The 71,117-nt window shown below is 47.8% G+C and overlaps 2 protein-coding genes across 4 annotated transcripts; both read right to left on the bottom strand.

Annotated features, from left to right (window-relative positions):
• Nucleotides 1-7,023: 7,023 nt before the first annotated feature.
• On the bottom strand, nt 7,024-18,067 carry Scarf2 (scavenger receptor class F member 2). Its single transcript, XM_035444739.1, is given in 14 exon segments — nt 7,024-7,963; nt 7,966-8,056; nt 8,058-8,586; nt 9,152-9,304; nt 10,680-10,795; nt 11,008-11,125; nt 11,203-11,306; nt 11,755-11,883; nt 12,024-12,242; nt 12,324-12,843; nt 13,012-13,113; nt 13,204-13,262; nt 17,915-18,027; nt 18,029-18,067. Coding segments are annotated over 14 exon segments (2,520 nt in total). The 3' UTR covers nt 7,024-7,735.
• A 4,296-nt stretch (nt 18,068-22,363) lies between these two features.
• Klhl22 (kelch like family member 22) lies at nt 22,364-56,209 on the bottom strand. Of its 3 annotated transcripts, none has more exons than XM_027413162.2 (7): nt 56,090-56,209; nt 50,483-50,745; nt 41,954-42,119; nt 40,167-40,885; nt 30,585-30,777; nt 26,199-26,432; nt 22,364-23,271 (listed from the first exon to the last, which is right to left on the bottom strand). In XM_027413162.2, exons 2-7 carry the CDS (start codon nt 50,707-50,709, stop codon nt 22,906-22,908), a joined length of 1,905 nt encoding a protein of 634 aa, XP_027268963.1. In that variant the 5' UTR covers nt 50,710-50,745; nt 56,090-56,209; the 3' UTR covers nt 22,364-22,905. The 3 variants fall into 3 exon arrangements, with proteins under 3 accessions (XP_027268963.1, XP_027268964.1, XP_027268965.1); XM_027413163.2 differs by lacking the exon at nt 56,090-56,209 and adding an exon at nt 55,352-55,373; XM_027413164.2 differs by lacking the exons at nt 50,483-50,745; nt 56,090-56,209 and adding an exon at nt 43,275-43,411.
• Nucleotides 56,210-71,117: the final 14,908 nt, after the last annotated feature.

Raw genomic sequence — 71,117 nt, forward strand, 5'->3', positions numbered from 1 at the left:
TGTCTCTACCTCTCATACACTGAGATGACAGGCATGTGTGAGCCACCATGCCTGGTTTATGCTGTGCCGGGTCTGTGAGTACAGGCAGCTGTGGTGGTCATAAGAGGGTGTTGGGTCCCCAGGAACTGGGGCTGTGAACCACCCAGTGTGGATGCTGGGAACTGACCTTGAACCCTTCTGAAGAGCAACAAACATGCTTAACTACCATCTCCCCAGCCTCAGGTTTATTTTTATCATAGTTCTTCTTTGAAATTTGTTGGATATGCCTCTTGTTCTCTTTCCAGGGGAGTCTTCCTGTATTCTTAAATGTGTCACTAACCAGTCTCCTGTCTACATCAAAGAAAAAATATTTGTATACTGAAGAAACTTAAGAAAGACCAAAATCATTAGAACAAAAATAATATTCAGCATCCGTTCCTGGATCACTGCCTGAAGATTTAGAGCCATGAACATCACCATACATTTCCTCTCAGCTTTTTTTTTCCTCTGCAGCTATACCTAGGCATTATCTTCTCAAACAAAACAAGGGCTGTGAAGATGGCCTGAGTTTGCCTTTCCAGAACCTGTGTAAAAGCCAAATGTAGCAAGCACACATAACCTCAGCATAGAGCAGAACAGGGACAGGCAGACCATGAAACTTTCTGGCCATCAGTCTAGCTGAATTGCTAAGGCCCCCACTTTTTTCAATTAATATTTAGTTTTTATTTTATGTGTATGTGTGTTTGACCTGCATGTATGTCAGTGGGCCACCTTCATGCCTGGTATCCATGGAGGCCAGAAGAATACCTTGGATCCCCCTAGAACTGGAGTTACAGCTGGTTGTCAGCTGACATGTGGGTGCTGGGACTCAAACCCAGGGCCTCTGGAAGTACCCTTAAGTGCTGAGCTATCTCTCTAGGCCCAGAGTCCCTGTCTTAAAAAAAAAATAGAGGGGCTGGAAAGATGGCTCAGCAGTTAAGAGCACTGGCTGCTCTTTCAGAGGACCCAGGTTCAATTCCCAGCACATGTATGATGGCTCACAACCATCTGTAATTCTAGTTCCAGGGGATCTGATGACTTCTTCGAGCCTTCTCAAACACCAGGCACATACATGATACACAGACATATATGTAGACAAAACACCCACACCCACAAACTAAATAAGTAAAATTAATTTAAATAAATAAAGTATAGCCAGACATGGTGGCTTATGCCTTTAATTCCAGTACTGGAGAGGCGGAGGTGGGTAGTCTCTGAGTTCGAGACCAGCCTGGTCTACATATGTGCATACACCATAATGCACACACCCCAAACACAGGCACACGGAAAACCAATTAGAAGTTGGAGTTAGAGGCACATACCTCCATTCATATTCCTAGCACCTGTGTAGAAAATTGGGGTTGGCAGCATGCTTGCAATCCCAGGGCTAGGGAAGCAGAGACAAAAGGACCCCTAGGGCTTGTAGGTCTAGCTGAATTGGTAAGCTCTGGTATCTTTTCTCAAGAGCCATTTGCCTTGTTTTTTAAAAGCAGACTCTTTTACCAGGACCTAGGTCTCAATGATGAGGCTACACTGGCTAGTAAATCCCAGGGGTCTGCCTGTCCCCACCTTGTCAGTGCTGAGGTTCAAACATGCCTGTTACAAGCATACCTCTTCTGTGAGCACTGGGCATGAAGCATGGGCCTTCACATTTGTGCAGCAAGTTCAAACACCTGGCCTACTCCCCCAGCCCCCAAAACTGTATCAACAATAGGAGGAACCAAACAGAGGGCTGGAGGCCAACCCACTGCTTGAATTTCCTAATTTTTAACTTCCTGCTTTAATGTGAGCCCTGGTCCCAGTTAACTGGAGTAGGAATTTGGAAATTCATTTGACGAATCCAAGAAACTATCCAAAACCCAGATTTGGGTGCTGGGAAGAGTTCCAGAAAGGTCCTTGGAGGGCCTCTGGTTTCTAGGTCACTGTCAGGAGCCCCAGGTTCTCAATAGAAATTGCTCCCAACTTCCCAGAAGTGAAAACCTTGAAGAGCCAGGAGTAGTGTGCATGCTGGCAGATCTCTGTGAATTTGGGGCCAGCTTGGTCTACATAGTGAGCACCAGGACAGCCAGGGCTAGGAGTGAGACTCTCCCTGTCTCAAAGAATAAGAAAAGAAAACCTCGAGGATGGGGCGGGGGTAGAGCTGGGGGGGGCGGCCTGCGGCTGGGCTCCAGCAGAGACCAGCCCCTTTGACTAAAAGCCCCCACTTCACACCCATGAACAGTGCCGCAACACCAGATTCTCCACAGCTGTTCTCTGACCTCCACAGGCACACTATGGCATCTCCTGCATGCACCAAGATGTGCGCTCACATCACATACACACAATAATTGTTTTTAACTTCAAAAATTATGCCTAGTGGAAGGTCTGGGAGTCTGGGAGGCGCCCTCAAAGGGCAGAGTGAAACCCTCATACTGGCTCACTCCCCCTTGCTCCATTTCCTTGTGCCTTCCCGTCCTTGCTACTGGTATCCCACCAGCCCAGCCGATCCTCATGTTATAGTGTTCTTCAAGCTGATCCTGTAGCTGGATATGCCTGGGCCCCCACCTCAGTGCCGGTCCTAGCAGTACAACAGCAGGGCTATTTTTCCTCTAGGACTATTCTTGTTTTGGCTCCAGATGTTGTAGAAGTTGACCACTAGATGGCACCAGAAGAACACTTCTACTTTACTAACAATGGCCTTCAAAGATTTCTTTGGTCTTAAAACGAGGGTGTCCTGACACACAGGCACAGAGTGTAACTGAAATGCCAGTGTCTTGCCTCTAGAACAAATATCTTCACACTTGCTTCTCAAAGTGTACATAAAATCATTAATGAAAGCCACTGGAAGCTGGATGGGGTGGTGCATCTCTGCAAGTTCAAGGTCAGCCTGGTCTACATAGTGTCTTTAAAACAAAAAAATCCAGAGAAACCCCATCTCAAAAAAAAAAAAAAAAAAAAAAAAAAAAGGTTGGGGGTTGGTCTGGAGAGATGAGTCAGCAGTCAGCAGTCAGCAGTGGAGAGTTCCAGCTGCTCTTGCAAAGGACCCGAGTTTGAGTCCCAGCACCCACATGGTAGCTCATAGCCATCCATAACTTCAGTTCCAAGGGATTCATTGCTCTCTTCTAGCTTCCATGGGCAGCAGGCAAACACTCATACACATAAAATAAAAATTGTAAAGCCACTGGAGATGTTAGGAACATAACTTAGTTGGTAGAGTGTTTGCCTAGCATAAACAAAGCCCTGAATTTGATCCCAGCACTGTGTGAATCAGGCATGGTGCTGTGTGATCATGGTGCTGTGTGACCCCAGCACTGTGTGAATCAGGCATGGAGCTGTGTGACCCCAGCACTGTGTGAATCAGGCATGGTGATTCATACAGAACTTGGCTGATAGGGTATCAGAGGCTCAAATCATCCTCAGCTATGAAGCTAGTTTGAGGCCAGCCTGGGCTACAAGAAACACTATCTGAAAAAGAAAAAAGCAAAACCCTGGAGTATTTCCCATGTTGCCATGTGCAACAAGCACCTTCGGGGGGGGGGTATTCATCGACACTCTGCACCGAGACTCTGCTGCCTAAGAAGGTCCATTATTTAGCATAAGTCTTCTTGAACATAAGGAGGCTGTTTCCTTACCGGGAACAAGTCTTTCTTCTGTCCTCCCCCTTGCTTTTGTGGTTGCTTGTTTGGGGTGATGCTGTGGATTGACTAGGATATTGTGCATGCTACACCTCCTGTTTTTCTGGATCACAGAACTTAGAACTCAAATGACTTCCAGTATTGTCTCGATTCATCTGGGTGTGCTTCATGGGGGTGAACTCCACCAGGCTTTGTTGGGAACTGTGTAATCATGCTGTAGATGGTCTTAGTGTCTATCTACCTATGGACTGACTGTGCTTTTCCATGTCTTTTCTGTATGTCTGCATATCGGGCAATGGTGTGTGTGTGTGTGTGTGTGTGTGTGTGTGTGTGTGTGTCTGTGTGTGTCTGTGTGTGTCTGTGTCTGTGTGGTGTGTGTGTGTGTGTCTGTGTGTCTGTGTGTGGTGTGTGTGTGTGTGTGTGTGTGTGTGTGTCTGTGTGTGTGTGTGTCTGTGTGTGTGTGTATGTGTGTGTGTCTATGTGTGTGTGTGTGTGTGTCTCTCTCTCTTTGTAGGGTCTCTCTCTCTCTCCCTCTCTCTCTCTCCCCCCTCTCTCTCTCTCTCTCTCTCTCTCTCTCTCTCTGTGTGTGTGTGTGTGTGTGTGTGTGTGTGTGTGTGTGTGTGTGTTAGTCAATGTCTTAGTATCCAGCAGCTTTGGTAGAGCATATACATGTTACAGGTTGTGTCACTGTGTCTCTGTGTGTCTGGTGTGTGTGCACTAATGGAGGCTATAGATGGTGGTAGAGGAGTGTCCCTCAATGTTTTTGTCAGATGACAGTAGTATATATGTTGCAAGTTCAGATGAGCTCTCCTGAGTATGTGTTAACACTTTGTCTAGTACCATGGTATGTGTTACAGAGGACATGTTTAATGGGTGTGTTGAGAGTTTGCCTCATGTTTCTGTGTGTGGTGGTTATGTGTGTGAGGTCACTACTTGCCTCTTTTTCATGCATTATGAGTTGTGTGTATGTGTGCTGCGAGGAATTCAGTCTCTGTGTGGCAGGCAGCCCACGTGGTTCATATGATATGTTCCAATTCTTTCACCATGCCTGAAATGCGTATGTTGCAGGGTGTCTTGCATTCCTTGCTCTGCTGGATTTTCTGCGTCCCCTGCCATTTGTTTGTGTGTTTTGAGGGCCGATAGTCCTCTGCATTACTGTGGGCTGGCTGGACATGTGTGTGGCAGAGTATGTGTGCCTTGGTATGTCTGTGCAGTGATGCAGTGTGTGTTGGACATGGAGGTTTGTTTCTGTCTAGTTGCCTCCGTGTGTCTCAGGGAGTTCTGGAGCCTTGATGAGTATGTTTCTGCTTCTTTGGATACAGTTATATGTGGGGTGCATGCTGCTGTGTGTTTGTTCTGTGCTTTGGAGCTGCACTGTTTTGTCACACATGTGTGTGTTTTGCATTGAGTGTGTTGGTATTTCTGTGCATCTAGTGGCAAATGTATGTGTGCCATGAGACAAACAACTGCTGGTGTGTGTGTGGTGTCCGGCACAGCCTGGCCTATCTAAGTGATGTGTGCTACATCCTGCTGGAAACCAGACGGAGCCCAGGCCCCTCGCAGTCCCCACATTCCTTTGTGCTCTGTGCTACAAAAAAATATTTGCGTTTTCCACGACTCATAATTTTTCCTCCTCAATCACTACCAGATGTGAGCTCTGTGGTCCCCATCCCCATGGCAACAGAGGTTCCAGCAGTTGTGGTTCCCTTTTGTGGCGCCTGCCCTGGGAGCTGGCACTACTGCAAGCCCAGAGGGGCTGGTGAAAGACATTTAAGGGGAGCTCTTGTGGGGGTGCGGGGGGTGCAGGCAGCAGGACTGGCTGAAGAAAAAAAGGGCTCTCTGCTCTGGATATGTTCACAGAGAGGCTCCTGAAGGTCAGGCTTCCTGGACAGTGAGAAAGGCGCCGGCCAGTACTGAGACATTCTTGCACTGTCCAGATCATAAGAGTCCAGACTAGGGAAATGGAAGGCTAGAATAAGGAATTGAGGAGTAAGGGAAAGGCCATTGTGGCAGGTTGCCTTGGTAGGGGCACAAACTGGACAAGAGCAGGGCCTACCAAGTGCCCCACACTACACTAACTTGGCCTCTGCCGCTTGCTGGCTGATGCTGAGGCTAACTGAAGCCCCAGCAGCTAGTATGGCTTAGTGACATTCAAGCCACAAGACCACAGCAGGAAGGGTGCCTTGCTGGCCAAAACAAGACATCTGGCAGAGACAGCAGGACTGCCACCACGAGTTACCCAACCAGGCCAGCCTGAGGCACTGTGTACATCAGATGCTCTGAGCGCCATTTCCATTCAGGTGTGGAACCAAAACTGACTTCAAAGTGGTAGTCAGATGGCCAGAGAACAAGGGCCCTGGCAAGGAGAGTCCCCTGAGCTGCCAACATTGGAGGTTCACAAAGCAGGAAGATGTTGGCAGGTTTTGAGCAGGGCATCAAGAGATGGGAGAAAGTTCTGGAGAGCTGGCTCTGCAGTCAAGAACGTAGTTTGTTCTTACAGAGGAGCCATATTTGATTCCCAACACCCACATTGTGGTTCACAACTGCCTATCACTCCAGTCCCATGAGATCTTAATCCTCTTCTGACTTCTGTGGCATCAGGCATATACATGGTACACATACGTACATACATGCAGGCAAAACACTCACACACCTAAATGAATAGAACTTTTAAAATTAAAAAAACACAGACATGGAGAAGCCACACCTATAATCTTGGCACTTAGGAAGCTGAGGCAGAAGTTCAAGGTCATACTGAGTTACAATCTGTGACTCTGTCCCAACAACAAAAAAAGATGGGAGATGGAAGAGTCTGCTAGAGGCAGGGCCATGGGAGGAACCCAAAAATAGCTTTTCTGAACTAAGGGTCAGTAGGAACCCTGGAGGAGCACAGGTCTGAGGCTCAGAAAGTCCAGTTAGGAGCCTGCTAGGGGAGGTGAAGGTGCTAGGCAGGGGTGGGGACAGACAATGGCTCAAGAGAAGGCCCAGCCAGCTGTCCTTCTGCTCTGTACCCTCTTGGAGCATGTGGAAACAGGGCAGAAAGGTTCCCATTGGGGACAAGGCACCTATTGAGGCAGACCACAGACTCTGTGCAATGACAGACTGTTTGTGAGGCCTGGCTGGACCCACTGCCTGTTGTCCCTTGCCCCCACCTCTGTCTCACCAGAAACAGTCCTGTCCTCTGGATGTCCCCTAGCTCAGATTCACCCTTCTTCCCAAGTGACAGCTCAGGACTTCTGGATTTGGCACAGTTTTCAGTTTGAGGACACCCACACTGGGGACTCCAAGGTTCCATGTAGCTGGAAGAGTCCAGAAGATGTCACATACAGGTTCCATAAGAGTGGCATCTTTGCCCACCACCTCAGGCAGGAAGTAATCAGAGCACAGGAAGTGGAGAGAAGCATTTTATTAAGAAAGCTTTGGCTTGGCCCTGCTAGGAGGAACCCATCATGGAGCCCCAGATGGGATGGGAGCAGCCCTGCCCGGGGCCTATAAATACGTTTAAGGCCACCAGAGTCGACCCTGGGGTTCCCACAATTGTAGGATGGTGGGAGGCCATCAAAACCAGCTTGACAGCTGAGGGACCAGGGCTGATGTCGGTGGGGGTGGGGAAGGGGACAGGCCAAGATGTGCTGAGCCCCCTGAGGGGCAGAGACCAGCTCTCCTCCCCAGGTTCGGGTCAACCAGATACTCAGGAGCCCAGTCAATGGAAGCAGCCTCTGGCTATCTTTAAGAAAAAGACCCTACAGCCATAGGCACCAGGCCCTGGCAAGAGAGGCAGCCGCGCTCCTGGCGTCAGCCAATGACAGGATAGCCCAGCCAAGCACACTCTTGGCCAGTAAGAGGTCTGTAGGCTCTCCCAGCCATGGCCAGTGAGACGCAGATTGCTAGAAAAGCTCCACAACACTGCTAGGGGGAGCGTGTAGCCAGCTAAAAGTCGGCCAGGCCTGAGAGCAGATCCAACCAAGCTGCGGCTGCTGGAGCCTGGGCCAATCAGACACAGCCTCGTGCCGGGAGCTATGTGCTTGGGCCAATGAAATGCTTCGCTGCGGCCGCGCGGGAAACGACGCCGAGAAACGCGGTGGCTCCGCGGGGCTGCGAGCCTAGGAAGCTGCGGGTGGCGCGCCCGCCCTGCTCAGCTCCCCCGCCGCCTCTCTGCTCTTCTTCCGCGGCGGCTTCTGGATGGGAGTCTTCTTCCGAGGGGTCTCGGGCGCGGGTGTACCGGCCGCTGCCTTCTCGGGTGCCGTGGCCTCCGACGCCGCGGAAGCGCGGGCCGTCGAGGTGGGGAGCACGGAGCGCTTGGCCTTCTGCGGCGGGGGCGGCTTCTCCGCGGCCCCGGCGGCCCCTCGGCGCGGCCCAGGCTGCGAGTCTTGTCCCGCAGCTCGGCTGCCAGCATAGAGGCGGCCTCGGGCGCGCTGCGCGGGACCACCCGCGTCCGTGGGCTCCGAGAGACCCGGGCCGCGGCCGCGCGCTCGGGCCCGGGGCGGCGAGGGTGCGGCCGGGGCCGGGACCTCCTCGGTCAGGCCCGGGGGCTGCACCGACGTGTTGCTGGGGGTCCGTTTCCTCCCGCTAGGGCTCGGCGCAGCCATGCGGCCTGCGGGCGGCGGTGACGGGGCAGCAGTCGCGGCGCCCTGCTTGCCGTGGATCCAGGACACTTTAGGCTTGGTGGCAGGGTCGGGTGGCGGCGGTTTCCTGCGTTCGGGCGACGGAGACAGTGTCAAGCCCCCAGCCTCACCTCGGGCCCGGGCCGGCCGGGCCTGGCGCCTGGCCACACGCGCGTACAGCGCTCCCCCGGGCCCCTCCACGCTCGACGCCGAGCGCTCGCTGTCTGAGGATGCAGGGAGGGCCGCTGCCTCCTCCACGGGCGCCGGGGTGCTCATGGGCGCTGGGGACGCAGCGGGCACCTCAGCCAGAGCGGCAGGAGTTTCTGGGTCTCGGCTCTCAGTAGTCGCCTCTAACAAGGGAAGGACAAGCGAGTCACAACATCCAAGAATAGCCGGTGGATCCCTCCCTCCTCCTCCGAGATCCAGCTGTCTATGTATGGTCCCAACATTCAGGCATGCCTGGTGCTTCCATTGCGTTACCACAAACTTAGTGGGAATCCCCAGGGTGTGGGCTGACTGCTGGGGAATGAGGAATACTTTTTCAGGATTCAGACTTCGTGCCCCTCCCCCACCACACCCCCAGTCTCAGAGGCCACAGTCATCAACTTTAAAAAGTAAGATTTCTGATGCTGAAGGGATAGGCACTTGACAGTTCTTCCCCACTACCTACGTTGTCTCCTGCCACTCCACATCCAGGTCCAGCCCCAGAAGTTAAAATGACTAGCTAGGATTCCACCTATCCCTCGAGACTCACCCAGGCAGGACAGAAGCGGTCAGCTCTGTAGCTGCAGGCCTGTGGCCAACAACTCCTAGTTCTTGGCCCCTGGGTGCCCTGATGCTCATTCCTCCACCTCCAGCACAGATAGCAAGGCCTTCCACTGTGCCAGAGGAATAGCCATGCAAGGCCACACTCACCCTCGTGGGGCACGCAGTACACAGGGCCTTCATCTGTGGTGTCAAAGGATGAGAAGGAAGCCCTGGAGGACCATGATGGAGAGGGCTGCTCCAGCCCTGAAGGCGGTTCCAGGAAACTGCAGTTGAGTGTGTTCTCTAGGTCATGATGGGCCACTGAAAAAAGTGAGTGAGGCAGAGTTGCCAAGGGTCCTCCTGCCTTTTCCCCATCTGTATCTTTAATTAGCCAAATGTGAACGGAGTGGTCATGATCAGCCCTTACAGAAAGCTGCAGGTGGGACAGGAAGTTCAACTGAGTCATATTAGGTCTGGGCTGAAGAATGGGTAGCAAGCAAACCCAGTAAAGAGAAACATGAAGGAAACCGGGTATGGTAGTGCATGCTGTAACCCCAGCACCTGAAAATCTGAGGAAGGATGGCCACTGTGAGCCTGATGCCTGACTCAAAAACAAAGGAAAAGAAACAGAGAAATGGCTAAGAGCACTGGCTGCTCTTCCAAAGGATCGGGATTCCATTCCCAGGACCCTCGTGGGTTACCATCTGTAACTCCAGTTCCAAAGAATATGATGCCCCCTTCTGGCCTCCACAGGCACCAGGTACACAAGTGGTGCACACCCACATGAAGGCAAAACACCTTACACATAAAAAGTAAAAGAATTTTAAAAGATAGTTAAAAAATAAAGAATTAGGGAAAGATGCCAGCCAAGTGCAGCCAACTGGAAGAGTAGACGAGTGTAAGGAATGCACAGAGACTCTAGCACATGTGGCCACCAGGCTCTCCCACCAACTCCAGACTCTGCCTGGTGGGACTTGGGGAACCCTGGAGCACTTCAGAGTCCAAATGTGCCGGGGCGAGACAACTGCTGGGCTCAGACTTCCCATCAGCCTTGTGTGATACCCAGGCTCTGTCTGCCCTGATACCTTGCTAGGTCGAACCAAAGCACTGTCCAGCTGTTCCCTTTACCTCCTAAGAGACTGAAAGGTTCCAGTCTTCAGACAGAAGGAAGGGGCCACCGAATTGCCTGCCATCACACTGAACATCTACTAGAGACTCTGTAGGGGACCAGCCTGCCTTTTCCCAGAAAGGACTCCAGGAACTGCTGGAAACCAAACTGTTGGGTGTGCTTTATCATGGGGTTCACCACACAAATACACGCACCCCACATACGTGTGTGTGTGTGTGTGTGTGTGTGTGTGTGTGTGTGTGTATGTATACAAGTTCTCCTGCAGCTCTGCATATCAATGTAGGGTAGAGACCTATAGGTCAGGTGACCTGCCACACAATCCCTCATGGATTTCCATGTCTCCTGCATACCCCCCCAATATCTGCCCACACATCATGCACTCCTTCCTTCCCCCTGCAGCCTCGCTCACAGCAACATCCTCCCCTCCTTTCCCCCAGTCGCACCTCTCCACTCCCACACATCGCAACTCCAGGCGCCCCATTCTCTATTGGGTCGTAACCCTTTACATCACTTTCTAGAAACCTCCTGTAGTGGGTTACCCCTGAGTCCCAGAGCCCACATTCTCACCTACGACTTTGGGTAGCTTCTGTCTGCGAAGCGGGATTCGGGGCAACTTCATGCTGATGCGGCTGAAGCTCCCGCAAAGGCGCTGAGGTGCCTTCTTCCTTCCAAGCGTGAGTTCCCTGCGGGGGCGGGGCCTGAGCGAAGGGGCAGGGCGGGACTGGGAGGGGCGGTTCAATCTCCTCGGGCTCAGAAAGGGGGAGGGCCAGAAGAAAAAGAGGGCTGGGCCCTGCCTCAGGGGTGGGGTCTGGATTCAAGAAGCACACCCAGACCTTGAGAGCGTGCGACCTAAACCAAGCGGTGGGGGGGGGGGGGGGCGGGCTTGGGGCCTCACCGGCGCGCCGGGTCCTTGCCCCGGCAGGCGCAGCAGCAGCCGAGCAGCGATAGCAGCAGGCCGAGGAGCAGCGTGAGCAGCGCGCCCGCGCCCATCACACCTTTGCGCTGATTGGTCTCTGTGGGGGAGCAGCGGCTCAGCGCAGGATCACGCACCCCACTTCATTCCCTGGCCCGGCGTTCTTCACCCACTCACCCAGGTGGCAGGCACCGGTGACCGGGTCGCATGATTCCTCGTGACAGCTGCAGGCCTGGGCGCAGTCCACACCGTGGAGCCCGGCAGGGCATGTTACATTACAGCTGCAAAGTTTTGGGGTCAAGTAGGGCTCCCCAGAATGCCTCCTTCCCCTGCACCGGCCGTCATTGCTGGCTGGTCCCGGGTGCCCTGTCCAAGCCCCTGACTCCATTCTCTAGAGACTGAAGCATCCCCATCTGAGGGCGGGCACTCACTTGATAACCACAGTTTGGAAATGTGTGTGCTATCTGCAGGAGGGAGTCTTGAAGGGACGGACTGACTACTGTGCGAGTGGAAAATGGAGACCCCAGTCCAGACCACCGACTCGCTCTACACCATATCTGTGTCACATCAGGATGCCACTTTGCCAGATTTCAGTCTGAGGGCAAGCTTCAAATCAGATACTGCCCCAAAGTGCTTGCGGACACTCCCCGGAGTACCCGTCCCTGAGGTCTGGCTGGAGGCCCTAGTGTCGGGTACATATTCCCTATCCCTCTCCACGTCCCCACTCACTGAGGTCCGTGAACACCAGGGCTGCAAAGGCAGCGCCCAGACTGGAAGTCACAGTGGCCGCTGCCGCAGTCAGAGCACACGAAGGCACAGTCCTCACCGTAAGTGCCATTACTGCACTTGGTCTCGCACCTTGGTATCAAGAGAGGAGGCGTGAGCTGAAATGTTAAGCCAGAGGCCACAAGGCCTACAGAGCCCACCGTGCAGGGACTACGTGGGAGACAGGACTGGGGAGCTGCGTGTCTGGGCCGAAGCAGGCACGGGCTGCTCACCGGTCGCCGATCCAGCCCGCATTGCAGCGCGTACATTTGCCAGTGACATGGTTGCAGGCATGCCCATCGCGGCAGGGCGGGCAGCGGTGACCACAACCCTCGCCATAGAAACCGGTGGCGCAAGGTTGGTCACATTTGGTTCCGTTCCAGCCGGGTTCGCAGGTCACACAACGGCCGTCAGCTACAGTGCACGGCTGCTGGCCCTTGCACTGGCCACACCTAGGAAAGGGCCAGGAAGCTGGGCTGGATGGAGTTCCGCTTCACCCCTCCGCCTTCCCGCCACCGGGTGCCCATGCTTACCGACGGCGACAGCCCAGGCCATAGAAGCCAGCGGGGCATGGCTCGCGACAATACTTGCCCCGGTAGCCGGGATCGCAGGCGCACGTGCCGTCCACGGGGTGGCACCGACCGTGGAAGCACTGGCAATAGCGATCGCACCGTGCGCCGAATGTGTGCTCACGACACTGGCAGCGGCCGCTCTGCTGCTCGCAGGGCGACGAGTTGCAGGCACACTGGTTGTTGCAGCTGCGGCCCCACCAGCCTGCGTGGCACAGGCAGGCTCCGGTCTGTGGATCGCACCGTGATGTGGTGCTGCAGTAGCAGGCGCTCGCGCACTGCGCACCCCACCAGCCCGGTTCGCAGCGGCACGCGCCGCTTCGCGGGTGGCACGTGCCATGCTGGCACTGACACGCATGCTCGCAGCGCGCACCCCAGCGGCGCGCGTGGCACGTACACTGTCCAGTCACGTCCTCGCACTGTCCGTGCGGGTGGCAACTGCACCTCTCCTTGCAGTCAGGCCCCCAGAACTGGCGCGGGCACTCTGCAAGAACCAGGGGGAAGGTTGAGCTGTTAGCCTGCATACACCCCACCGTCAGCTCCGCCATAGCCAGCCCCCAAAGCCAACCTACCCCAATCTGCCTCCCTACCTAATTTCTCTAGTTTCTCTCCAAGCTGACCAATTCCCACCCCCACCTCGTCCCGTGCTCACTAGTGTCGCAGTTGGCACCAAAGTAGCCATGTCGGCAGCGGCACTCGCCTGGCCGCACGCACACCTCGTTTTCTGAACACGTGGAATTGCCTTCACACACCGCTGCAAACAAGAAGGGCTGAGCTGCAGTACGTGCTCTTTCCACCTCCGCTCTGTACCCGCCTGCCCAGGACCCCAGAAAGCCCCACTCACCAATCCCACACTCATCCCCCAACTGCTTCCAGCCAGCGCAGCACGTGAGCACCTGGGAACTTCAAGCAGAGAAGCGACATCTGAGCCTGACGCCCTTCCCCCCACACTCCCTCCCCAGCTTTCATGGTGTCCTGCCTGGGCGAGGTGGTTGGATACCTAAGCCTGATGCTTGCCAGACAGTAGCAGGCAGGGGACTAACACATCTCCACCACCACAAGTGCATACGAAAGGAGCAAAGAGCAAGCCCCAAAAGCTCACCTTCAAGAACTGTCATCTACAGGGGGGCTCCGCCATCCCATCAGCCTCAAGGGTAAGAAATTGGAAGCAGCAAGGCCAAGAAGGGGCTGCAGTGAATACGGAGGAGTAGGGAGCTGCCTGCCTCTCACTACCTTTTGAAGAACTAGCAAGTTCCTGCGGGCTAGGGGCCTAGCCAGATGGATGTTACGGATCCAAATGACTGTGATGGCACCACTGCCAGATGGGTCTGAGGGCACCAAGATACCCACATGAAGCTAAAACCCTGAGTGGACAAGCATCTGTGGTGGGGGTGGAGCCCCCACAGTGTAGACCCCTGCAGAGTTCCTCCAGAAGGGTCTCCGGGAGGCAGGCACCTTATTGTAGGCCAGGGGAACCACACAAGGAAGTGAACTGAGACCCAGTGCTCTCCAGAGGCAGGGAGGCTGGAGTATCTACTTGTATTTAATGTCTTACTCGTGTTATTTGGCCTTAAAAAGTACATGCTATGTCAGTTTTTCAGGGGACTCTACTGAGATGAAACCTTGATCTACATACACCTCAGAGTCAAATGTCTGAGTGCAGCATTTCAGGGTGGTACAGCCTGGAGCGGCCTCAGGTGTGAAGGCCTCCTCAGGGAACCAGGGAGGATTCCTCAAAGATGACCTTAGGTAGAAGGGGCAGTCACTGGAACCACAGTTTCCCAGAACTTCACAAGTTCAGAATTTTGTCCCAGTCCTACAGAAATGTAGCATTCATTTACATTTTAGAGAAAATGAATGTGCTTCCTCTGGGGCTTGTGAATTCTGAACCCAGCAGGGGGGGTGGGAGAAGGTTGGAAGGAAAGCTCCAGGCTACCTGCTGCCCGGACCAGTTTGGGGTAATAGTCATATTGTAGATAGGATCCAGCTGCCTCAAAAAGCCCCCTGCCCAGCCAAAGAGTTCTGTTCTCCCTCAGATCAATGTTGGGACTTGAGGGACGGAGCCCATAAAACCTTAAACTAAGAGAACAGGCTTTGCATATTTTCCACAGATAAATTGGAAACCACAGAAAAACGAAACAGGCCTGTTTTTGCCATCCCCATTGGCTTGCCCCAAGGATGCCAAGGACCCGTTCTCAGAGAGACCCACTTCTGTCTGGTTCTAGACCAGACTGTCCAGACAGTGCCCCTTCACAGTTGCCAAGTGGCCTGCTGGAAGCCCCAGATACACTGATTCCTGTCTTCCCTGGCTGGCCTAGTACACGGTTCTGTGGTTGGGAGTCTGGGTCTAGGACACTCAATGGTGTTTATAATTATGTCAGCCTAAGTTGGAGAGCAGACTGCAGTAACCAGCAAACTGTGCACATCTTAGCTCTTTCCTCCTGCCAGACCTATGGGTCCTGTCCTTTAAAACAAACAAACAAATAAACATTTTATCTCCCCCTCCCTCTCTGTGTGTGTGTGGGGGGGGAATAAACCACTTTGTGCACGTGGAGGTTGAGGGCAACTTGTGGAAGTCAGTTTTCTTCCACCATGAGGGTTCTAGCAATTGAGCTTGGATCATCAGGCTCATCAGGCTCGGTGGCACATTGCCCCTTTACCCACAGCTCAGCAGCCTCAGGACCTACTCTTTTTTTTTTTTTTTTTTTTTTTTTTTTTTTCGAGACAGGGTTTCTCTGTGGCTTTGGAGGCTGTCCTGGCACTAGCTCTTGTAGACCAGGCTGGTCTCGAACTCACAGAGATCCACCTGCCTCTGCCTCCTGAGTGCTGGAATTAAGGCCCAGCTCAGGACCCACTCTTTAACTAAAGAACCTGCAGCTCCAAGAAGTGCCTTGCCTGCACAGGACAATTCACAGTAATGGGAGCAGGCCACAAGAGGCCTTGAGCACAGCTGGCAACGCTCAGCAGAGCCAAGCCCATCTGGGTTCACCAAGAGCAAGTCTTGCCTTCTCACTAGGATCACCACTGCAGACAAGGATGGCCTGGCGAACTCATCCAATAGCTTACAAAGCTAAGTACTTGCTCCTGGAGCCAGTGTGTGGTGCTACAGGTTGATGCTCTGGGAGCCACTATCACTGCTGTGTAGCAACCAGCTCACTTCCCCATTCTTAGAGTCTACTCATTAGATCTGTGTCTGTCCCTGGTCACTCACAGATCCAACCAAGAATGCTTCTGTGCCTATCCCCTTTTCTGGGTTCTCACATGTCTGGCTCTCCTCTTGCCCACAGACATGGCTCTTCTCTGTCCTATCCATGCCAGCTTCTCCAGGGAGCTCTACAGGCCCCACCAGTAAGGGGTCATACCATGGGATCTGCTCCAGTGTGGCCTGCCCCCTCAACACTAGCCTTGCTAATGCAACTGCCTACTGGATGGCATGACAACCTAGAGAGCTAAGCAGTGTCAAAAACCAGCATCCTCTGTCCTCTGTCTCTTCCTTCTCAGGTTGCCCCTTCCATGCTGGGAAGTTGAGACCATGCCCACACCAGATCTCCTGAGAAATAAGCCTGCTTTCTCTTCCAGATTCTACCGAAGTTGGGCTCCAGCCTCCAGCTAGCCCATCTGCCCTGGTGCCTCACAGCTCATCCTTATCTGGCTGGGTGTCCCCTCTATAAAAAGCAGTCTCATTCTCAAATCACTAGACACACCTCATGTGGGCTTGGCTCCCATACCCCCTTTCCCCCAGCATGTGCAGGGCTTCCAAGGAACCTTCTAGAAGGGGGAGGGGTGTTGGGTGAGCTGTGCCCCAAATGCCCTCAGAGCTGCCCCCCTTCTCTCCTGTAGGCCTGTGCTCATCATGGCAGGTCTCCCCTGATCATGCTAACAGAAACAGCACCCACCCCCCAACTCGATAACCACTTGCTGGCCAGGGCAGGGGTCTCTGCAGCGGAGTCCTTGCACTAAAAGGCCCAGCACGAAGCACAGCGTGATGTACTGGTTGAGCTCACACCTCTCCCCTCCTGGGCTTCATTCATTGTAATCACAATGATGGCCCAGACCTCGGGTGGGCACAGTCCAGAGACCATTCTTCCCACAAACGCTCCACACACTGTCACGGCAACCTACTCCCACCTCCAGCACCCAGGAACTGAGGCCCATCTAACCCCATTTTACAGAGATGGAGACAGACGCAGAAAATACAAGTATTTGTTCAGATCCAGACAGCCTGGCAGTCTGCTGCCAGGGCATGAAGGCAAATGGATCGCGGCTGTGGGTTAAGAAGACAGCCCACCTCCTGCCGATGTCGGCCGGCGGGAATATTGGAGGCCAAGGGTTCCCCCACTCCAGCTTGACCCACCACCCCAGCCCCATCCCTCGGCCAGCCTGTCAGAGGAGGAGAAGGCCTGGTGCGGGCTGATCGCCCTCCCCAGGCACCGCCCCGCCTGCCTTGCCGCTGCATTCCTGGGGCCGGGGAGGCCCGGGACGAGGCGGCGGCGGCTGCGATGCGAAGCAGATGGCTAGCCAGGCGGGCCCCCGCCTCCGAGGCGGGGCTCACCGCCGGGAGTGGTCTGCGGCGGCGTCTCGACCCGATTTCGGAAACCGCGCGGTCAGCTAGCAGTCCCTTGTCTACTTTGGACCTCCGAAACCCTGGCTGACGTTTCGCACCTCGGGCGGGGGTGGGGGGTGTCTTAGACCCAGGGCGGCCCCCGGGGCCCCAGCCTGGAGTGCCAAAACAGTCTCCCCAGCGCCCGCAGAGGCGCCCCACCGCGGGTTCCTCGCCTCTGTGCAAAGATGACTTGAGTGCGTCGTGGATCGGGCCGGCGGACAGGTCCCCCGGCTTCTGCGCCTACTCCGCGTCGCTCTTCACCCTCCGCGTTGGCTCCGGGCTCCATTGCCTTCTGCCTGGGCCTGTCCCACACCGGCTTCCCCAGCAAGATCCGCTCAGACACCCACCTCCGCGCACCCAGTGTCTCTCCCCCCACCCCAGGAGCCGACAGGGGTTCCCACGTCCTCCCATCGCGTCCATCATTGTCCTCACCACTCCTGTTTCTGATCCAACGTGAGCGCTGGCTTTTCCGTGCTCACTTCTACCACCATCCTCCTCCCACCCCGTCCTTCCAAGTCTCAAGACTTCCCCAGTGCCCAGCTCGCCCCCGAGGGTTGCCCCTTCGCAATTCTCACCCCCACTCCAGGCTCAAGTCACTGACTCCTGGAGCCTGTGCATATTCTCTTCCCTCCCTCGGAATGCCCTTCCTTGGCTTTGAGAGTAACTCTTTCCTGGTCTTTCCTGACAGTTCTGGGCAGCACACAGTACAACGTCTGGGGGCCCATAGCACTCCGTTATCCCCTCAGGTGATTTCTGGTTCGGTGGGCTCTGCGATGCACCCCGGGGGCCCAGGCTCGGCCTGGAACCGAGCCCAGGTCGCGAGGGAGGCCCGAAGAGACCCCTCTTACATCAGGACAAGTTTAGCGAGGTTCTGGATACCCCGGACCGAAACGGGGCGCCGCTACCCCCAGCCCTCTTCGCGCCCCACGCCTCGGACAGGCCCAGCTCCTACCCGGGCGCGCGGCACACGTTGCGGCCTCGAGGGTTCAACTCCTGGGGCGCCGCGAGAGCGGGCAGCAGCCAGAGCAGCAACAGCGGCGGCGGCGGCCCTCGGGCTCCCTGGCACCCGCGCCGGCCCGGCCCCCCGGGACCCTGCGCCCTCCATGAGGCGCGGGGCAGGCGCGGGTGCGGGCGCGCGGCCGCAGCAAGGGCGGCCGGAAGCGGAGTGCGAGGCCGGGCGGGGGGCGGCAGGAGGGGCGCCGGGCCGGGCAGGAAATTCCACATCGGCTCCCTGATCCTGGGCCAGCGCGGCCGGCCAGGCGGCAGCGCCCGCCCCACGCACCAGACCCCACCCTCCGGCCGCGCCTCCGCCCCTTTGCTCGGCCCCCGCCCCCACCTGGCCACGCACGAACTCCGGGACGAACTTGGTGAGGGCCCGCGCAGCGCTGCGGGAGGAAGGAGCTGCGGGAACCCGCGAAGGAGTCTTGGTCTGCGCCTTTCCTCCCCCCTCGTTAGACAGCCCTGAAGCCGCCAAGCCCAGGAGTGAGGGGGCCCAGCAAAGGCCCTGGGACACACACTGGCCTCGGGTTCTGGCCAAGAAACCCCAGTTGTCCTGTGTTGTGTGAGCAACATCTCCTGCAGCATGCAACAGACGACTTAGCACGATGTAGGCAAAGATCCGTGGAAATGCACTGGAGACCTAGGGAAATACCAGAGAGGTGGGAGCAAAAGGAACCAGCCTAGGTCTCTGATACGATGTGGAGGCAAAGACAGGGAAGAAGACATTGGAGGTGGAAACTGAAACCCGGAAGCCCAGTTAAGGGGTAAAGAGGAACTGGGGTGCCCAGGACATGGATTCAACTCAAGAAGGCTACTAGCTCCCAAGAGGGAAAACTCCAGAAAGTGGAGTCAGGACTGACGAATGGAAGACACTGTAGGGTAAAGGGGCCAGCCAAAGAAACATCCTGGCCCTGAACCCAAGGCCTATGAAAGAAACACACTGCCCCCGACCTACTCAATACAAAACCCAACCAATCCCTGAGCACGAAATCTAGCCAATCTCTGAGCTCGTCCAAGCTTAGGCATCGGAATCTGACCAATTCTCACCCTGGGAAAACTCTGCCTCTAAGAAGCCCTGTGCCTGTCCCATTTGCTCTTGTCTTCTTCCACCCTGGCAGAGGCAGCCACCCTCCTGGATTCTTCCCTCCCAATACATCTCTTGAAAGAGGTTTGGGTGCGACTTTCTTTTGCTGGAATACAGCGAAGTAATGACTTCGCTGGGGAAACCCCTACCTGAGCAGAGTTGTTACACTGGGGAACCCTTTACTTGGAGGACCGTGAGCCCCTCGCTTATGGTGACTTTGTGTTATTCCTTGGCTTCCAGCTACCTGGATCTCTTTCCAGAGACCCTTCTTACCTCAGGACAAGCAGGCATAGAGAGGCTACTAAGTAGTTTGATCTGTCTCTACCAAACCTGCTTTTCAGGCTCTATCAGGTAAGGGGAACAAGAAGTCTTCTGAGAGTTTTGTTAGTTTCCTTCACCAGGAACCTCCAGTGACCTTAGTATGATATCAGCATGCCTGTAAAAGGAGCTGCAGAATCAAGTGCCCATCCTAGCGCCAACTTGGCCATGACTAAAGCTACCCTCCTCCCAAGTCTCTACATAAGCTTGGCGATGAGACCCCTAGACAGGAGGGAGGCTTAGGGCAGGCACCTTCTGTTGACACTTTATTACTCTCAGTAAAGTTCTAGCTTCATCACTGCCTTGAATCACCGGCTTCAACCAGGGATAGCCAAACACAATACCACAGTCCAGGTCAGAGAGGAGTGGATTGGAGCTGTACAGGTCCAGAAAAGGCAAAGCAAGAGAGCTCAGGAGGTAGGCTGTATCCCATTGACAGCCAGGTCCCATCAAGGAGTTTGTCTGCTTGAAGGGAAAATTAGACAATATACTCTTGGGTAGCAAGCAGAAGGTGCCTTGAGTATCAGGGGCAGGTGGTGTAGAAAGCAAGCCTGGAGGACTGAGTTGGAACCAGAGCAATGGACAGGCCAAGGCCATAGGCGTTAGCAGGCTGGGGATGGGGTGGGGGACCTCAGTCCTTTTCTCAGCCCTCAGCCTGGCTAGGCTGGTGGTGCAAGGAGGAGGTCAGGTGGGTAAAAGGAAGTCTTCCCATGTGGTCACAAATGCAAACACTTCTCAGCCCAAGTCAATAAGCTGACCACTTCTGGGAAGCTGAGCCTGAGCCCTGTCCTCAGCAGTGCCCTCCCCAAGGAGTCTCCCAAGGCTGCCACCAGCAGAGGTTCCTGTGGTTGCAGTGTTCACCCCAGGCTTTATACTGACCTCACTGGACCTGAGGGGAAACCTCGGCTGGGCCAAGTTCCAATGGCATCAACTTACATTCTTCCCATAGACTAACTCCCAAGCTTGAAGTCTGTGAAGGCACAACCTGCATGAACCCCTCCTTAGACAGGCCTTCAGTGTCACCCATATACCCCATTTACCCACCTTCCTAAGCCAGGGTGGGCTCCTGCCTGTGTACCTGGCGCACATTGCAGCCTTGTAGGTCCAACTCCTAAGATGACTGTGGGTGGTGACTTTCGATGTTGTCTTACTTTCCCTGTTGCTGTGACAAACATGTTGACAAAAGCAACTTAAAGAAAACTTTAGCTGGATGTTGGTGCTGGCATGCCTTGAATCTCAGCACTCAGGAGACAGGACCTTTATGAGTTTGAGGCCACCCTCTTCTACCTACATAGAAAGTTCTAATACACCCAGGGTGTATTCACAGAGATCCTGTCTCCAAAAAACAATAAGGAGCCGGGTGGTGGTGGTGGCACATGCCTTTAATCCCAGCACTCAGGAGGCAGAGGCAGGCAGATCTCTGTGAGCTCAAGATGAGCCTGGTCTACAAGAGCTAGTTCCAGGACAGCCTCCAAAGCCACAGAGAAACCCTACTTTGACGCCCCCTCCATGAACAATAAATGAGAATATTAAAAAGGTCTATTTTGGTCCACAGTTTGAGGTTGGGAGTAGTGACACTGGGCACTGGGGAACATCAGAGACTTCACACCCTCCTGTGGTTGCAGGCAGGGGACATAGGACTGAGATGAAACCAAGGGTAGCTCTTGTCGTGAGAGTGCAATGCAGACAGGGCCAGAATATATGACCAGAAAGACCTGTTTGAGCTCAGAGGGTATCCTCTACCCCTTTGTGCAACCAGATCCTTCTGTACATCTTGGTCACATTGGCTTGGGTGACAATCGTGTTAGGAGATGGATGCACAAAGTACTGAGAACTGCTAAACGGTGTTCCTATTTAAAACTGGGGAGATGACACAGGAGGAAATGGCTCTCTTCAGGCAGGTGTCATCATTTGGTGAGGATTTGTCACCCTGAGGTATCTGTGTGATATCATGCTTCTCTAAGGGCCCAAGATCCTAACACAGATGTGGCTTGCTGGGAGGTATCAATTCCAGGTCTCCAACCCACTGCCTTCAGGGATCCAGAGCAACCGATTACCCTTTCTAGCCCATCCCTCCACCACACCACCCTTTTGTACTCTCCCTTCCTTGAAAGAACACCAGTGAGAAGCCTGGGTGTTCCCTCTGCCCAGCTGTCCATTCCTGGCAGGAGGCCTGTGGCCTATGATAGGAATCTGCAATTGAAGACCTTGTAGTAAACAGCAGGAAAGGCGTTCTGGAAACAAGACTGATGCTTGCACCCTGAGTGCACCCATGTTGAGCACAGGTCATGCTGGACAGCTCCCAAAGGGGTAGGGAGGTTCTGGTAAAGTTGAGTAGAGCTCTCACCTGTTTGCCAATGCAGCCTCCAAGATGGTTACCCAAGGGTCATCTGACAAGCTTTTGGGAAGTCAGGTGGGAAAGTCCTATATAGGCACCCACAATTGGCCCTGTGCCACCTCTCCTCTTGTACCTTAGATTTATTTCCGGACAGACCAGGTCATTCTTGTCCTGTCCCACACTGCCTTTCCATTTTCGTGAATGGATCATATTCTTGGCAAGTGCCCCAGCACTGAGCGGCACCCCAGCCCTCAGAGCTTTCTACTTTAAGAATCCGGTGAACTGAACCATCCTGGGCTCTCCAAGGAGAATGAGACTCGGTTACCCCTTCAGCACCACAGCCAGTCTGCACCAGCCAGAGGCAGGCTGCCCAGGAACTTGAGTGAGACACAGGGTAGACATACTAGATGTCCTGACTAAGAGAAAGGCAGCTACTTGCCACCTCTGTTGGGGTAGGTCCTGGTCTCTGTAACCAACATTCTTTCAGATTGGGGAGCTCATCAGATGTCCAAAGCAGGGTAGTGACCTTGTGGTCCCTCAGTTTCCATGCCAAGCCCATCCCCAGGGCAGCTGATCTGAAAACTCTGCCTCCCTAGATACCACTCAGATATGCACTGACTGGAGAGGAAAGAAACCCAGACTGTGGCCACAGAAGACACAACACCTTTTATATAATGTTTTATTTCATTTTCAACAAAATTGGATTAGAAACACACAGCTATGGGGGTATCTCATCATCTCTGGGACCAGTTCCAGGTATATAGTTTCCCCTGTCCCTTGAGAGCTCGCCAGCTGCTCAAGGCCCTGGCTGCAGGCAGCTGGAGCTGCTCACCAGACCATGTGGGTCACAGGAAGAAGGAACTCATGAACTTTGGCCACGGCTAGGACTGCTAGCCCCCAGGACCTCTTGCAGGAGGGACCTTACTTAACCCATCAGAGACCAGACTAAGAGGAAGAGGAGGCCAAATAGAGATACCAGCCCTTCAAAGTTCACAGAGGATGGGCCTGGTCACTCCCTCAGATGATAGCAGCCTTTCTGGAGAGCTTTTCCTTGTAATATAACTCATAGCCATAGAGTTTGAAAATGCTGGCAGCAGGCTGGCTGAAGAAACAGAGTGAAAAAGGGCAGCTGGTGAACCAGGACCCAGGCCCTATGGCTTTCACTGTCCCAGTTACCCACTCCTAAACACTAGGCATGAGATCCCTAGTCCTCACTAGAGTTGTCAAACTCCTCCCAGTCCGACACGCTCATCACTTCAGAGGCAACATCTGCATCTGCCTGGCTACGGTTGGGGGTCCCTCGGGGTGGCTCACAGAGCAGGGAGCGGGGTAGGGTGAGCACACAGGCTGCAAGGCCTGAGATGGAATTGTTCAGCTGAGGCCCCTCTTCCCAGCAGTCTTTCTCTATGTCGTAGATGTGCACGTAGCCCATGCGGCTGCCTCGGTTGTGAGAACGGCCACCCAGCACATATATCCTGTTGTCTAGAACAGCAATACCAGGTTCGCCATGCCCAGCTGGGAGTGGGCAGACCATTGACCACTGCCGAGATGTGCAGCTGTAGCAAGCCACCTGCAAAGCCAAGGTCAGGGTCAATACCAGCAGCTTCTGGGACAGTTGCAGCCCAGCACAGGTCACTTCTGTCATCTCATCATCTCCATATCCAATCCTGCTTGTCTCTCACTCCCATGGACCCCACCTAACATCTTTTCCTCCTTCACAGCCCCCATTCATACTTGGTAAGTGCGTGTGGAAGCAGTTATTTGCTCACCAATCATGACCACCACCCTTCTTCTCATAGATTGTTGAAAAAAACAATCTATTGATAATCCAAGAAATGTAATACCAAAATGTCACCTGGTAACCAGCAACCATGGAAGGAAGGAAGGAAGGAAATCATGAAACCCAATGCTGGTGAAGGGGTGGCAAAGCCAGTTTGCACCTGTCTCACATGTCAGGAAGGGAATTTAGTCATATGTATTAAGAGACACTTAAATCTTTTCTTCAAGCTGGGCAGTGGTGATGAACATCTTTAGTCCCAGGACTTGGAGGCAGAAGTACGCCACTTCTGGGAGTTCGAGACCAGCTGGTCTATACAGTTTCATAAACAAACAAGTGAATAAACACTGCCATGCAGTCCTGGCTGGACTCTCTGGTGTGTGGATGACACACATCTAGAACTTGTGGCAGTTCTTCTACTTTACTTCCAAGTGCTGGGGCTACAGGCCTGGGTAACAAATGCTCAAAATCTTTTTTTTTTTTTTTTTAGGATTTATTTATCTATTTTATGTATGAGTGCTCTATCTGCATGCACACTGGCACACTGTTATGCCAGAAGAGGGCACCAGATCCCACTAGAGATGGTTGTGAGCCACCATGTAGTTGCTGGAAATTGAACTCAGAACCTCTGGAAAAGTAGCCAGTGCTTCTGAGTCATCTCTCCAGCCCCATGGCTCAAAATCTTATCTGTTTCACTAAGCAATCAAACTGGGGTTCTAGGTACAATAGGCAAAATAATGCCTCCTCACTCCAGGAGGTCCTCATCCTCTCTATGTAGACCAGGCTGGCTTCAAACTTGCTGAGATCAGTTGGCTCAGGACTGAGCTGCTGTGGCCAGTCTACAGACAGTTCTGACTTAATGTTTCACTTAAAAGCTTTCAGCTTTATACTGCTATAAATTTTGGCAGAAACCATTGTTCAGAGTTTGGACGTGGCCTTTTCATGAGTTAGTTAACCCAGTACAATTCTTGTGTGATATTGGGTGAGAGATGTGAGCTGCAGCCTGTGTCAGCTACTCCATCTTGAAGGGGAACACTGAGCTCCTATAGCACCCATGTGGTTAAGTGATGACAGCCCATAGATCAGGGTGCTAAATGCATTTGTATGTGTGTGGAGGCAAGAGATCAACCTTATATGACATTCCTCAGGAGTCACCATCTTGTTTTTTGAGACAGGATCTCTCACTGAGACCTAGGCTCAACAATCAGGTTAGGTTGGCCAGCAAGCTCCAGCCTGTCTTCAAGTCCCAGCACTGGGTTACAAGCAGGCACCACCATGCCCAGTTTTTTGTGTCATCCTTGCGCTTATATGGAAAGCACTTTATGGACGAAGCTATTTTCCTAGCCTGGTTAAATGTACATCTGAGCTAGGATATTTTTAGTTTGTTGTAAAACTATATACAATCCTATCATGAATGGAAGAATACCTTTAATTACATAAGTACTCAAAATTAGAAAAGAGAAAGCCAGACAGAAGGGTAGGAATGAGGACTCCACCTGCTCTTACTGGCTTATAGATGAAGTTGTTGCTGTGAGGTGGAAATGTTAATAGAGGTAGTCAAGCCCCACTCCAAGAGCTTCCAAATCAATGGTTTGGGGTAGGGGTTGAGATTCATGAACCTGAGAAAACCCAAAACACCTGACCAGCTCTTCAATGCCAATATTATCCATAATGTGGAGTAAAGCTTAGGCTAACCCAAATGATGCATTGATCTAACAAAACGCTGCCAGCTACCGGAGTGGGGGCAGGCAGCAGTTACAAAGCTGGCCCACTGGCACAAGCCTGTATTTCCAGCTAAAAACAGTAAGGCAATATTGCCCAAGTTAAGAGTTCTGACAGGGTTACAAAATGAGTTCAAGGCCAGCTTGAGCAACTTAATGAAATTATACCTCAAAATAAAAAGTAAAAAGACACCTGTAGATTAACTCTGTGGTAGAGTTTCTCTAGCACATGTGAGATCCTAGGTTTAATTAATTTCCCAATGTACACATACACACAGACAGTTAAACTGGAGAATGCTAGGGACAATGCTGGTGAAAAAAGTACATTTTGTGTCTTCAATTTCATTTCACTGCATAGCCCAGGCTGGTCCCAAACTTGCAAACCTCCAGTCTCAGACTGGAGCGCTGGGGTTACAGAAATGGACTACAACACTTTTGCTTGGGATGCTCTTTGACTGTGAACAACTAAAAGCAAGTCACAGACAGACTAAGAGCAAGCAGTACAGGTGGAAGGGATGAGTGCTTCTCATTTTTCTCTAATCTTTGTTAGAGGGTTGACAATGTGGGTATGTTAAATTACAAGAGTTTCTCTAAGTAGCCCTGCCTGGCCTGGAACTCACTGTGTAGACCATGCTGGCCTTGAACTCAAGAGATCAGCCTGTCTCTGCCTCCCGAGTACTGAGATAAAAGGTGTGCATCACCACTGCCCAGCATGGGCATGCTAACTTTTTGATGAAACATAATAACCAAATGCACAAGTGAAATTACTATGGTGGTCATATATATGCATCATACAGAATATGAAGCAGTAAGTATAAGCCTTCATGAAAGCTGTGGGCTTGGAGTGATATGAGTTCAACAAGTCTAACATATGTGCCCTTCTGGTGAAGGACATACCTACATAGTAGGGAGGCCATGCATGAATGGAGCCAGAGAGTGCATGGGAACTCCCTGGACCTTCTGCTCAATTCTGAGGTTGGTGGCCTGGGCCCAGCTCACCTGGTGCACATCCCTCCTGTAGCCAGCATCATTGTTGCTGCCTCCAATCACAAACAGCTTGTCGAGGAGAGCAGCCATGCCATGCCAGGCACGTCGCACAGGCCCGTCAGCCAGAGTATGCCATGTGTTGCTTTCTGGGTCGTAGCAGTGCGTCTCTTTCAGGTAGTCCTCTCCTCTGCGACCACAGGTAATGTACATCTTCCCCTGCAGTGTGGTGCCTGCATGGGCATATACCTGTTTGGAGTCATCATGAGATCCAGGAAAGGCAAAGAATGGGCAAGAAGGCAGTGAGGAAGGTGGCCAGTAGCGGCTGCCTCCACCACTCTGCACCTGCCTGATAACGCCACATCTGAAGTACCCTTACATACCAAGAATACACCGCAGATTCTATCTGAATATACTGCCCTACTTGTTGACCCCAACCTCTTTCCAAGAGGGCATGTTATCTACAGACCCAAAAATTAATGTAATCTTTAAATCTCTTTGTCCCTAAAGGAAACATCTGGATGGGGAACAAGAAAACCAAGGCCTACTTTCCAAGTTGCCAGAAAAGCACGCTGGCAGTAAGGACCTGCCCTTGATGGCTTCAACTTCTCACCAGCCATCTTCCTAGATGTGTCTGAAGATAGTTCCCACCTACAGGAAGTGGGCTACAGGGAAGAAAAGGAAAAGATGGAGACAAAGCATCAAATGTAATTGGGTCTCCGTATCCATGGGTTTGCATCTCTGAATTCAACCAAACAAGAATGAAAAATACCCAAATACTCTTTCAGGAGACCCAGGTTCAATTTCCAGCACCCACATGGTAGCTCACAACTGTCTGTAACTCCAGGATCCAACACCACACAGACACACATACAGGCAAAACACAAATAAAATAAAAATAATTAAAAAAAAAAAAAAAGGAGACCTCTTCAAACACAGTTACGATTCCTACAATGAGCACCTGAAGCCAAAGGAGTTAATTCTCCAGCCGCTCACATGTGTGCAGAAGTCAGTTCTCTCTTCCTCTGTGAGACCCAGGGGTAAAACTTAAGTTGTTAGGCTTACACGGCAAGCATCTTTATTCACCAAGCAAATGTGCCATCCTGAACTCTGTCTTTAAAGACTTCCCCTTGCTCACTCCCTTTGGACACACCTGTCTATGGTCCACCACAGCACATGTATCCTAGTTGCAATGCCTTGCTGTTCCTGAACAAACACTTGGTTTTGGAGGATTGGTCTCTCTGTTGGTCAGTTTAAATTGACAATAGTCACAACCATGCCTCTCCTAGCCCAAATCCCTATACCCAATGTCTGACAATCACCAACCTCTTCCCTATTTCTATAATATTGTTATTTCAAGAACAACATAAAAATAAAATAGAACAGGTTTGGTCTTGTTTTGAAATAGGGTCTCTCTATCCTGGAACTCTCTGTGCAGCCTGGTTGTCCTGAACTCACTATTTAGATCAGGCTGGCCTCAAACTAAAAATGACCCCCTGCCTCTGCCTCTCAAGTGCTAAGATTAAAGGTGTGCGCCATCTCACCTGGTCTGAAAATAGAGCCTTTACTACTGGCTTTCTATCCCTTTCTATGCTCTCCATTACCCAGTTAGTTCCTTTTTATTGCTGTGAATCAATCACAGTTTATTTAGCCATTCACCTGTTGAAGTATATCGAATTTGTTCAGTTTCTGGCTACTCTCCAAAAAAATGGCTATTAATATCCATGGTGCATGTGTTTAATCCCAGCACTAGGGAAGCAGAGGCACAGAGCAGCCTCACACTGTGATTAAAGGTGCATATCCCAACACTTTACTTGCCTTCTTCAATACTATGGTCCAGAAATATGGTTTGCATCTATTTTTTTGCTACTCAGTAACTTCTTTCTTAAGTTTCCTTTTAAAATGTTGGAGGTGGGGCTTGTGAGATGGCTCAATTCCAATAAGCAAGGACCCTATTTTGATCCCTATGATCCACATGGCAGAATTAGAGAGCTAACTCCTGGAAGCTATTCTCTGACACTGACAGGTTCCCTGCCACACACAAATGAATGCACTTTTTAGAAAGGTCTTTGCCAGCAAGAGTTTTTAATTTTGAAAAGATCCAATTTATCAGTTTTTCTTTTTATGGCTCATGTTTGACATCAAGTCTACAAACTCACTTAGTTCATATCCTGAACATTCTCTTCTGTTTTTGTTTTGTCTTGTACTTTTGGTTAAGATAGGGTCTTATGCTGGGCAGTGGTGGTGTACCCCCAGCATTCGGGAGGCAGAGGCAGGCAGATCTCTGTGAGTTTGAGGCCAGCCTGATTTTCAGAGCTACAGAGAAACCCTGTCCTGAAAAAACAAAAAACAAAGAGCAAACCAACAAAAAAAGTCAGGGTCTTGCTACATAGCCTTGGAATTCACTATGCAGACCAGGCTGACCTCAGGTTGGTTGTGACCCTCCTGCCTGTCTCCCAGCACTGAGATCACAGGCATCATCACACATCTGGTTCTGTTCTGGTTCATTTGTCTAAAGGTTCTAGTTTTACATTTAAGTTGGTGAACCTGAGTGACCTCCACACCACTCTTTAGTCTTCCCATTCACTTCTCTACCTCCACAGGCCTGGCCCAGCCCTACAACAACACAGTCCCAGCATTGCCCTCCTCCCTCCTCTTCTTTACTCTTCAGGCTTTTTGTTCATCACAAGGCTCTTCAAGCTTGTCTCTCCCTGCCCTGCCCTGGGAGTTCCTTTGCCACTGAAAATGGCTAATTTATTTTTAGGCCTTACTTTGGCACTTATTCAGATAGACATTCCCCAATAATACATCTCCACTTAATCGTTCAAGAGCCCTCACCCCTCCAGAGCATCTCAGCCTTCTTCATTTCTGCCATCTACTCATTGTCACGGTAACTACTTCAGTGGTGCTTGGGATGGTTAATGAGTCTCTTCTGCAATCTGCCTGGTGGAGGAGAGTTTGTCATTTGTCACCACTGGATCTCCCTGACTTAGTACACAGTATGGAAAAGGTGATTGCATGCATGAAGGAATGACGGTGACTAGCAGCTGAATAAATGGAGTGAAGTTCAAGATTGCTCCTCTGTGGCCAAGGTGAAGACTGCAGCTTTGCCCACAGAAGCCCTTCACCCACAAACCTTTCCCAAACCCCTGGAACAGGATCTACCAGCTCTCAAGAGCCCCAGATATTTTCCATGCAAAATCTGCTCATTTTTCTAGAACTAGGACTGGGCTTCCTTCCCTGAAAAGAAGTTAAAGAGCAAGGATCTGGCACGGCTGGAGCCTGTAGAAAGGATGACAGGAATTGGGCCTGCTCTGTGATTTGGTCAGAAGATCCTGATCTCAAGCCAATGAGGTCAAAGTCTTCATCCCCACAGGTTTGAGGAAGGGTGAGAGAGAAAAATGGCAGGTAATGGAAAGAACTCCAAAGCCAGAGGAGTTCTGCCCAGTCCCCTGATTGGGGCAGTTTTTGTTTTTCAAAAGATTTATTTATTATGCATACAAGGGTCTGTTTGCATGTATGCCTGCCCACCAGAAGAGGGCATCAGATCTCATTACAGATGGTCCAACATGTGGTTGCTGGGAATTGAACTCAGGACCTCTGGAAGAGCAGCTAGTGTTCTTAACCACTGAGCCATCAATCTAGCCCAGTGGGGCAGAGTTTTTAATGTGTGACCACTACATCATCCTGATTCTGGAGTGCCTGATGATCCCTAAGGTGTCAGCCTGGGACAAGTGCATAACAGACCCAACACCTTTCCTCAGAGGCCAAGGCTTTAGAGCTGATGCCAACAAGACCCAACCCTTGTCCTGGGATCCCATAGGTGGTCTGGGGCTAGGCCAAAGTATCCCAGAACCAGAAAAGAATAAAACGTACCCCATAAAGCATTACCTTCACATCATGTACATAATTTTAAGCATCTCCAAACTGGACTAAACCAAGGTGTTATGTTGTATGTACATGATTATTTTACTGTCTTTATGAAAATAAAACTTCCAAAGCATGGTGTAGCCTCTGGAAGCTCCTGTGGCTGTTTTGCTGTAGGGGAAGAGTCTGAGGACAACCTGTGAACCAGCACCCTCCAGTCTCTTCAAGTCCCTCTGTTTTGACATATTTGGAAATCTTCCAGCTTATGTCAGCAAGAACAGATAAGGGGAAAATTTCCATCTATATAGAAGTATAGGGACAAGGTGAGGGGCAATCTCACCACATGAAACTCATAAGGGGCACTGGTCTGACAGGCCCTCCAATGTACCTCTTACAGAATCCTGGGATAGGCATGGCTTCTGATTACCAGGCCTGATTCCCTGACCTGGGCCCAGGGCCAGTCTTGACACCTGGGCCTCTGAGTACAGCCCATGGAAGGAAACGGGGAAGACTCCTGTTGGAGGGCTTCCTTACCTCCTTCTTGAGTGGGGCCACATAATCCCAGGAGTTGGTGGCAGGATCATAGCGTTCCACAGCACTCAGGTCATTGTGGTAGTCACGGCCTGCCACAGCATAGATGTACTTGCCCACGACACACACACACAGATCTGCATGTTCCTGCTGCAAGGACTGGATCTGGAACCAGCGATTGTGCCTCGGGTCATACCTTTGGAGGACATGAGGACAGTACATCACTGACCAGGAGGCCTACATTTTCTACTCCCCCACTTCTTTGCTGCAGCCTGGTCTGAACACCCTCCATCCTGGCATTAGGCCCTGCTGATCCAGAGCCATGACAGAGGTTCATGAAGCACTATATACTCACAACATAGCCTGGAGTAGGCTTTGTATCTACCCAAATGTTCATCACAGGCTGTGGCCACCTTCCTTTCACTTGCACTCCAGACTGGGTACATCAGCCTCCTCCAACATTCTATTCTGTGAAGTCTGCAAAGGTCACCCTAGTACTATCACACTCTTGTTCTTAGATAACCATAGGCTCCCTTCAGCCCCCTTCATACACTTGAAAAAACTACATTAGTCTCTGATTGGTGGCTTTCCTGACTTCCCACCGAGGGAAGTCTTCCCCACCCCCACATTCTCAGAACACCCTTCTTGCTGAAGTGGGTATGCCAACTTTCACTTTGAACTGTGGTCAGAAGAGCAGGATGCTGTCAGATTCCAGGAACCCCACTAAAGGAAATTGAACCCACTAAATGAAAAAGATAAGGCTGACTACATGAAGCCAGAGGATCCTGAAGGATCAGGAAGGCCTCTGGGCTAAGGTCACCCTGGAAATCTGCAATGAACAAACAGTCCAGGCAAGAGGTACACGAGAAAGGTGTGAGGCAGGAAAGGAGAAAAATCCCTCTCAAGCATTGTTACTACAGCTTACTTTCCTGTTACCAGGCCACATTATGTCACTTTCAGAGAAAATACAGTGCCCCCAAGTCACAGCTTTGTTTCCCTCACAACTGAAGAAGAAGAAAAAAAAAAAATCTAACCCTCAAGCAACAAACATCATCCAACCTTGCACAGAGCCAGTCCTGTTACTGCTGCTCAACACTGGTCAGCCCTGGATGCATCTCCCTTCTTTTTGCTATGTCTCTTACCCACTACTGCGAGGCTTCCAATTCCCCCAGGGTACTCTCAGCTACCTTATATGTCAACTGTCAATCACTGGTCTCTACTGTATTTTAGATCCCGTATTTAGAACCTGACTGTTCACTTAACCATCCTCAATAGAGCCCTGCATTCCCCATCAATACCAGCAAAACCCATGCGGACACCCACGCCTGAGGCCTTTCTACAGCCTAAATCCATCCTCAGTTTTTTTTCTTCATTTGCCACCGCAGGAACTGAATCAACAGCCACTGTATGTAAGGCAAGTGTTCTACCATCAAGCTATGTTCTCAGCCTCCAACTTGCTAAACAGACCAAGCAGGCCTTTCACTCCCCATCCTCCTACCTTAGTATCCCAAGCACTAGGATTATTATAGGTGTCCATGACCATGTTCAGGAGACCAAGCTCCTCTTTATTGGATTAATTTTCTATTTTGTTTCTGTTTGTATTATTGTATGTATGTTCCTGATGGGGGGGGGGCACTGACATGTCATGGCATGTATGTGAAGGTCAAACGACAGCCTTGTGAAATCTCCCTTTGTATGAGGTTCCAAGGATTGAATACAAATTGCCAGTATTATGCAGCAAGTACCTTTACCTACTGAGTCATATCACTGGCCTTTTGGGGTGTTAGTTTGTTTTTATACAAGGTCTCATGAAACACAGGCTGGCCTTGCACTCTCTAAGTAGCCTGACCCTCCTGTCTCCACCTCAAATATTGGGATTACAGGTGTGCTCCACTACACCTGTTTTTAATTCTTTTCTTAGTCAGAAGAGATTGTTAAGTAACATTTTTCTTTCTTTCTTTTTTTTTAAAGACTTATTTATTATGTATACAGTGTTCTGTCTGCATATATCCATGCAGGACAAAAGAGGGCACCAGATCTCATTATAGATGGCTGTGAGCCACGATGTGGTTGCTGGGAATTGAACTCAGCACATCTGGAAAAGCAGCCAGTGCTCTTAACCTCTGAGCCATCTCTCCAGCCCAATATTTTTTTTTCTTTTTTCTTTTCTAATTAAAAATAAGCTTCAGGAGCTGGCAAAATGGTTCAGTGAATAAGGGTGCTTGCTACCAAGCCTGATAAATTTGACATCTGTCCCTGGAACCATCATTGTAAATGGAGAGAACAAACTTCTACAAGGTGTCCTCTGATCTCCATGTCCTATGGCAGTTGCACATGGATGTGCCTGTAGAGAGGACAAAGGTCAATGTTCAGTATCTTCTTCCACTTTATATTTTGAAATAGTCTCTGGAGCTCATTCACTGGTTAGCCAGTGGGCCTCAGGGTCCTCTTGTTCCTACCCCTGCCACACACTGGAGTTACAAATGAGCACCACCAGCCAGGCGGTGGTGGCACACGCCTTTAATCCCAGCACTTGGGAGGCAGAGGCAGGTAGATCTCTGAGTTTGAGACTAACCTGGTCTACAAGAGTTAGTTCAAGGACAGCCTCCAAAGCCACAGAGAAACCCTGTCTCGAAAAACCAAACCAAACTAAACAAACAAAAAACTAAACAAATGAGCACCACTACATCTGTCTTCTATATGGGCACCAGAGCTCTGAGTGAAGGTCCTCATAGTTGTAAAGCAAGCTCTTTATAGACTAAGCCATCTCCCCAGCCCAAAATTCAGTATTACATGTAAGGGTAGAAATTTGTCTAACACTACTATGGACTGAATGCCTGAGTTCCAAAAAACATCCATGTGAAATTTACTTTGGCAATACTCTGGGGCTTAATCAGGGCTTAAGGATAAAGATCCCAGGATAGGATTAATCCCAATTAAGAAGAGACGAAAGCTGGGCAGAGGTGGCACACACCTTTAATCCCAGCGCTTGGGAGGCAGAGGCAGGTAGATCTCTGAGTTTGAGGTCAGCCTGATCTACAGAGTGAGGACTGGCAGAAACTCTACCAAGAAAAACAAAACAAAACAAAAAGTGTCTAAGTTTGGGTTTCTGTTACTGTGAAGAGATACAATAACCATGGCAACTCTTGCAAGGAAAACATTTAATTGGGGTGGCTCACTTACACTTTCAGAGGTTCAGTCCGTTATCACCATGTCGGGGAGCATGGTGCTATGCAGGAAGACATGGTGCTGGCTACATCTTGATCAGAAGGAAACAGGGAATGGACTGTGGCATTGGGAGGTATCTTGACCACAGGAAACCTCAAAGTCCAGCCACACACGAACACACTTCTTCCAACAAGGTCTTACCCACTCCAACAAGGCTACAACTCCTAATTGTAGTGGGAAAATCTTTTCATACACTGTGAAGATGTGTTTCTGTTTGACTCTATCTGCCTAGGGTGCTTTCTGATTGAATGGCCAATGGCTAGGCAGGAGAGAATAGACAGGACTTTTGGGCAGGGATAGGAACTCTGGGAAGAATCAGAGAGCTGGGGATTTGCCAGCCAGACATGGAGGAAGTGGGATGCACGGTACTGACCAGAGGTAATGACCTACATGGCAGATTAATATAAACAGGATAATTTAAGTTTAAGAACTAGTTAGGAACAAGCCTAAGCTAAAGGCCAAGCTTTCATACTTAATAAGAAGTCTCTGTATCATTGTTTGGGAGCTGGTGGTCCAAAGAAAGTCTGACTAAACCTGATAGTGCCATTCCCTAGTAGCTTATGGGAGCCAATTACATTCAAACTACCACATTCCACTCCCTGACCCCCATAAGCTTGTAACAATATCATAAGGCAAATGCATTTAGTTCAACTTCAAAAGTCCCCATAGTCTCAACAATGTTTAGAAGTCCCAAGTTCAAAGTCTCTTCTGAGATTCATGCAATCTCTTAATTGCAATCCCCTGTACAATCAAAATAAAAGCAGACCACATACTTCCAACATATGATATATGGATATACATTACCATTCCAAAACATAGGGAAGGGAGCATGGTGAGGAAATACTGGACCAAAGCAAGACCGAAACCCAGCTGGGAAAACTCCAAACTCTGCATCTCCATGTCTGAGGTCAAAACGCTCTTCAGATCTCCAACTCCTTTCAGTTCTGTAGACTGTAACACACTTCTTTCTCTTGGGCTGGTTCCATTCTCTGGTAGTAGTTTTCCCCAGAAGGTATCCCAAGGCTCTGGCATCTCCAACATCTTAGGTTCTCCAAAGCAAATCAGGCTTCAACTTCACAGCTTCACGAAATGGCCTCTCTAGGCCTCCATTCAGGGACACCCCTGACACCTGCCTGGCCTCAGTAGCTTTTCTTAATCTCGGGGGCAAAATTCCATAGCCTCTTTCTTCTCTCCTTAACGTTAGAACCATGTGGCCAAAGCTGCGAAATTCTGCTGCTCACTGGGGCTGGAACATGGCCCCCACTTTCATTATATCTTCATCAGCTTTCTGTCCTTCACTGCCTAAGCGTGGTTGTCCTGAAACTGGATCTGTAGACCAGACTAGGCTCAAACCTGCCTGCCTCTACCTTCCCAGTGCTGGGATTAAAGGTGTCCATCACTACACCCGACTCTAAGTATTTCTTTAGTTGGAAACTTAGTTGGGTGGGGTCTTGTCCTGAGGTCACCATTCCCTTTATTCTATTTCTTAATCAATTTACCTCCTTGGACACAGGATTTACCTCTATTCCACTTCCTGATGCTCCTTTTCTCAACCTGTACATTTTATATTTTTAATGGCTCAGCTTACTCCTTTTCATTATAAATCTTCATTAGAGTTATCACTAATAATCACATGAGAGAGTCTATATCAGGATGTTTTGAGATTTCCTCTGCCAATGGAATTAATCCAAAACTTCACCTTTGCCTCAGGCAGACTCTTCAAGGGCAAAAGCAGCCACATTCTTCACCAAAATACCACAAGAATGATCTCTAGGCAACATACTAACATTCTTCTCTGAAACTCTTGAGCCAGGCCCCCACAGTTCAAAGCATCATTGTCTTCCATGCTCCTACTAGTATGGTCAAGTAAGCAGTGTTTAAACCATTCCACTGCTTTCCTAATTTAAAGTACCAAAGTCCAAATTACTCAAAATAAAAACATGGTCTGGCCTATCACAGACATACCCCAGTCCCTGATACCAACTTCTGTCTTAGTTAGGGTTTCTAATGCTGTGAAGAGACACCATGACCATGGCAACTTTTTTTTTTTTATGTGCATTTGTGTTTTGCCTGCATGTATGTCCGTGTGAGGGTGTCAGATCTTAGAGTTACAGGCAGCTGTGAGCTGCAATGTGGGTGCTGGGAACCGAACCTGGGTTCTCTGAAAGAACAGTCAGTGCTCTTAACCACTGAGCCACCTCAAGCCAGCCTCACAGCAACTCTTAGAAAGGAAAATATTTAATTAGGGTGGCTCCCTTACACTTTCATAGGTTCAGGTCCATTATCATCATGCATTGCAATGTTCAGAACACACGGTGCTGGCTACATCTTGGCCAGAAGGCAACAGGGAGTAGACTGAGACACTAGGAGTTATCTTGACCATTAGGAAACCTCAAAGCCCACACCCAGTGACACACTTTATCCAACACGGCCATACTTATTCCAACAAAGCACACCTACTAATAGTTCACTCCCTATGAGCGTATGAGGGCCAATTACATTCAAACTATCACAAAGAGGAAGAGATAGAACTCAGTTTGTTTATTATATGAGGGTAAAGCAAGAAAGGTCCCTACCAGACTCAATCAGCTGACATTCCAGAACCAAGGTTATGAAAAACAGGCGTTGGATATTTAAGCCACCTATTCTGTGGTATTTGTTATAGAAGCCAAAATTTACCAAGATAATAATTTTAAGTAACATATTTGAACTGCCAAACTATTGTAATTGAGAGGTAAAAATCTAGGTTCAAAAAAAAATGTATCAAAGGTCTCTGTCAAATTTAGCAAATTGTTTTTTCTTCAGTATTTCCATAACTGTTAATGGTATGACAGGGTATACACTGAAGGACTGGGGATTAAACCTAAGAGAGTTCTATTATTAAGCTATACCAACCCTAGCCTGCTATTCTCCTTTTGTTTGAAGTAAGGTCTCACTGTGTCTTTCAGGTGCTGTGATTAAAGGTATGAACCATCACACTTGGATCCTGGCCCTCTTTTCACTATTTTGTGACAGTGTTTCACTAAGTTGTCTGGGCTGATCTGAACTGTCTGGGCTGGATCTGAATAGTCCATTCAATAGTCCAGGCAGATTTTGAACTGGTAATCCTCCTGCCTCAGCCTCTTAAGCAGTTGGTATTGATTACAGGTTCATCACTAGGTCCAACTATTTTAAAGGCTATTAAAACTTTAAATGCACATGGAAATGCTTAAGAAAAAACCCAAAATATTATTTTATATAGGCAGGGTCAGAACGCATGCAACATGGACTACACACTACTAGGCACAGCACACAGACAGAGCTCAATAATTTTATCTGGCTATAGCTATGAAAAATGTACAAAAAATGATGTGGCTAACTCCTACAGTTTGGATAATGCCCTCCAAAGGTCCAAATTTAAAGGCCTTGTGATGTCTAATTTTTCATCAACTAGACATAAGCTAGAGTCATCAGAGAGGATGTCTAAACTGAGAAAATGCCTCCATAAGATCAGGCTGTAGGCAAATAGGGCATTTTCCTAATTAGTAATTGATGGAGGAGGACCCAAACCATTATGGGTGAGACCACCCCTGGACAGGTGGTCCTGGGTTGTATAAGAAAGCAGGTTGAGCAAGCCATGGGAAGCAAGCCAGTAAGCAGCACTCCTCCATGGTTTCTGCGTCAGCTCCTGCCTCCAGGTTCCTGCCCTCACTGCTCTGGATGATGAACTGTTAATGGAACTATGAGTAAAATAAACCTTTCCAAGGCACTTTTGGTGATGGTGTTTCATCCCAGCAACAGCAGCCCTAAGAGCTGGGGGGAGGGGCAGTTGTGGCAGGTATTATGGTCCTGCTTGGGTCACTGGGAAATGGACTCCAGGGTATAGTAAAGCCTGTTAAAGTTGCACATACCTCCTGTCCTAGAACTAAGGAAGCAGAGGCAGGAGGATCACTCCAAGTTCAAGGTCAACCTGGTCTACGTAGAGTTCTGGGCCAGGCAGGACTACAAAAGAAGACATTTTGTGGGGGAGGGAGATAAGACCTTGTCTTTAGAAACCACAAAACTGTAACTCTGCATCTCTAGTTTCTACTTCCTCTGTCCTGGACCAAGATGTGACTAGCAGGTTCAGTGCTCCCACTACAGCATCTACCTCACAAAGGACAAACCAGTGGGCATACTCCATGTACTGCATGATCTTGGACTTTAAACAACTTCTTCTTCTTCTTCTTCTTCTTCTTCTTTTTTTTTTTTTTTTTTTTTTTTTTTTTTTTGGCTTTTTGAGACAGGGTTTCTCTGTGGCTTTGGAGGCTGTCCTTTAACTAGCTCTTGTAGACCAGGCTGGTCTCGAACTCACAGAGATCCACCTACCTCTGCCTCCGGAGTGCTGGGATTAAAGGCATGCGCCACCAACGCCCGGCGACTTTAAACTTCTTAAAGGATACAGTAACTAAACATTTTCTCTTCATTAATTAGTTGCATTAGGTATTTCACAGTACTGACATGAAGCCAATATAGTTGTATATGTGAAGTCAAAGAAAGAAAATAAAGGTAGTAGAAACAAAGAACTAATTTGTTTCACGAGACAATTTCTTACAGTTTCTACATCAGAGCTCTAGAACATAACTGCTAAGCACTGTCTCCTCAGATTGCAAAACCTTATTTACTGTAAAATATTGTTTTCTTTTCTTTTCTTTTCTTTTTTTGGTTTTCCGAGACAGGGCTTCTCTGTATTGTTTTGGAGGCTGTCCTGGAACTTGCTTTGCAGACCAGGCTGCCTCTGCCTCCCAAGTGCTGGGATTAAAGGCGTGTGCCACCAACGCCTGAAAACATTGTTTTCTTATATTCTAAGAGTTTATAGATTTTAAAGCTAGTAAACTATGAATAGGAAAAAGAAACTAATTTTAGAAAAACCAATTTTACGGTTTCAGCCAATTGTTGTATCTCAGCAATTGGAAGATGAAGGCAGAATAATCATGAATTCAAGGTCATCCTCAGCTACTCAGCTAGAACAAGTTCAACCAAAAACCAAAAAGTGATTGTGTGGAAACCAGGGCCTTATACATGCTAGGGAAACATTCAACGCTAAGCTACACACTCAGTTTTACAAGTTTTGAGATGGCCAGGAAGCAAATGAAGTTTTCATTCTTTAGATGACAGCTGGTAGGCAAGCCTTGACTCTACTTGCCACACACCCCCGCCTCTATAAATTTCTTTTCCTTTGATCCCACCTGCCATGATCCAAGTTCAGCTCTCAGCTGTCACTGCTCTGCAGAGATCTGCTTTGCAGCTCTCAACTGCTGAGATAGGGAGGGCAGTCTGGCCTTAGCCCCACAGCTGGAAACAGAGCCCTGTAAGAAAGAAGCCTCCAGGCTTGATCTGAGGGAAGCCAAATTCAGTCATGCTCACTGAAGATAGTATCCAGTTACAAAGGAAGTGAGTCATTTCCTTCTTTCTGAACCCTGTCATTCCAACCATCTAATCACAATGCGTTATAGACAGGTTTAAGTCTAGTTTAACAAAGGTGACTGCTTCCTAGGGTCAGGAGACCAGAAATAACCAAGAAATGGCTGTTTTCCTCTTGGTCAGTACCTCTGTGCTTGCTTGCTTTGTGTGGCAGGGCCAGGCCAGAGTCCAACCTCACCCTTATAGCCAAAGACAGAGCATGAATATCAAAGTGAACTGCAATAGGGTCCAGCCCAGAGCTTCTCTCTACATCCTCTCTTAGCTTGTGGTAGGGTCCAGGGGTGGCAGGAGTTCCCACATGCAACAAGGTATGAACTAATGTGTCTTGTTCTGTCCAAAGAAATGGGTCTCTCGGATCATAGCTAGAAGCATCCTGCAGATCAAAGCAGTCCACAAAACTCCCTCAAGAAAAACTGCCTCCTCATAGATCTATTGAGTACATTTTCACCTGACTACAGGGTCAATGGGGAACTTAGCAAAAGCTCAGTGATGCTTATTGGTCCTTCCCACTCGTCTGTACTCAGATGTGGGCTCCAGCAGGCAGCATCTGGAAGACAACCTGGCTGGCAGTTTGGAGAAAAGGAGCAGAGCCGAACAGCAAGGAACTTGAAAAAATGACACTGAAGATGGCAGGAGCAGTTAGCCCAGCCCACACAGCACTCCCCAGCATGGGCGTCAGGACAGCAGGGACAGAGGGGCAAGAAAGCAATTCTGATGTCTCAGTGAGGTCCACTTTCTCTGAATTCACCTGGACTTCATTACATAAAACAAGCATAAGGCAGAGAAGGAAGCTGTAGCACAGGCCTGCAGTAATGTGTCCTTGATAAAGTGTCCCTGAGCAGCCCCATAGCCCGCAAACCCTGCACCGTGGAGCTGTCTAATGACAAAGGCAATGATGATGAGTGCCCTTCCTACCTCCAGCATCGGGACTCAGCTCGGAAGCCTTGGACATTATTGTCCCCTCCAATCAAGTACACGAAGTTGTTGAGCACCGCAATGCCCTGGTTGGACATTCGGGGAGCCAGAGAGGCAGTGAAGTGTTTCCACTCTCCCAATAGGGGATTCAGATACTTGGCCTGGTCACTGAGGATTGTAGATGGTGTGGAGTGAATGCCTCCAAAGCCCACAACACACTGGAAGTCTGAGCGAAGCTCTGTCTGTGGGCCCTGAAGGCTGGGCTGCAGGCTCTCATTCTGGTGATACATAAGGGCACTGGCCACGGTGTCCCTCAGTGGGCTAGGATCAAGCTTGTCATGCAGCTGCTGAAGGACATCAACTTCCATCAAGGGAAAACGTACAGTCTCTAGGAGCTTGGGAGGCTCATTCAGTGAGATCTGGTCAGCCTGCACCTGCTCCAGGGAGTAATAGTAGAGCAGGGCCCCTTCATACACTTCAGTCTCACAGGAAACCTCCAGGCGATTGCTGCTGAGGAGAGAGTAGACCTTTTCCAAGGGAAGCTGGCGGTACTTGTCAGTTCTCGAGAAGGCCACAAAGTTTTTGAGGATGTAGGTATCCAGCTGTTGGGTCAGTCGGTTCAGGTCAAAGACCTCTGCCAGCCGGTAGACATCAAGGATGTTCTCCTCATCCACCCAGGACATGAGGAAGTCACAGCAGAAGTGGATAATTTCTGGGATCTGTAAAAAGAAGGACACCCACTCAAGGTTGAGCTGGAGAACTGTATCTGGGTATGGGAGACAGGATGACAACAGAAAAAAGCTTATTATGGAGCTGGCTGTCCACTTAGCTGGCCTTCTGAGGTTGGGGACTACAAAGTAGAATCTTCCCTCAACTGTCCCAGACCTTTTCTGATAGAAAACTGCAGGGATTTCCTGCAAGTTTAGTTTAAAACCTGCCATGGGAACACAGGGCATGTTCTTAACCTTACAGAGCTCCAATCCTCATCTATAAAACAAGGTTAAGGTAGGGGGAAATGGCCTGAGGATGAGAGTACGAACACCCCTTGGCACAGACAGGATTTTTGATATATATCACCTGCTTTTAGATCAAAAGTTCATGTGGGAAGGAAGCAGGATATGTCACAGACTGTGGAGCCTGTGGCCATTCCCTACCATGGATACACTCTCTCTCTCTCCCAGAGCCAAGGTGCTAGGACCCAAACTATAGCTGGCTCTCTTCCCTAACAACCTCAGCAGCTGTAGAAGCAGAGGAGGCCCGCCAGGCCCATGCACAACGTACTTAGAACTGTCAGCAAGGCATCTCCAGACACTCACAAGCCAAGATCCAGAGCCACGGTTTTTTGAAAAGCTGTCAAACCATCCTGGGGCCTCTGCCTGAGCTGAGAGACTCACTCAGCTCCAGTGGGTGTAGAATTCCCAGGTGGCAGTATAACCTATCCCTGTCCTGAGCTGCACTGGAGGGAGGGAAGGCAGGCCAAAGAGGCACTTAGGAAGGAGGAAGCTGAGAATCAGGAAACTGAACCCTGAAGGCTGTTCAAGGACACCTTGGAATTTGACAGGCAAAGCAGAACAAAACAAAGACAAAAGGAAACCTTTCTGGATAACAAACCAGGTACAGATAAAGTCTTTATCTCAAACCCACAGTTGTTTGTCTCCCTGTTCCGTATTGTGCCTCACTACTTGGTATCCTTGCCCTCTTGACCTACCTCAGACCAGCAGTCATCACAGGTACCTGGAGAGCCCCCCTCAGGTCTGAGTCTTCTTATTCAACAAGGCAACTCTCACCTGAAGTTGGCAGGCAGCAACCAGGGTCTCCTGCACATTGCTCAGGCTGAGCTCTAGTTCAGACGTGTATATGAAATGCAGGATTTGGCACATGGCATTGTAAGACACACCATGGATCAGGACCTCCTCCTGCTCCATCTCCTTCAATCCCCCAGCAAACATTCCTCTGTAAGGCAAAGAGACAAGACTTGGAGAGTTACTCAGTGAGGACTTCAGTGTGGGCCACAAAAAGCATTCGGAAGGGACCAAGGATTCTAACAGTCTGCGTGCCAAACACTGATTGCTCTGTGCTCTGAATTAACAGTTGGCAAAGGGGAGTCAGTATATGGAAGGAACCTGATCAAACTGTGCAGCCATCCTAGAATCACTTGGCTCCCTGTCCATGGTCCCAGGAACCCTACATGCACTTTCTGGGAGCATGCCATGCCTAGTTTGCCTGCTGCATCATCTACCAGTACAGTTCTCAGGTCAGACAGCAATAATTAGAGTGAGTCTGGAAAGGATGTGCTAATGGCAAATAAGTAATAACTGAGAATCACTACATTCCATATATTGAATGAGTGCTTATCACATGTTGAGTATTGAAGCAGAATAGAAAGACAGAGAAAATTAAGGGGATATAGGAGGGGGAAGAAGCCCTTCACATGGGATGTAGTTTGCCTTTCTTATTGACAGAGAGTCAAGAAGCTTCAACATAACTAGTAAGGCAAACTTGTCCTCAGAGGTATTATATATTTTCCTGAAGACATCTCAAACAAAGATATTAAAAACAGCAAAGAAGGGCTGGAGAGATGGCTCAGCAGTTAAGAGCACTGGCTGTTCTTCTAGAGAACCCTGGTTCAATACCCAGCACCCACATGGCAGCTCCCAACTGTCTGTAGTTCCATCCCCAGCAGATCTGCACCTTCACACAGACAGGCAGGCAAAACATCAACACATATAAAATAAAAACAAATAAATCATTAAAAAATATTAAACAACAACAAGCCAGGTGTGGTGGCACATACCTTTAATCCCAGTGCTAGGGAGGCAAGGCAGATGGACCTTTGTGAGTTGTAGGCCAGCCTGGTCTACATAATGAGTTCTAGGACAGCCAGAGCTACATAGAAGAAGTCTGTCTCAAAAAACAAACAAACAAAACCCAACAATAAATGAATTATGCTTATTTAGGGTCAAACTGTTTGAAACCTTCAGTTTAACTATATTAGGATCTCTCTCAAAATCTAAAGAATGCACCTCATAAAATCATTTTATGCTTCTATTTACAAAAGGAAATTCAAGTAGGGAGTAAGCCAGATATATGTTTTACTTCTTTACTTACTTTATGTGAGAGAGTACGCGTGCAAGCATGTCATGTGGAGTATAAAGGATAATTTGCAGGAGTCAGTTCTCTCCTTCCACCATGCGAGTCCCAGGGTTGAATTCAGGCCTTCAGGCTCTGTGGCTGAAGAAGCCTAACTTAACATCAGTGCAGCCACGATAGGCTGCAGGCTAACAATATGGGGACTCAGCCTCACCCTTACAATAACCAGGAAAAGCCACAGACTGTACCCTGCAGGGGACCAATCAGAATTGAGACAAACAAGTACTAGATGCTCCTGAACATTAAGAATAGCTTACCTAGCTTGCATATAGGTTGCCAATTTCCTTACAGCCACCAACCCCTGTTTGACAAGACTTCTGTTACCCCACTCCTACCCAATCAGGAGTTCAACCCCCATTTGAACCCAGAATTCCCCTCCCCCTCCCCATTCTTTACTCCTTAAAACCCTGCTATCACTGAGCTCAATGCTTTCCCTGATCTAAACACTGTGTCGGGACAGACAGAAAGTCCAAGCTCTCCAAAGCTATACAGAGAAACCCTGTCTCGAAAAACCAAAAAAAAAAAAAAAAAAAAAAAAAATCCAAGCTGGAGCTTGCAATAAAGGCTCTTCTTTACTTTTGCGTACAAACTTGGATTCCTGGTGGTCTCTGGGGGACTCATGATATGGGCATAAGAGTGGCAAGGGCCACTGTCTGCAGAACTATCTCTCTGGCCTGATTTTTATTTAAGTTTTAAGCTTTACTTAAAATTTAAGATTTATGAAAGCTTAAACTATTGTAGTAAATTATATCTTTTGAGATATATCATTTAGCCACAAAAATCAAATACATCGACCATAGAAACAACACTTAAGCATGACTATACATCTTAAGAAACCCTTGTCTTAATTGGAGGCAAAGGCAAGGCTACACAGAGAAAACCTGTCTTGAAAAAAACAAAACAACAAGAAGCCCTTGTCTTGTATGCTGTTCTCTTCTTTCCCTAAATGTCCAGGATCATAATCATAACTAGTAGGATTAATTTCCACAAATGTGGATGCTGAACCAAAAGTTAACATGCATTCACAATTCAACAGTCCTATCCACCTGATCTTCTATCATTCCCCACATTGGAACTAGGAACCTGGCCCCCAAACCATCTACAAACATGCTAAGAGCCAGAAAATACTGGCTCTAATTCTGCCACCATGAGAATAAATACTATTATAAATGGAATTTAAAAAATCTTATCACATTGTTAAAAGTCATTCCAATAGTCTCTCTGAACAAGCTAGAATTCTGCTAGTTTTCTACTATAATCTCTTATCTGGAAGAGAGGTCTTTTCAAGAGTGAGGTCAACTTTCTTTCCTGAAGATTTCTGACCTGTAGAAATTTGGCAGGTTTTGGTTTTTGTTTAGATGGGTTTTTGTTTTTGTTTTAGTTAAGCTCCAGCTATGTTTGAACTTGCTATGTAGACCAGGCTCGCCTTGAACTCAGAGATCTGCCTGCCTCTGCCTCCTGAAGTGCTGGGAAGATTGGCTGAGAAATTTGGTTTTGGGTTTTTTTTTAATTTTATTTTTTAAGATAACTTAAAAATATGTGGTCGGGCTGGAAAGATGATTCAGAGGTTAAGAGGACTGGCAGCTGCTCTTCAAGAGGTCCTGAGTTCAATTCCCAACAACCACATGATGGCTCACAACCATCCATAATGAGATCGGATGCCCTCTTCTGGCCTACAGGGATACATGCAGGCAGAACACTATGCATTATACATAAATTTAAAAAACAAAAACAAAAACAAACCTATGTTGTCCAGGTTAGCGTCAACCTTGTGAATGCTGGGACTATATAGGTGTATAGTACCATGTCTAGCTATCTATTTTAAGTGTACTCAAATATATACGTTTCAATTCTTGTTACTATGTTTGTGTCAAACTTAGAATGGCTTTTCCCTCTGAGATTATATTAGCAAATACTTCTCTGTATCTCCCTCTAGTTTGTTATTTACTATTAAACACTTCAACTCAGGCTTGCAGGCTGGAGAGAGAGTGCAATGGTAATGATCTGACTCATCAGGACCTGATCAGATCCCAACTCACATTAAAAACTGGACATTGCAACAAAGCCCTGTCACCCCAGCGATGTAAAGGACTCAGGGGCTCACTGGTCAGTTCAGTAAGAGACCACTTCAAAAACTGGAATAAGATGAAGAGCACTGGAAGAAGTCTGAGAGGTTGACCTTTGTCCTCGACATGGGCGAATACCAGCAGACATCCTCACATACATCAGACTGGTAGTGTAACCCTTAACAGAGCACCTATCTAGCACGTGCCAAGACTGCTGGGTATGATCCTTAGCACTGCAAAACAAAACTATTGATCACTTGGCACTAACGTTTGTATAAGTAAGCAACAAGCAAGGGTCCAACTGTGTTCTTCCAGTTGCAATGGTGGTATCTATTGTCCCTCCCTTGATTTACAATGTCATTTTTGTCACGTGCAGAGTTCCAGTTATATTTGTGATATTTCTGAATTTCCTGGCTTTTTCTATATTTCCTTCTCTTTCATCAACAGAAACAGTTTCAAGTCCTAAACATTCATATTATAGCCAATACAGGTAGGACAGGGCTAATCTCCCTTCATTACTGCCACATCAACAATTTCCTGACAATTGCTTGCTTTTTCTTTTCAAGTTTATAACAAGTTTGTGTAATTTACCCCCAACAAATCCTCTTGGGAACATAGTAAACACTGAGATTAATGCAGAGAACTAGCTCTTTGCAAGGAACACAATGGTCCTTTTCTATGTCCAGTTATGCTTGGGTTTTCTTTCAGAAGCCTGGCATGCTTCCAAAGTCCTACAGACTAAGCCCAAGTTAAACTTATTTCTAGATACTCCACATTTTGCCAGCCTCTTGCCATTTCTCTTGCATTTTGTAGTCTGGACTTTCCAGAGCTACTGCTGCAAAGACTTCCCTTGTTGACTTCTCTGCCTAGACCTCCAAGTTACTGGTAAGAGCAGACAGCAGTACCCTGAGCAGTTGTGGGCAGAGCTCACACAAATATGCCTAGCTCTCCAGAAACAGGAACTGAAGAAATGCTTCCAGTTTTAAGCTAGTCTAGTCCATACAGAGAGTTCTAGCCAACCAAGACTACATAAAAAGACCCTTTGTCCAAAAACAAGCAAATAAACAAAATTAAACCAAATTTAAAAACAGGGCCAGGGCCAGGGCCATTAATGTTGGTACAGACTTTTAATCCTAACCCTCAGAAACAGAGGCAGGAGGATCTCTATGAGTTCCAGGCCAGCATGGGCTAAATAGTGAAAGCCAAATCTAAAAAAACAAAACAAAGCTGGGCAGTGGTGGCGCATGCCTTTAATCCCAGCACTCAGAGGCAGAGGCAGGCAGAACTCTGTGAGTTCGAGACCAACTGGTCTAGAAGAGCTAGCCCCAGGACAGCCTCCAAAGCCACAGAGAAACTCTGTCTCGAAAACAACAACAACAACAAAACCAAAAAGCAGCAGCAGACGTGGTACTTCACAAGTTTGATAATAGCCTGAGCTACACACCAAGTAGGCCATCTTGAGCTAAAAACATAAAAGACCCTATCACCAAAAAACAAAAACTTAAAACCAGACATAGTGCTGCATGCCTAAAATCCTAGAACTAAGATAATGGAGGCACAATTAAGGAGTTCAAGGCCAGACTGGGCTGAAAAAAAGAAAGCAGTAATAATAGTAAAGAAGAAGCTACCACATGGTCCTTTCTGGACCCAGAATGAGGGTTGTGGGAAGAAGCTCTGAGACATTTGAAAGCTATTAAAACTCAGTATCAGGGTCCTGGAGAGGTGACTAGAAGTTAACTGCACTGGCTACTGTTCCAGAGGACCTAAATTCAATTCCCAGCAACCACATGGTGGCTCACAACCATCTGTAATGAGATCTACTCGGTACCCTCATCTGGCAGGCAGGCATAGCATACATGCAGGCAGAACACTGTAATATATATGATAAATAAATAAATCTTAAAAAAATAAGACTCAGTATCAGGTGAAATACAATTCAACTTAAAACTTTCTCTCTGCACCTCCCTTTTGGAAACAGGGTCTCAGGTAACCCAGGTTGGCCTAGAACCCAATATGTAATTGAGAATCACCTGATCCTTCTGCCTCTACTACTCACCTAAGTACCAACATGCCCAGTTTACATGGTACTGAAGATCAAATTCAGGGTTTCATACATGACAAACATTCCATCGAGTTACATCCCCAGCACAGCTAAGTTTTCTGAGGCTGAAAATGGTTTTACAGATGTGTGAGAACACCCTTTGATAAACCAGAGTATTTAGAGATAAAATGTGAGGGTCAAGCCAGGTGTAGTTGTGTACACCTTTAAATCCAGCACTCAAGAGGCATGTCTCTGAGTTGAAGGCCAGTCTGGTCTAGACAGAGCAAGATCCAGGCCATCCAAAGCTACATAGTAAAATCCTGTCTCAAAAAACAACAACAAAATAAAAAAGTCTTGCTGTCTGGCCTTTCCTTTGAGATAAATCTTTAACAATGTTCATAAATGATAACCAGGCTGAGGGCCAAGCGCTTTGTCTTTCAGCCACTATGCAGAATCAACATATTTCAAAAGTAAAAATCAGTAGGAAAAAAAATCTCTGGCTGTCACTCTGTAGACTAGACTGGCCTCAAACTCATAATCCTTCTGCCTCAGCCTCCTGTGTGCTGGGATTACAAACAAATACCACCATACTAGGCTCATTTAATTCTTTACTTATGTATTTTCCACTTTCTTGTAATTAAATTTATGGTAAAAATACACACTTAAAGAAGCTAGAGATAGAATTCACAGGTATAATGTTGGCCTAGCATGCATGAGGTCCTGACTCACTCTCTAGCATGACAAAAAAAAAAAAAAAAAGAAAGAAAGAAAGAAAAGAAACAAACCAACCCACATAAGACACTTAAAAGAGTCAAGCAGTGGTGGTCTACACCTTTAGTCTCAGCACTCTCCAACAGGTACAGGAATCCTAGCTAACCAGCAGCTGAGCTGGTGTTGCTGAGACCAATGGAGTAGCAGGGGCAGAGCCTCACTATCACTTCTCACCCTCACGTACTCTCTCCTGAGTGCTGGAATTAAATAAAGGAGTGTGCCACCATGCTCAGCCTGTGACGGCTCATTTTAGTCATCAATGTAACTAGATTATAGATACCTTTTCTAGCAGAGACTGGCATGAACTAAATGGGACAAATCCAATCTCATCTCTTGACTTTGGACATAGGAACTCAGGAACTCTGCCCTTTACCCTTAAACCAAACTCCTTGAGGTTCTCAAGCCGAGAGCCTCACACTGCAAATTACACAGCCTTCCTGTTTCAAACATTCATATTTGCCTTGAGCTATGGAATGCCAAGATTTTTCAGCTGTTAGGCTGCCTGTCATAGGATTTCTCGTCTCTACAATCATGAGTCAGTTTTTCCACTCTTCTCCCATATAGCTACATCATGTTGATTCTGTCTCTCTGGAGAATGCTGACTAATAATACAAGTTAGGAACTAACGGAAGGAATGGGTGACAGACTCCAGCTCTAGAGTGTGAAACAGACAAACCAACTCCTAGTTCTTCCCAATGTGTCAAATACTGACATGGGATCATACAAGAAGCCTATTAGAAAGGTCAAAGGCTAACACCTGATGATGGGAAGTTGCTGTAAGTGATTTTCTTCCAAACCAAGCAATCATCATCTTGGGGTGTTCAGCTGAACCTCCTTGTAAAAAGATTATCCCAGTTGGACTTATTGACTGTTTACATCTCCCCCCCCACTCAGAAATGGGGAGGGTCATGAGATTCCCTACATGAGCACTCAACTCTCCCTACCTCCCGTTATATGCAACACTAGCTTAATTGCACATAATTCCAGGAGTGTTAATTAGACTGGGGAAGACTAGGGGAGGAACTCCATCTCTGCAGCTACAAGGAGGCCTCATACCTGATGGGTAAAGGCTTTTCGGGTGCTGACTCTTGGGGGAGGAGAACCCACATCCCTGTAAGAAACCCCTCATCTATGCTCTAAAGAAAACCCACTAAACTCATTGGTTCCCCAGAGTGAATTCAATGGAATTATGTTCCAGTTTGTTGTTGGGATCTTAGGAGTGGACATTGCTTATATCTCCTGGGAAGGAATTTTAGCAACTGGGGTTATAAGACAGAAAGTAGTTGGCCAGGGAAAAAGAGATTTTAAGCAAAGTGTAGATGTGTGGATAGTATCTATACAGTAATACTTTTCTAGCTTTGGGCCTTAGCATTGAGAAGATATCAGAGGAGTGATTGTGGCTTTTGCAGACCTCTTAGATGGCATTATAATGGGGTCAGGGGTAAAGTATCATCACATCTCGAAAGCAGGTACATGCATATAAAGAGATGGAAAGCAATGTAGCAAAATGTTGGCAATTATTATGCTCATCACACACTATTCTTTCAATTTCCATGGCTTTAAGCCCACAGTAAAGTAAAAAGAAAACTCTCTCTCTCACACACACATACCCCAAAAGCCAGTCATGGTAGGGGGGCAGAGGCAGGTAGATGTCTGAGTTGGAGGCCAGTCTAGTCTACAGAGTGACAGCCAGAGTTACATGGAGAAACTGTCTTGAAAACAAAACAAAACCTCCCAACAACAATGGAAGTCAAGCCAGTAATGATGCAGTTTTGAAAAATGAGAACATACCCAGCAGAGAGCCAAACTGAAAGACAAACTCTTAAGATCTCTTCTGTGCCAGGCTGGTTGGTGGAGTCTCCACAGCTGAGAGCCTCAAAGGAAAGAGAAGACCCAGCCACCTCCAGTACCAGTAACCACACTTGGTAAAGCTAAGACTACCTTTTATCAGTCCTACAGAAACTGTTACAGGGGAGGAGTGCATAAGGCTTCTCCTCCTTGAGGATCTATACACAGTGGTTGCTGAGGGAAGACAGCCACCAGTAAGGTACTCCTCATGTCACTAAATAACCTTTCACCCAACTCTCCTGCTAGAGACCCTAATATACTCAGTGGCTCTACAAAAACAAAACAGAAATGTAGAAGGAGGACTAGTAGGGAAGAAGGCAGTCACTGGGAGTGGAACAAGAGTACTAAGGAGAATATGATCAAAACACATTATATACATGTACGAGAGTATCATAATGAAACCCATTAATAAAAACATTGAAAAAATAAACATAGCTTACCTGAAATAATCACATGATGCAGCCAGCAGAATTCGATGAGCCTCAATGTGTCTCCCCTCTACCACCAGGACAACATCAAAGAGGATCCCACTGTCTCTCAAAGCAAGCAGGCCCCGGAGCAGGGCCTGGGAGTGCTGTGTGCTTCGATAGGTGTTGCTGACATAGTGTGAGTGGGAGGGCTGTGTTGGCAGCTTGCACAGCTGGAAAAAGTCCTGCTCCTCTGCCATCCTGACAGCCACAGCAGCCCTGACCACTGTAGTCAGCTGTAAGACAGAGGGAACAAGGAGTGAGCATGTAGGGAGCTGCACGATGCCACATAGGCTGAAGGCTTTGCACCTGTGGCACCTGCTACAGTGACTTCCCTGTGATCCCAAAGTCTCTATTCCCTGTTTCCTCCCGGCCATGGTCCCACTTGGCCTTCTGTCTTATAACCTGGTCTCTTCATCCACAAGGTCTTCATCCTATTGTGCCACCTTCAGCACTGCAGGAAAACAGAAGTATTCTGAGGCTAGCAGGATGACTCACAAACATAATCCCAGCTACTTGGAAGGCTGAGACTAGAAGATCACAAACTCAAGGGCCGAAAACTTAAGAGAATTAAAAAGAAGACAGGGGTGTGATTCAGTAAAGCACTTGCCTAGTATTTGATCCTGAGCCCTGGACAGAGAAGAATTTTGGGAGAAGACTTGAGGCAGGAAAGAAAGACAGGGAAAGCTAAGAGAACATGGGAGAAACACACAGCCTCTCACTACCACAATCAGGTTTATTTTTCATTGGCTGAGAGTTAAGAATGTCCATGTAACTGTCAAGACACCAAAAGATGGCCTACAACAATATCCCCCACCTTTGAGGAAGATCTCAAACAGGAATACTAAAACAAGCCAGACTCAGTGACTCTGACTTTAATCCCAGCACTCTGAGTTTGAGACAAGTCTGATCTATATAGCAAGTAAACTCCAGGCCAGCCAGGCTACAAGGCAAGACCCTGTCTCAAAAAAAAAAAAAAAAAAAAACAGTGCTAAAACAGCAAATAGACTTTGCTCAGGCCAAACCTATGTGACCTTTGAGTTTATCAGTATTAGCTCTTTCTTATCCCTAAAGCCAAAAAAAGCACCTCATTAACACCTTACAATTTCACAATTTTTTTGTTTGCTTTTCTAAAACAGGGTTTCTCTGTGTAGATCTGGCTGTCCTGCAACTCACCCTGGAGACCAGGCTGGTGTCAAACTCAGAGACCTGCCTGCCTCTGCCTCCCAAGTGCTGGGATTCAAGACATTCACCACCATTGCCTGGTTCAAAAGGAAAATAAGTAGGTATTGGAGAGATGGCTCAGTAATTAAAAGCACTGGCTACTGCTCGTCTAGAGGATCAGAGTTTAATTTCTGGGACCCACATGGTTCCTTATGCTGTTTGTAACTCCAACTCCAAGGGGATCCAATGCCCTCTTCTGGCTTCCACAGGCATCAGGTATGCACATGGTGCACACATATACATGTAGGCAAAACATCCATGTACATAAAATAAAAATAAATATTGCGGGGCGTTGGTGGCGCACGCCTTTATTCCCAGCACTTGGGAGGCAGAGGAAGGAGGATCTCTGTGAGTTCGAGGCCAGTCTGGTCTCCAGAGCGAGTGCCAGGATAGGCTCCAAAGCCTCACAGAGAAACCCTGTCTCGAAAAACCAATAAATAAATAAATAAATAAATAAATAAAATAAAAATAAATCTTTTGCTGGGTGTGATAGCACATGCCTGTAATCCTGGCACTTGGGAGACAGAGGCAGGTGAAGCTCTGTGAGTTCAAGTCCAGCCTGGTCTATAGAGGGAGTTCCAGGACAGCCAGAGTTACAGAGAAACCCTGTCTTGAAACAACAACAACAAAAATCTTTGGGGGAGGGGAGCAGGACTAAAGGATGGCTCAGTGTACTGCTCTCTTCCACAGGACCAGAGTTCAATTCCCATCACTCATGTCAAGCAGCTCACAACTGCCTGCAACTCCAGCTCTACAGGGATCTGATGTCTAGCTTCTGTGGGCACCTGCACTCATATGCACGCAGATATGTAAACACATACACACATACCACATTTTTTAAAATCAAGGCCATCCTTTCAACAAATAAGAGTCTAAGGCAAACCTGAGCTATGTCAAAAAACAAACAAATAAACTCCAAACCAATAAATATTACCTTCTAAAGCTGGGTGTGGTAGCTCAGGCCTTCAATCCCAGCACTAGAGAGGCAGAGTCAGGTGGATCTCTGTGAGTTCAAGGCCAGCCTGGTCTACATAGTAAGTTCCAGGACAGCTAGGGCTAAGTAGAGAAGACCCTGTCTCAAAACAACAAAAAAAAGATTACCTTCTAATAATTTGGCCAGTATGCTCAAAAACTGCAAAATGATTTTAAAAGGAGCCATAAAAACCCAACCAAGAAAACCAAACCTACTACAAATATCCCTTTGCCAACACACACACACACACACACACACACACACACACACACACAGAGAGAGAGAGAGAGAGAGAGAGAGAGAGAGAGAGAGAGAGAGAGAAATATGAACCAGAAACAACTGTGCATAGTCAGCTACTAGGGTCAGGAAGCAACCAGCCTGGAGGTAAGACAGGGCCTGTGGCCAACTATATGTTTTAGCACAGGTCAGCCATTTAGAAGGCCATGAATCTTCTCTATCTTTTGCCTCCTTACTTACCATTCCCAGTTCCCTACCATATATTTAATATTAAAAATGAAAACAAGGGTCAGTGCAATGGCTCAGTGGGTAAAGACATTTGCCCTATAAGCCTGGCAACCTGAATTCAATGCCTGGAACCCACTTAGAGATGAAAGTAAAGACTTGACTCCACATATACACTGTTTTGCACACACACACAACAACAAAGTAAAGCTTAAAAATTTATTTTTATTTTTGTGAGTGTGTGTGTGTGTGTGTGTGTGTGTGTACACGAGTGCGCATGTGTGCACTCAAGCCCTCAGAGGTGAGGAGAAGGTATCAGATCCTCTGGAATGCAGTTGTGAACCATCAGCTGAGGAGCTAGGAACAGAAACCAAGTCCTCTGTAAGAGCAATAAGCACTCTAACACTACTGAACCATTTTACCAGCCCCAAATATGTATATTTTAAAATGAAAAACAGATGTTAACACAAAACTAGCCAAAAAAAAAAAAAAAAAGCCTTCTTTCTACTGTAGGGGCACACCTTCCCCTACCACCAACCTCCTCTGAGGGACCGCTATGCCCTCAAGCCTCTGCGGCCTCCCGTCACACATGCTCAACTCTCTTCTGTCTGACTCCTGGGTGTAGGACCTGTGGGCTTACCCACACTTTCCTTCTACCCTGACCTGGTTGCTTTCTCACAAGGCCATAGAGATAAATGGTTAGAGCTGTATGTGCCCCCATCTATCTCTGGGTTAGGATCTCTCCAGCCTAGAAACTCTTACTTTATATTAAGGCCTTCTCTCCCTACCTCTTCCTCTCCTTCAATCTATCCATTTCCCCAGGACATAAATTCCCAATGGCATCTCCAGCAAGAATCCCTTCCAACTGGTCTGGCTTTGTCAATCCTATACTACATTTTCTATGTGAAACTTCCTAGCCTCAATGACGCCCCCCCCCACACACACACACACTTTCTAGATAAGGTTTCTCTGTGTAGCCCTGGAACTCACTCTGTAGACCAGGCTGGCCATGAACTCACAGAGATCCACCTGCCTCTGCCTCCCATGCCCTGCCCAGCTTCTCTTTTCCTTTTTAAGCCTCTGTTTTGTAAGATTCTTTGGTCTTTGACTCTTCGCTATCTTGCACAGCCATTCCCTTATTCTTCCACAGTCACAGTTTGGAGTCAGAGCATAGGAATGTTGTTCTAACAGATTTCCCTCTCACTTCTTTCTCTCCAGGCTTTTCTGTTCAGGACAGACAAGAAACCAGAAATGCTCTATGACACCCGTCGTCCCCTGGACAGGACCAGGTCTGTTTCTCATAATCCAATTCTGGCCATGACCTAGTTGATCACATCTACCTGGTACCTTCATACAATTTCAACAAACATGCTCTGGTGATGAACCTACTTTCTCTACCCTTGAGAGCCTCTGGCACAAGCATCTCAGGGTTAGTTCCTATGGCCACATCTGATAACCATAAATTCTGGGTACTTGGCTGCTAGCTCCAAACCTCAGCTTCCTCATCACCGCCACAAATATTTAGTCAGAAGAGCTTCCTCATCTGTGGATGACTATGAGGACTATTGCCTTAACAGACACTCCCCCCCACCCCATAGAGTGGGAGGAGGCAGTCGTCAGCTGAGCAGCCACCACAAGAACAAGTAGAGTAAAACAAGCCTGACTCCAGCACTCGGGACCACAAGTTTGAAGCCAGCCTGGAATATGTAGAGACTTGTCATAATTAAATAAATAAAGAAGGAAGAGGTAGGATTAGAGAGAAGGTTCAGAGAAACTATTCTTGCAGAGAACTAGAGTTTGGTTCCCAGCACCCACAGCGGGTGGCTCACTCAGTTCCAGGGGTCCCGACGCCCTCTGCTGGCCTCCAGGGCACCTTCACTCCTTCACAAAGGCACCCATGCATACACTTTTAAAAAGACTGCAAATCTACAATATTCCTCCTGTTTTCCATTAGCATTAGCTTCTGTTTATAACTTCTGGCCCCTCCCACAGTCCACTGTATAAACATGTTTGACTTAAGGGATCCTATTTGATCCTGTCAAGACATATCATTTTCCTCCCATTGTCTGCTACTGCACTAGTGCACTGAAAACTACTTTAGTGGAATCTTCAACTGATCGTTAATTGAAAAGGCACCCACAACCCTCTGTAGGGCTCCCAATCAGTATCTGTCCTCAACGCACCCCAATCTTCAGCAGTACAACAGAAGATGTGCAGTAAAAGAAAAACCAACAGCTTGAAAAGAGCAGAGGAGGGAGCAGAGGAGTCTCCAAGGAGTGCTGACGTGCTCCGTGGCTTGTTTCCCAGGGCGCAGACGGGGAGCATCTCGAAACTCGGCCTGACCCTAGGAAGCAGCCTTGGGCAGAAGTTGGCCCGGCTGTGTCCCGCCCGCTCGGTTCGCTTGGCCTGGAAGGATCTAAAATGGTCCAAAGTAGTACAACCCGGGGATTTTGCACTGACAGCGCGAACTCTCCCACTTCTCGGGGCAACCGCAGCTGAAGTTGAAGAGTCTGAGGTCACTCCAAGCGGGGCAGCCAGGCCCGCCCAGGCGCCTGTTGCAATCCCTGCTCACGTAGCCTCGAGGGTCGGGGACTGGCCGGAGGCCACACTCGGACCCGCGGCTAGCGACAGAGCCTGGCCGATCCGGCTGAGACCGCCACGGGCCGCCTCACCCGCGCGAAGGCCTCGGCCGCCCGCACCACGGGGCCAGGCCCGTGCCGTACGCCGGGGGGTCGCTCCGCCGAGCCCCCGCCACGTCAGACAGTCACCGCGCCCGCCCTGAGCGCCCGCGGCTCTTGGCTCTTGGCCCGGATCCCTGCTCCCGCTCCCGCCGCCGCCGCCCCCACTCCCTTCCCCGCGTGCAGCGCGAGCTCGGCCACGCAAGACGGCCGGGCCCACACGTTACACGCCTCGCAGCTGACCTGGTGCTGCCGCAAGCTGAGGCCGCTCTCGCAGCAGGCGGGAGGCCGAAGGCGGGGGCGGAGCCTCACTGTCACGTGGGACACCGCGCAGGCGCAAATTGGCTTGTGGGGGAGAGGGGACGAAGGGGAGGGGCGAAGCTGAAGGGCCGGAGAGGGGCTGCTCGACTGGGGATTGCTGGTCTGGAAGCGCCACCCATGAGATGCCCTTTGGAGGTGCAAATCTGTTTCCTCCTTCTTCCCCTTTCTCCTTGCCTCAATCTTACCGTCACTCATTCTCTCATTTACAGCTTCTTTTCTCTTCACCCATTCATTTACCATCTCACTCACTGCCTTCTTGTGCTCGCATTATTTCACTGATGTACTCACCCCTTACTTCCCTTACCACACTCATGCCTCCTTCTTTCGTGCACTATTGCCTCGTTTCCCCTGCATTACTTCATTCCCGTCTTCATCCCTTATTCCTTGCTTCACTGGTCACCTTACTTGTTCCCTCCTCAGTCGCTCTCACCCTTGTTGTCTTCCTTTCTCTTGACCTGATGATTCTCGGGATTTCCTCAGTGTCTGCTGTTATGTCCCTCCTTTCCTTTCTGGTTTTGTTAATTTGCATGCTCTCTGTGTGTGTGTCTTTTGGTTAGTTTGAATAAAGGTTTGTCTATTTTGTTGAATTTCTCCATGAACCAACTTTTGTCTCATTGATTCTTTGTATTGCTTTCTTTGTTTCTATTTTTATTGATTTCAGCCCTCAGTTTGACTATTTCTTGCTGGATGAGTTTGATTCTTTTTGTTCTAGAGCTTTCAGTTGTTCTGTTAATTCACTAGTGTGCAATTTTTCAAGCCTCTTTATGTAGGCATTTAGTGCTGTGAACTTTCCTGTTAGCACTGTTTTCATTGTGTCCTCTAAGTTTGGGTGTGTTACATGGTCATTTTCATTAAATTTTAGGAAGTCTCTAATTTCTTTATTTCTTCCTTGACCCAGTGGTGATTCAGTTGATCATTGTTCAATTTCCATGTGTTTGTGGGCTTTCTGAAATCAATGTTGCTGTTGAATTCTAACTTTAAACCACGGTGATCTGATAAGAAACATGGAGTTATTCCAATTTTTTTTGTATCTGTTGAGTTTTGCTTTGTTACCAAGTATGTGGTCTATTTTTAAGAAAATTCCATGAGGTGCTGAGAAGAAAGTATATTCTTTTGTGTTTGAGTGGAATGTTCTATAGATGTCTGTTAAGTCCATTTGAGTCATAACATCTGTTAGTTCCCTTATTTCTCTGTTAAGCTTCTGTCTGGCAGACATGACCACTGGTAGAGTGGGGTGTTGAAGTCTCCCACTATTTGTGTGGGGGGCTTGATTTGTTATTTAAGCTTTAGCAATGTTTCTTTTACAAATGTGGAAGTCCTTGTGTTTGGGGCATAGATGTTCAGAATTGAGATTTCCTCTTGATGGATTTTTCCTGTGATGAATATGGAATGTCCTTCTTTATCTCTTTTGATTGGTTTTAGTTTGAAATCTATTTTGTTAGATATTAGGATAGCTACATCATCTTGTTTCTTAGGTCCATTTGATTGGAAACATAGTTCCCAACTCTTTACTCTGAGGTAATGTCTGTCTTTTGAGGTTGAGGTGTGTTTCTTGTATGCAATAGAAGAATGGATCCTATTTTCGTATCCAATATATTAGCCTGTGTCTTTTTATAGGTGGGTTGAAATCATTTATATTAACGGATATTAATGACCAGTAATTGCTAGTTCCTGTTACTTTTGTTTTTGTTTTTGGTGATGGCATTGTGTGTTCAATTCTCTACTTTGGATTTGCTGCTGTAAGCTCACTTGCTGCCTGTGTTCTTGTAGATGTAGCTGACTTCCTTGGGTGGGTATTTCCCTTCTAGTAGTTTCTGTAGGGCTGGGTTTGTAGATAGGTATTGTTTAAATCTGGCTTTATCATGGAATATCTTGTTTTTTCCCTCTATGGTTATTGAAAGCTTTGCTGTGTATGGTAGTCTTGGCTGGCATCCATGGTCCCTTAGTGTCTGCATAATGTCTGTCCAGGACCTTCTGACTTTCATTGTTTCCATTGAGAAGTCAGGTTTGTAATTCTGATAGGTCTGCCTTTATATGTTACCTAGCCTTCCTCCTTTGCTGCTCTTAGTATTCTTTCTTTATTCTGTAAGTTGTTTTGATTATTATGTGGCATGGGGACTTTTTTTTTTCTTTTTGGTCCAGTCTATTTGATGTCCTGTAACCTTCTTGTGCTTTCATAAGCATGTCCTTCTTTAGGTTAGGAAAGTTTTCTTCTATGATTTTGTTGAATATATTTTCTGTGCCTTTGAGTTGTACTTCTTCTATCCCTATTATTCTTAGGTTCGATCTTTTCATGGTGTCCCAGATTTCATGGATATTTGGTATTAGGAATTTGTTGGATTTAACATTTTCTTTGATGAATCTATTTCCTCTATCGTATCTTCAATGCCTGAAATTCTCTCTTCCATCTCTTGCATTCTGTTTATGCTTGCATTTGTGGTTCCCAATTGTTTACCCATGACAGTATTTCTCTCCTAAGGAAGCTTCTCTTCGGACCTAAATAAAGACCCACTCCTCCCGATTAGGAACACCCCCACTGCCAATAAATCTCTTCTGAAGGGTGATGTGTGTCCATTCTTTTTCACGAAACTTCCAGTGACAGACCAAAATAAGGGTTTCACCCAAGTCCATGTTTATGAACCAATGAGTTTATTAGGCTTACTTATAGGAGCATAGGCGACCCCAAAAAGCTGTATCACTTCAAAGTGATTAATGATGACCTCATAGAAGCTATATCATGAAGTCCCAGTTTTAGTTAATCTTCCACTTCTTGTATACTCCAGATTCTCCCAAGATCACATGTACCTAAGAAGAGGGCCAGAAGGACTAACTAGAATGTCCAGTGAGAGTCCTACATCCCTCCCCTTTTTCTAGTGAGGGAGTATCATTACCATTATTGCAGACCTAGACATTACTGCATTGTTCTGCTCCTTTAGTTACCATAGCTAACAGTTTATCTTTACTCCAAAATGGCTATGGGCATGTCACATTATATCTGGAGGAAAAAGTAATACCACAACAGTTATCTTGTCAGCCTTACTGGAGAGCAACAGTAGCCAGATATCATCTAGCATTTGCCACACTAGCACAGATATAGGAAAGATTAAAGAAAATTTACTAAGGAAAATACACTGATAAGAGAGACAGAGATATAGTGGATACATTGTAAGAAAGAAAGGCACCCCTGAGAAATGCTAGATCACAGACCTTCTAGCTGCCCCCTACTTGCTCTGCCAGAAATCGGCTCATGCTTCCTGCAGTCTGTCTTCTAGTAAAGAACTGACAGGTGTCTGCTGTGACAGAGTGCTTAGGCCTTGGTGAGAAAAGAAAGCCTATTCTCCCTTGGAACTGCAAGATAAACATATGTTTCTACTCAGTGCCTGCCTCTATGCTCTTTGGCATGTGGGCTAGGCCAGGCTAAGTCATGTGGTGTAGAACGTTTTGGCACTACCTGAAAATACGTAAGAGTCGCTTTCTTCCAGGCACTCTGTTATGCTGTACAGTGGAATCACCTAAGGGAGCTCCTCTTCAGACCTGAGCCTGATGTCCCCTTCAGGACCTCATCACATAGTGAAGGGTGATATGTGTCAGCCCCTTTCAGGAACCTGCTTCTTTTTACGTAAAACAAGAGAGATGGGAATTCTTTTATAACAGTTAAAGGAAGTTACTTGGTCTTATTGTTAGAATGGAAGTTGGTTCTGGAAGGAACTAATCAACAGGCCCTCAAAAATAAGACATAAAAAACAAAGGGTTGACCAGCTCAAGATCCTGAAACACGTATAAGGATAATTGTAGTGGTCACAATATGAGGAGGACAACAGGGATGCTCTAGATAGGCCAGCGTAGGACCCCCCTCCCCCCCAAAAAAAAACAAGATATAAGGTACAAATAGCTATTAATGGTCCATGCTAGCTAAGTCACATAAAGCAAAAGCAAGACTCCCTCTCCAGTGACAGCATATACAGAGTGCCCTTATTTGTCTTAGAAAGCTTCTCAACTTTAGGGCACTTATACCTCTATGCATACTGATGCATCTTTGTCTTAGTTATTTTTCTATTGCTGGGATCAAACACCATGACTAAAGCAACTTACAAAAGAAAGGGTTTGTCAGGTGGTGGTGGTGGTGCATGCCTTTAATCCCAGCACTCGGGAGGCAGAGGCAGAGGCAGGCAGATCTCTGTGAGTTTGAAACCAGCCTGGTCTACAAGAGCTAGTTCTAGGACAGCCTCCAAAGCCACAGAGAAACCCTGCCCCGAATCCCCCCAATAAAAATAAAAATAAAGCAAGGCTCTTTAGGAACTTAAATGAGAGACCAAAGAATGTCTGTAAGGACAGGATTCTCCCACCCATTGTCCCATAAAAACTACAGGACTACTTCCCCTGTCAAAAAGGAGGACTGCTGTCCTCTGAGGCATATTGTCTTTAGTCCATTATTGCTAATCTGGACAATAAAATTATGTCCTTCACCAACCTCTGTCTCTGGGTTGTTACTAAGGATAGTAGTGTGGCCTCCAAGCCCTAACACTAAGATGGGTGCTGTTGCTGCTGGGCTTGGCCAGACCCACTTTTTCTAGAGTGTATTATTGCTTACTTGCTCACTCCCACTATAAACTCTTGACTGTTTGCTGTATTACTGCATATGCCATTGAAGGTCTTCTGTTTTGTGAGCATACAAACTGAGACTGCTGCTGAGGCAGACAGCAGAGGGAACTAGAACCCTCCCTGGGACATCCTCTTAGTTCACAGATGCTGTAGTGTAAGAAGCATGTATACAACTGTTCCGAGCTACCGTCTCGCCAGCAAGAATGACGCGGCACACTCAGGATCCTTCTGCAGTAAAGCTTTAATGCATCTTGAGAGGGAGAGCATAAGCTTACAGAGCAGAGACTCCAAACACCCAAAAACCCATCCCTTATATAGGCTGGCAGCTGCCGCCTAGGACGTGTCACCCCCTGACTGGCTGCAGCTCATCGGACCACATGACGCCACGGGAGAGGCAGAGACCAAGGGATGGAAAGTTACCCAGCACCTGCGCACTAACTTGTTTACCATTCGGTGTCTGCCGGATGCCGGCACCATCTTGTAATGGAGAATGCAGGGACGGCTCCTTACATCTCCCCCTTTTTATTAATTAATGATAAGGCTTTATATTTTTTCAAGCAAGTAGGTCCCCATACATTGAGGGATAGAGGCAGAGGTTGTACCTCTCAAATCATACAATAAGACTGTGTACAAGAGTCGCCATTAGGCTGTTAGCTTGACCTAAAGCGCTCTCGACCTGTCCTCCACTGTTTTTCTGGGAAAGGGAAACTGGGGCAGGCAACCCTTATGCAGGACAACATGCCTCCCAGAGAAGCCTGTATATTAGGCAACTCTCTGTGTGATACTTTGCTCGACATCCCTCATGGGCTGCTCAAGCCAGACACTCTACCCTGTGCAATGATCCTAGGCTCCGGGTGTGCAAGAGCTGTCTGGCTGGCGGCCTATTGCTTAAACATTGTTAACCAAATGTCAGTGGAAGCCCCTTGTTCCAAGGCTACAAGCGCTTGGGCGATAACCACCTCGTCCCTCTTAGTTTGAGCCCTGAGCCTACAGACCAGCCAGAGAAGCAACACCAATCCGCAGCAAACGGCTGCACTAAATAATCCCACCCCCACCCATTCCTTAAAATAGGAGACAGCTGATGCAATCCATGATGACAGCCCCTCTGTCAAGGACAGGTCAAGGCGCATGGAGTTAATCTGGATAATAGCGGCTCTCAACTCCCGAAGCGTTTGCTCAAATTCGGAGGTCCAGTTTTGCAACATGAACTGAGAAAGGCTTTTAGACAGATTAGCTGCTTTGGTAAAATTCTCATATTGGATGGAGGTGACACATAGGCTGGGGAGCTTCTGCTCACAGCCTAGTTGGGCCATCTGCCATAATATGTCCAATTGTTCCTGCACTAAGTCAATGCGCTGGTTTACCAGCATCAGGCCTCCCTGTATCTGAGTGTTTGCAGAGGCCTTTCTGTCCAAAGCCTCAGAAACAGTGGCTGACAAACCATTAATGGTTTGTGCAATTTGTACAGAGGTTGACGGCGCAAGAGCAGAGGCTGTAACCGATGCAGTGACTGCGGTGGTAGCCACAATGGCAACAATGATTGCAGAGATTCCAAAATCTCTTTTTTCTCTAAAGAGTGTCATACTACTAGGTGTTTCCACTGGGACGGGTACAAAGCGTGGCATGCGGGTTACTACAGCTAGAGGGAATTTATCAGCATCCCAGCACAAAGTATAATAACAGCCCCCTGATTTGCAATCTAGACCAAGCTCACTATTATTAATAGTATTATTGCTCACAATCCAAATAAAAGGAGGCCAGACACACACTGGTGTGGCATCATAGTCTGTATGTTTGAAGGATTGATACTTTATATCAGAGGCAGTCCAACTAAATGACCCAGAGTTATGGCCCGACTGGAGGCTGCTCCCCAAAGACCCTTTCCAGTCAAACTCCAACCGCCCTTTTTCACTTTTACCGCCTTTAAGCATTGCCATAGGTGTAAGATCAGTGCAACTTCCATTAATGCCACAGAGCAGCCATTGGTCAAAAGGGTTAAGGTTGGATCGCATGGGGTCCAAGGATGTGAAATTAGTTCCCATACCCATATTGGGGGAAAAAGAGAACAAGCCCTCAACGGCCCAAGCAGAGCCCCTGGACTGGCATCCAGTCCAGGGTAAAGTCAATTCTTCAGTTTGCTCCCCTCTACAGAAGGGGGCTAATTTTGGCTGACGAGGTGGAGCAGTGGAGATATTTACCACTGGAAAGCGTGGCCACCATCCATAAATTACAGAGGCATTAGCCACAACCTTACCTCCATTTCCCCAGGCAGCCTCCTTGAGCCATGCCGAGGATTGATTACTTAAGAGAATGCAAGGCACATTAGCAGCGCCTTGGTCAGCTACTGAGAAACAGAGACTTCCTTTAAGGGAAATAGTCCTATTTTCACAAAGCTCCTGAATCTGTTCATCCTTAGGCAGGAAAGCTAAGCCCAGCTCTTTATTGGTGGCAAAGAATCGGGGAAAAACCTGTGCATTATACATCACCGACATCGGAAGTGGGAACGTTGACATGATTCCCCAACGTGGTTCCCCCTGGACAGCTGGGGTCTTGATCATCATCAGTAACATCAGGAGGAGCAGCTTGCTCCCCCCTTTCATGTGTCTGGTCTGCTGCATCCTTCTGCTCCAGGACTGTCCTGGTAAGTCTTTCAGGGATCCAGAAAGGATTTTCTTCATTCTGTGGGAAAACACAAACAGCTCCCCTGGATCTTATTAGAATAGGATCCGGGCCTTTCCATTTATTGGTTAACACATCTTTCCATTTCACCAGTTCCTTAGGTCGATGTGGGTCTGAGCAATGTCGCTCTGCTGCGGTCTGATCATGCTCATCTGAGTTTAAAAAATTTATGGTGAAGAGTGCCACTGCTATGGCAACTTGTGGCACGGGGGCAAATCCTTTATTATTCCCCCTCTTTGTTTAATTAAGTATGATTTGAGCGTGCGATGTGCGCGCTCAATGATGCCCTGCCCTTGAGGGTTATATGGCAAGCCTGTAATATGTGTGACGTGTATTTGTGTACAAAATTGTTTAAATTTCTGAGAAATATAAGCAGGTCCATTGTCAGTTTTTAAGCATTTAGGCTTTCCCCAGGCATTCCATGCCTCAAGACAGTGTTGAATTACATGGGAGGTCTTTTCTCTAGTGAGTGGTGTGGCATGGAGAACATCGGAGCAGGTGTCTATTGATACATGTATGTACTGGAGTTTCCCAAAGAAAGAAACATGAGTGACATCCATCTGCCATACTTGTAATGGTACAATCCCTCTTGGATTTACTTTAGTGTGGCGGACAGGGAGAAACTGACAATTGTGACATTGAGTAACGATATTATGTGCCTCTTTCCTGGTAAGAGAGAAGCGCCTGCGTAGGGTCTTAGAAGTAACATGAAAGTTGTCATGGAAGGCCTTAGCGGCTTGCAGTGGGGGGGACAAAAACCGCCGCAGCCAGCCTTGTGGCTTTATCTGCCAAATCATTTTTTTGGCTCATCGGGCCAGGAAGTCCCGAATGAGCCCCAATATGTGTAATATACATGGGAGCCTGTCTGGTTAACAAATAATCTTGTAATTTTTGGAATAGAGATGCCATTCTGCTAGTGGATCTAATGACTCCAGCCGTCTCTAGTAAATTTATAGCATTGACCATATAGGAGGAGTCAGAAACAATGTTAAGAGGACCTGGGAATTTTTGAAGAACATCTAATATCACCAAGCATTCTACCATCTGAGGGGAAGTCTCAGCATATTGTCGTGAGAACACCTGGGTACCCACAACATAGGCTCCCAGGCCAGTCTTGGAGCCATCTGTGTATACCACCAACCTGTCTTTTAACGGAGTAGGAGAGGTGACTCGGGGAAACACAATAGGATGAGATGCAGCAAAGTGCAACAAAGGTTGTCTAGGGTAATGATTATCAATTTTTCCCAAAAAGGTGGTGACTAATATGGCCCAATCATCAGAGGTGGCGGCCAAAGTCTGTACTAGAAGAGAGTTATAGGGAACAATTAAGGCCGCAGGATGTCTGCCAAAATGGCTGACAGTGGCCTTTAGGCCCCTAAGGGCAAGTTGAGCTATGGCAGCAGGGTACCAGTCAATGATCTTCTGAGGAGAAGCATGTGGGTGGATCCATAACAAGGGCCCATTTTGCCACAATATTGTAGTGGGCAATCTTTTTGTTTTAAACACACAAAGGGAGAAAGGATAAAGTAAATCAATGTGGTATAGTTGTGCTTCTTTAATGGTTTCTTCCACTAAACGGAGGGCCATCTCCACAGCAGGAGTCAAAGACCTGGGGGAGGCAATATGGGTATCCACTTCCAAAATATCAAACAGAGGTTTTAATTCCGCAGAGGGGATCTTTAAAAATGGTCGCAGCCAATTTATGTCTCTCAATAATTTTTGAAAATCATTTGAGGTATGTAAATCATCTCTATAAATCCTTAATTTCTGTGGGAGAATCTTATCTGGGAGCACCATGGAGCCCAGGAAGTGTCCAGTATCTGTAATTTGGACCTTTTTCGTAGCAATTTGGAGGCCCCAAAGTTGTAAATTTTTAAGCAGTAAAGGGTAAGCCTCTCGAAGAATCCTTAAATCCCTATGGCACATGAGCATATCATCCATATAATGGATCATAATCAAACTTGGATATTGTTCTCTTATTGGTCTGAGAGCCTCCTGTACAAATAATTGACATATGGTAGGGCTATTTGCCATGCCTTGAGGTAACACCTTCCATTGGAATCGCTTATCAGGGTCCATATGATTAATGGAGGGGACAGTGAATGCGAAACTCGGCCTGTCCAGAGGAAACAAAGGAATAGAGAAAAAACAATCTTTGATGTCTAATATTATCAAATTCCAATTTTTGGGTAATGTAGAAAGCACGGGAAGACCTCGTTGTACTGCACTAAGGGAAGACATTTGCTCATTAATAGCTCTTAAATCATGGAGCAAACGCCATTTACCTGATTTCTTTTTGATGACAAAAATTGGAGTATTCCAAGGGGAGGTTGATGGTTCTATGTGCCCCAAAGCCAATTGTTCTGCGACAAGATTGGTTATAGCCTCCAGTTTTTCAGAGGTTAATGGCCATTGGGGAACCCATATGGATCCTCTGTCTTCCATGGTATGGGCCGTGCTGTCCCAATGGCGCCTAGGAAAAACCCAGGCCTTGTCTTCCTGGATTTGGGTCGGGGGATATAGGTTCTATCCGCCCTTGTTCTAGGCGTCCTAATCCTTTTTCTGATTCGTACCCCATTTTTCTCATGATGTTGATAGCTTGTGGTGAATATTTATTAGACAAAGCAAGCCCCATACCCTGCATGATGTCACGTCCCCATAAGTTAACAGGGAGAGGGAGCACGTATGGGACAAACTGTCCTTGATGGCCCTCCATTGATTTCCAAGTGAGTGTGGAAGAACTGATAGTGGGGTGAGAGCGATAACCCAAGCCCTGTAAAGAGTGTGATGATTCTGTAACCGGCCAGGATTTTGGCCACCAATGAGAGGAGATTATACTCTTGTCCGCCCCTGTATCTAATATATCCTCAAATTTCTTGCCATTAACCCATAGAGTCAATTTTGGTCGATCATGGAGTTGAACAAGTAGGTAGGCTGAGTCCTGTCCTGAAGAGCCCATCTGCCTCTTTCTTGCATCCTGATAGGGGTCGGCTGGGAGGAGTAGCAATTGAGCTATTCTGTATCCTTGACTGATGGAAAAGATCCCATTTGGGCTGAAGCATAGAACCTGGATCTCGAGGGAATGTTGACTGTCAATGACACCCGGGTGAACAATTAGTCCCCGTAGTGTAAGCGACCCTCTACCGAGAATAAGACCTATACTCCCTCTCAGCAATGGCTTGGGGGTTTGGACAGGTACGGGCTGCACGCCCATCTGAGGCATCAGTAAGAAGTTGGAGGCGGCACGCAAGTCCATTCTTGCTCCGACTCCGGGGGGTGGGGGAGTCCCGTGCGTCACCCTGGTGAACCTGTTTTCATATTTTGGCGGGCCCTGGGACCGAGGGCCCGCTGTTCCGTTTTTTGGAACCTCATTTATTGTTGTCTCTATAGGAGGGAGAATCCTACCTTTTATATCCTTCATAGAGCGGCACTGAGCGGCCTTATGATAGCCTTTGCCTCAACGAGTGCAAAGAGTCGGTGGACCTCTCTCCCTATCTGGCATTTTACAATCTTTTCTCAGGTGTCCTGCCTTTCCACATCTAAAGCAAGTTCTTTTATCCGGCCCCTTTAGGGGGTGCTTTTGAGACTGTATGATGGCAGCAGCTAACCCTGCATTAGTAAGGGGTCCCCCAAGTTCTCTACAGACCCTAAGCCAATCTTGTAATCCTTTGCTTTTTCTCGGGGCTATAGCTGCGCAACATTCTTGGGTGGCCTGTTCAAAGATAAGTTGCTCTACAAGAGGTGCAGCCTGCTCAGGATCGCCAAAGATCCGTCCCGCTGCCTCTGTCATCCTTGTTACAAAATCGGAGAAAGGCTCCTGGGTTCCTTGAATGATTTTAGTAAGCTGATTGTCAACCCCTCCTTTCTTGGAGAGCGCCTTCCAGGCCCTAATGGCCGTGTTGGCGATTTGTGGATAAGCGCCCCAATGATAATTTGTTTGATCAGCTGTAAAACGACCCTGGCCCGTTAACAGGTCGAATGTCCATAGTTGTTGTTTAGGAGTTAAGGGCGGCGCGTTAGCTCTGGCCTGCTCTTGGGCGGCCTCATGCCAGAGTGCTTTCCATTCCATGTATTGGCCCATACTGACAAGCACAGCTTTTGCGACCATCTGCCAGTCAGATGGTGTCAAAGCATTTAGGGCAAGTCTATCCAATTATGCAAGAGTAAAATTGGCTGTGACTCCATATTTCCTGACTGATTTTGCCAATTCTTTTATCTGATTATATTCCACGGGCGCATGCATCCACTCTCCCTCAATGCCCTCAAAGACGGGAAAAGCAAGGCGCAGCTTTCTTTTTACCTTTTCCGGAAGAAAAGAATAAGACTTCGGGCGCGTCTCATAGGGAGGGGGCGCCGAAGGAACAACCTGTGAGAGGGCTGTTTGAAACTGTCGTCTTCGAGGTTTTTTGCTATTTTGTATATGGTCATCCGGATGGTATCTTTCTTCCTCATATTTAGCAGCCTCCTCATCTAGTTCAGCTTCTTTCTCAGTATCTAAGACCTCATCTCCTGAGCTTTCAGAGTCATCAGAGCTATCAAGATTTAAGGCTTTAAGCTCATGTACAGGGTATAAGCCAGCTCCTCCCTTTGATTTAACAACAGGGGGAGGATCCCTAGGATCTGACAAATATATCCCCTTGTCATTAGACTCACAGGGGGTGGGGCTTTTTCCTTCTTGTGGATGGTTTTTTTCTTGTGGGCGCCCAACCTCTCACTACGCTCGGTTTCTGACATGCTATCCTGGACCTCTTCAAGGGTGCTACAACAGCAAAAAAGATCAAGATGGCTCCGAGGACAAGCACAAAAGCCTCGACACTACCTTCCCAAGGTGGCGACAATCCCAAGCCAAAGTCGAGAAAAGACATACCTCTCCGAATCGTACCTGCCTGTAGTTCTGAATCCTCCTTGTAGCCAAGGGGTCTCCGACGGTGCTGACGATGATGAGGTCTCGATTCCCGGGTTTCGGCACCAGTTGTTCCGAGCTACCGTCTCTCCAGCAAGAACGACGCGGCACACTCAGGATCCTTCTGCAGTAAAGCTTTAATGCATCTTAAGAGTGAGAGCATACGCTTATAGAACAGAGACTCCAAACACCCAAAAACCCATCCCTTATATAGGCTGGCAGCCGCTGCCTAGGACGTGTCACCCCCTGACTGGCTACAGCTCATCGGACCACATGACGCCACGGGAGAGGCAGAGGCCAAGGAATGGAAAGTTACCCAGCGCCTGCGCACTAACTTGTTTACCATTCGGTGTCCGCCAGATGCCGGCGCCATCTTGTAATGGAGAATGCAGGGATGGCTCCTTACATACGACAGGTGGAAGCCTGGCTGGAAGGAGATTAGGAAAGTGAACAAAGGCCCGTTACCTGGCTACTATAGATAAAAACCAATGAGAGTGTGCATGTGTGGCAGAGTGTGATAAGCAAGGTATTTAGGGACCAGCTCAGGACTAAGAAGCAGAGCCCGCCATGACTGTGTGAAGGTCATGTCCTGCATGGAACTCTCCTCCCCCTGAGAAGATAGTCCACTAAGTCAAGAGCCATCCGATCCAGTACCAGATATCGAAGACTAGAGACCTTGGTGGACATGCCTACTTCGATCCAGAGGAATTTTGAGATGTCTCGAGCCATAGCCCTGAGCCAGACAGGTACCCCCTATAGTGGGAAATTACCAATACGGAGTCAGGTAGAAATATAAGGGTATTTAATAGGGAAAAGCCTTACTTACAGAGCAACCTAGCCAGCCGGCATGGTAGCGGTCTGTACAGCAAGCAGCAAAGTGAAACCGAAAGAGCAAATGCAGTCACACTACGTCACTCTGACCACGCCCTCACAAGCGTGGTCAGGCACACCTGTAGCCAGCCCCTAAGAAGGCATGGCTACAGCTTCCCCTACAATTCCCCTTTTAGTCTAAAAGAGGATTAAAACTTAACAGTTTAAAGTATCCAAAATTAACAACCATAAAGGTAAAATATAAGAAGATACAACAATCTGCTTATGTCACATCCTAACTATCTATTTTAACTAAACCCTAAAGTCATCTGAAAGAGGTGTCCAAGCCTGAACGCCTCCTTCCAATCCCAACCATAAACAATAGGAAGCTATTCTTAACTAAGTATATACATTATCCTAAGTGACAACAATGGGGAAAGGGGGCGTAGCATTCTCCAAGTTACTTTTTGCTGAAATGGGACAATGATAGTCATGTGGGGTCTTGTAGGAAGAAAATGTTAGTTTCCAGTCCATGGTAGATGGGATTTACTTGATTGAAGGTCTCGCTTGAAATCCTCAACTTGATTGAAGTCAGTACCTGAACCTCTGGCCTGAGTGTCAGTTGAAATGGAGCAAGTTGGATCCAGTGTAGTTGAGGAGGTGTGGCCCATTTTCTTTTCAGGGTGTCCAGGGATTGCTGTCAGGCAGGTCCTCATTGCTGTGTGGGACTCAAACATAAACAGTTAGTAGAGAAATGTTTGCTTGTGTATGTACATATGCTGGGGAATGTAACCATGAGAGCATAACAATTATGAGAGGGTGTACACCTTGAGAGAAAGATCCAAGAAAAGACAAAGACAGTCCCTAAATTCTTTTTTTATTCTGTATTTACATCAATTGGCTTCTTGATACAACACAGAAACACTAAAGTTTAGTTAAATAACATGCTTGGATTTTAGAGGAGGAAAGCCAAATCCACCTCTAAACCCAGCATTGGTTTAATTGAATAGGGATTAGGAAATAAAGAGAAATAGAATTTCTTTGAGAGACAGCTGTAAAGTTTACCATATTGCACGTTCCTTTTGTTTGATGGTTATAGCTACCTTTTCTTTTTAAGTATCTACCCATGTAGTGTCCTTTGTCTTTTGAAGATGAGTTTTCCTGTAAAGATAAAAGCAAAACACTTCCCTTTCCTTTGGGAGGTTTCTATTTAGTTTATGAGATATACCTTAGTAGAATACCTGTCATTTGTCCTCGTTGAGAGGTTTTTTGCCACAAGGAATGCTAAATAGCCCTACTTTGTGTCAACACTTTGTACAGCAACCTTTGGAAATAATTCATAACAAATTTTCACAATCTCTTGTTTATCATTACATGGATGACATTCTTTTATCAGATTCTAATAAGGAAACTTTGGAGCATATGTTTGAAATGGTAAAGGAAGTTCTGCCTCGTTGGGGATTACAGATTGCCCCAGAAAAGATACAAAGAGGAGATTCTATTAACTATTTAAGTTACAAGATAGACTTACAGAGAATCAGACCTCAAAAGGTACAAATTAGGAGAGATTGTTATCAAACTCTTAATTCTCTTCAGAAATTATTAGGGGAAATTTCTCAATTACAGATGATTATTGGTGTAGAAGGACATGACTTAAAGCATTTAAAAATGGCCCTTAAAGGTGATAAGGACCTAAACAGTCCGAGAATATTATCTGCTGAGGCAGAAAACGAGTTACAATGGGTAGAAAACAGAATATTGGATGCACATGTAGATCAGATAAACCTTGATTTAGACTGTATTCTGGTTATCTTGCCATCCAGAGAATACCCTTCTGGAATTCTGATGCAAAGGGAAGACACTATATTGGAATGGATATTTCTGCCACATAAACAGAATAAAAAGTTAAAGACATATATACAAAAGATTTCTGATTTGATTTTAAAGGGTAAATTA

Source organism: Cricetulus griseus, chromosome 4, assembly GCF_003668045.3.
Source record: "Cricetulus griseus strain 17A/GY chromosome 4, alternate assembly CriGri-PICRH-1.0, whole genome shotgun sequence".
Classification (NCBI taxonomy): domain Eukaryota; kingdom Metazoa; phylum Chordata; class Mammalia; order Rodentia; family Cricetidae; genus Cricetulus; species Cricetulus griseus.

What these genes read in the sequence shown, in the direction of transcription:
- Klhl22 (XM_027413162.2), bottom strand. Translation starts at nt 50,709, where the DNA reads ATGGCAGAGGAGCAGGACTTTTTCCAGCTGTGCAAGCTGCCAACACAG. An exon ending in TGGCCCCACTCAAGAAGGAG is followed by an intron (nt 26,433 to 30,584) that starts GTAAGGAAGCCC and finishes GACTCCAAACAG; the next exon opens with GTATATGCCCATGCAGGCAC. An exon ending in ACAGGAGGGATGTGCACCAG is followed by an intron (nt 23,272 to 26,198) that starts GTGAGCTGGGCC and finishes TTGGCTTTGCAG; the next exon opens with GTGGCTTGCTACAGCTGCAC.